This window comes from Ictalurus punctatus, chromosome 4 (genome assembly GCF_001660625.3).
Source record: "Ictalurus punctatus breed USDA103 chromosome 4, Coco_2.0, whole genome shotgun sequence".
NCBI classification, from domain to species: domain Eukaryota; kingdom Metazoa; phylum Chordata; class Actinopteri; order Siluriformes; family Ictaluridae; genus Ictalurus; species Ictalurus punctatus.
The window spans coordinates 23,906,857-23,975,769 of NC_071284.1; the positions used below are offsets into that span (position 1 = coordinate 23,906,857).

Sequence of the window (68,913 nt, forward strand, 5' to 3'; positions counted from 1 at the left end):
CCAACAGATTTAATGTTATATTATGGGCAAACCATTTGGAATATCAACAGTCTTTTGATAACTTTTGTCCAGGTTGTTCTGAGTATAATGTATGCCAAATTTGTTATTGATGGGACGTAATTTGTAGAAGGAGTATGATCTCATTTATCGTAGGTTTGTGTGCAATCTATTAATACACATTTTCTTTACAGATACAATGTGATTTATGAAAGTAATTATTGTGAATGAGGATGTACGTATACTGTATATAGAGCTTCTCCTGACCATGCCTGTGGAATCCCTAGTGGTAGGAAATTGTGAAGTTATTATGAAGAGCGCCCATCACACTTATAGTCAGTCATGTCAGCATAATTGACAGTAACTACTGACTATTGTGCTCACGATAAGGTACAGACAGATGATACAGATACAATCAAAAGTAATATCATATAAAAACATCTAAAGATGGATGACGCGGAAAATGGCTGAGCTTGCCTTACCTGAAGATTTGGTTTGCACAGCTTTGAACCAACAACAAAACAATGGAAAAGACAACAATAATGAGTAATTTTTGTCTAGAACAAGGGCCAGCGTGTGTGCAGGTTTTCATTCCAACTAAGCAGAATTCACACCTGAGTCTGTTGAAAGTCAAGATCACATGATTAAACAGGTGGAATCAGGAGTGGCTCCTGCTTGATTGGAATGAAAGCCTTCACTCACACTGGCCCTTTGTGAATAAGATTGGACACCACCACTCCAGATTGTCTTTGTATGCTGTAGCATTACAATTTGCTTTCACTGGAACTAAGGGGCCCAAACATGTTCCAGCATGACAGTGCCCATGTGCACAAACGGAAGTCCATGAAGACATGGTTTACCAAGGTTGGAAGAATTTGAGTGGGCTGACCTCAACCCCACTCAACACCTTTGGGATGAACTGGAATGATGGCTGCACAAAAGGCCTCCTCACCTGATGTCAGTGCCTGACCTCTTGTACTCTTGTGGTAGTGTGGGCACAAATCCCCACAATCCAGTGAAAAGCCTTTCCAGATGAGTGGAAGTCATTATAACAGCAAAGGGGGAACAACTCAATATTGTTGACCATTGTTTTGGAATGGGATGTTCAATACTTGGGCGTCCTTATACTTTTGATAACTGTGTTGATAATTGACTTTTTTTAAAAACCATCATCAGACTTGCCCCCAAGCACCTCAAAACAAAGTTATGTCCATGACATATGCCATATACTTCATATACTTCATCTGTCTTGTATCAGAGGTATGTTGATATAACTCGGCACACTTGACATCTCTCAGCTGCTTTTTCAATACATACATAAATATACAATAATACATTTTAGCAATTTATTTATAACTTTTTAAACAACAATTCTGTTGATACGGTTAGAATTTCCAATCATCGACCAGGAAAAACCACAGAAAGTGCCCCTCAATTCAGAATTCTTCTTCAGGAAATTTAAGTTCCTGCAAGTTCAGCAAGTGACATCAAATCAAAATGGCTGCACAGCATTAACACCAATCAAAGTAACACTACTTACCTTTAAAGTTAAAGAGTTGAAGAGTTATGCTGTATATACAAGTCTTTGCTTTAAATGGATCAACATACTAATATATTCGCTAGTTAAATCTATAACACTGACTGTACAGATTGCTTTTTGGAGGAGGAAAATATACATCACTCATCACAAGTAGCTAGCTAGCTTATTGCTAACAAAAAATGAACATAGAGGTGTCCATACGGTAAATGATTTACATTCATCCTTCCATCCATTTTCTGTACCACTTATCCTACACAGGGAGCCTGGAGCCTATACCAAAGTACTCGGGGCACAAGGCATGGGACACCCTGGTTGGGGTGCCAACCCATCTCAGGGCACAAACATTCACACATTATGAACAATTTGGAAATGCCAATCAGCTTACATCACATGTCTTTGTACGAGGAGGAAACCAGAGCACATAGGAAAACCCCAAAGCACAGGGGTACATGCACACAGAGCAGAGGCGGGAATCGAATCCCCAAACCTGGAGGTGCGAGGCAAACATGCTAACCACTAAGCCACCGTGCCCCGCTGATTTACTTTCATACCTTTCAATATGTTAATCATTTATACATTAATTAATTCTTTAATATTTAATATAATTAATTAATATAATTAATTTAATATTAGTTAATCCTTCATTATCTTCTGTAGTAACACATTTATGTTGGTAATCAGAAGTCTAGCACATCTGTTTCTTGATATTTCAGCTTGTGTGTGAGAAAGCAGGAAGGAGTCCTTGAAGGCCTGTTTTAAGACACAGAGGGAGGCCTATTCTGTCGCGACTGATTTAAGACACCAGTGAGAAGTGAAGTTGCAGTCATGTCTTCTTATGCATGATGAATAGAACAGGCTTGGGACCTGAAGAGCTAAAGTAATTTATGCATTAGATATTCACCATATACCCTGCGAAGGATTGGCACTCTGTCCAGGGTGTACCCCGCCTTGTGCCCGATGCTCCCTGGGATAGGCTCCAGCTTTCCCTGTGACCCTGAAGGAAGGATAAGCGGTATAGAAGATGGATGGATGGATGGATATTCACCATATATGCATTCCTTTCCTGTTAACTGTATAATTATTTATCATGATTCATATTAATTAGATCTTTTAATTTGTCCAAAAAGCATGAAGTCCTTTGTCTACTGGTAACCAATAATGAAACACTAGCCCTGTGCAGTGAACTATTTAATTGCATGTGTCGCTTTGGCCTTTGGAGTTCTTCTCCCTGGCCATGATGAGAATAAACGTATTACTCTGGAGTATGGTACCCTGTGTCTCTGTGAGTTTAACTTTAGATTTGTCTTAGAAGGTAATATGTCCACCACACCCATATAGCTGAGGTAAAATATGTAGTCATTCTAAGCTCCGACTTCTCATTTCCAATGAGTTCTTCTCAGTTCTATTTCTTCTCCTGCAGTAATCCTTCATTAGCTGTTACCTCGATATACCTATGCATAGAGTGCAACCATTAGTATAGAGCGTAGAGAGCTTGCTAGTAGCATTCAAACCGAAATAGGAGAAATGCATGATCTGGATTGGTTAATTATGTATCTCACCATAGCAGCTAGAAAGCGAATGGAATGTGATAATGAAAAAAAGTAGGCTAAGTGTTCATTTAATGTTTTGGGTGGTTGATGACCATTTATGGACATTAATATAGCCCCAAATCAGTGTTATTTGCCAGGCACATAGTCATCTGTGTTGAATGTAGGCAGCAGTGGTAGCTCAGAGCCTCAGTGGACTACTGATCAGAAGGTCATGAGTTCAAATCCCAGCACCACCAAGATGCCACTGCTGGGTCCTTGAGCAAGGCCCTTAACCCTTGAATGAGATAAATGTAAGTCGCTCTGGATAGGGGTGTCTCGAGTCTGATTGGTCAGGAGGTGTGCATTCTCAAATCTGACTGGTCAGGATGTATAACCGCACAGATTGGATAGTAGTTCCAGTGGTAAGGTAAATGTGGTTTATATTAATGCACTCTTTCTAATACATTATTTTTTCTATAGTAACAACTCATTCACAGGAATGTGTATGGCAAACGCTCCACATAATCTTAGACTAGTAATAAACAGATTTAAACAGCGGGTTGTTTAACAAAATAAAGTGTATAATAATCACTGATGTGCTGATGTTTTTTATTAGGAGACATTTATTAAACATTAATGGAAGAAGTCTTAGTTATAAGCACATTGCAACAGTCATGGTGCTTTAGAAAGTTTCCCAGCACAGGAAAGTCTTTTGGATAGAGGAGTTTACGTGTTCCCGGTTTCGTTTTCTTTTTTGTTTTTCTTGGTAAAATCATAGGCTGCAGAGAGAGAGAGAGAGAGAGAGAGAGAGAGAGAGAGAGGCTGGAGAAGGGAGTGAATGTTTACAGCGGCTATAACATAACTGATAACAGGAGTTAACTTGTCTCTTGGACATTCCACAACATTAAATGTATACTAAATCTAACTATACACTCTTAAAATGTGTTCCTTAATATATTAAACATTATAATACTTGGCAAATCGCTGTGATATAAGTGGAATAACACACTTCAGGTGTTGTGCAAAAATCTCTTCACCCAAAGTCTGAAAACTTCCAGAGACTTCAATTCAATTCAATTTTATTTCTATAGCGCTTTTAACAATGGACATTGTCTCAAAGCAGCTTTACAGAAACATATAAACACAGGATACAGATTTTAAGTGTCTGAATTTATCCCTATTGAGCAAGCCGGTGGCGATGATAGCAAGGAAAAACTAACTAAGATGACATGAGGGAGAAACCTTGAGAGGACCCAGACTCAGAAGGGAACCCATGTTCATCTGGGTAACAACGGATAGTGTGAAAGTAAGGGAAAGTTCATTATGGTTTTTATATGAAGTCTGTTTCCCAGCAACCACAGTGAGAATGTCCATGTGGAATTGAGGTCCAAAACCATTTCCATGATACTTCAAGCAGCACCATCCTCAGCAATCTCCAGGTTGCACTGCTTGGGGTCATCCTCAGTGGCAGAATGTAGCCTCCAGTTGCTGAGAACTCCATCCAGAGGTAGGGCATCAGGATGGATCAGGCAGGTCTTGAGAGCAGAAAGGGTCAGGATCACTGGCATCTCCATAATATCATGAGGCCATGACCAGAGACGTGAGACAGTCTGCAGAAAGCCCAAATTATGCAAACACACACATGCCCTTTTATACCTTTCTTAGGCAGGGTTTTACCTTTTCTCATTAAAAAACAAACCAATCTCCTTCCCCACAATTAATTATTCATGTCTATATGATGTCTTAGATTTGTGGAGCATGTGCAGTTAGTTGCTCTTCTTAAAAAGGTTTTAATGATGACAATTTTTATTTATTTATTTATTTATTTATTTTTTTAAGGTTTCACTCAGACAGACTCTTTGTTTTTTTTTCCCTCTCTGACCAAAATTCCCCTCTATGCCTCAATGAGTTTCTGCCTTCCTTCCTGAGGCCTTATCCTAACTTGATAATTGGTATCGGACCTCAAGGTTGTTTACTAAAAAAACGGATTCTGTGCAGAAAAACACAGGATTCATTAAACTCAGTACACACTTAGAATATAGCTTGACCAGAATGTATTTGACAGTTTTAGATGATGCTTCTAAATATTGATTATACATACTGATTGTACTTTATTAACATCTCCAAATGTTAGTTAAACATATTGATTACACTTTATGTTATATACAGGCTGTATACAGTAAGATTACACTTTATATTGTATACAGGCTGTGCGGTCACACAAAAATAATTTTGATAGTTGTAACAACACTCCGATTTGCGTTGCACCCCAGAGTGCATTATTTTCATATTACTGTCTGTCCTATATTATTCCTTACTTATAAGGCGAATTTCAGTTCTAAAATCTGGCAACTCGTCTGTATATGCACACCTGTGATTGCATCACAATAATTGAATTCTGCATTAATGCGCCAGATTTTGAATCAACAAATCTGTTACAATGCAGCCGTTGTTGTTCATAGAATACCTTGATCTTTGCCTTACTGTTCACTGGATGAATTGTTTATTGTGAATATTATTATTCATAAATGTAATTATTTATTGAACACTGGAACACTGAATTTGTTTTATAATACTGGGGTTTTTTATGAAAGCATCAAGCCACTCGTTTGTATCACAGTTAAGTAGATTTTTACTTTTCTTCGAGTTGTGTGACTGTATACACAATCAGTACATTTACATGGACAACAATAATCGATATTAACCCAATTAAGACAATACACTGATTAAGAAACTACCATGTAAACAGTGATTATTTATTACCTTAATCCAGCAAAAGTCATACTCGAAGTAAACACAAATGGTATTAAGACATGTTGAGTATTCCTAATTTAGTCGCATTATTGAAGTGCATTACAGACATATACACACCTTAATCACACTATTAATGTCATGTGGGAGTTTTTGCCGCATTTTGCGTCAGGACATGTATACAAAAATTTTCTTTCCATTCGGCGTCATCAAATTCCATTAAAACAACACCTTCCCACCAGTCCTTAATTCATACTCGCATCCAGTACCTCCGAGTTTGTCGCAGTGGCATGAATGAAATGTTGCCGAATGAAAGTACACAGGAGGCCTGTTGCTGGAGAATTTGTATCCGTCTGCGTCTATTTGCACGTATAGCACGACAAATAATTAACTGCACTTGAAGCTTTCATAAAAAGAAAAATGAAACACACAAAACTGTATATGGTACCATAACGAGGACGAACTGTATGTTGATATGTGAAATTCTGGAGGGAACGTCAGACGGCGTGCCGCGGGGACATAATGACGTGTGATGTTATTCGATCTATGTTCTATAACATGTAAAACAGGAACATGAAAGGAATATTCTAAAAGCAATTCATGTATATGGAAGCCCTAAGCGTCCATGCGTTATTAATTTTTTTCTGTTGTTTTCTCATGATCTGGACTTATTTTCTTAATTCTTAATTTACACCTTAATCAGAATACTGACGTATTCAGAATAAGGTCAATAAGTACATTACTGCTGTCCATGTAAACATAGTCTATATGAATCATCGTTTGTGCTTAAGAACACAGTCTCTCGTGCTTTATTGCTTTAACCTCCCTCTAGGGTAAAACGAATTCCAAACGCGAGAGATGAAGTCATCAACAACAACAACAACAACAACACAATATAAATTTGCTCATTTCAAGTAGCTACAAACAGCCACTTTTAAACCGTATACCAAAAAAAAAATCCCGCCTCCTGCGCTGCGATTGACTGAGAACGTTCCGCCTAGTCAACCAATAGGACAATCGGATTTTGTTACATGACGTTTAATCGCTAAATTGGATGACAGTTTCTGACCAGCTATAACAAAGGGAAATAAAACAATGCAGATAATGCATTATTATGGTTATGCAAGTTTAAAGATAAGCGTGGGGCATTTTAATGTAGCACCAGGAAAACACTCACTCACACACACCGTCCCAACACACACACTTTCCTCTGACGGAGCAGTACATACACCAATAGCAGTAGGCCCAGGACGGGCAATAAGCAGGGAGGGACTTCCTTCAGGTCCGCTGCAGCTCGGTGACACGTAACTAAAGCTAAAGGTGTCGTGCAAAGCTAATAGGTCTGGTTATATATAAATATATATATATATATATAAATATATAAATATATAAAATGTAATTCATATTTGTAGAAAAGTTTTGGAGAGGAAAAAAACGAGCTTAGGACTACTTCTGTTTGTTTGCTAGAGGGAAAAAACCGTCTTTTGTTCACTTTTTGCAACTTTTCTTTCTTCTTCTTCTCAGGGTGAAAGTAAACAGAGCTGTATGGGAAACTTTTCCTCCATCCTGGAAATGGATGTTCCACACCAGAGAATCTGCTTCCATCTGAGCTGGAAAATCCTGGTTTAAATGACTGCTCTTGGAATGTAAAGCCCATAAAGAGGGGAAAGTTTTTTGGAGAAAGTTGTTGTGTATGCTCAGCGTGGAGGAGAACATGGGCAGTGGGGTTTGCTCCAGAAAGCAAAGGAAAATCTTCCAGTTGTTGCTTCTCACCACTGTGGTTTTTGTCCTCGTTTATGGAGGAATGATTTGGTATGAAATGCACCAGCAGCTCAAGAGGACGGAAGCTCTGGCTCTGAAATACCAGCAGCACCAGGAGTCTCTCTCAGCCCAACTCCAAGGTATTCAACAGTGTTTCACAAGGTCAAGACATCTCGAGACCCCTGAAACTTTTCTTTACTTTCTTACTTTGTTTTAATCCAGGCTGTTTTTGTTTTAATTCTGTTCTTGTTTGTACTTAAAAAAAAACAACAACAAAAAAACAAACCCCAACATGATTAGACAAAGTTTTATCTTCACGAAGCTGTATATGCAGAATGACTTCCATAACGACTAACACATTATTCTTTATAAGTAGTTATCAATAGGTAGTCAGTGTGTTTTTCCCTCAAAATAATAATTTAAAGACTATTTAGAAACTTTTTATAATTTTTTTTTTTTTTTTTTTTTTTTACATGAAATGACGGCCATTTTACAGCTCTTACATTAAAACTAACCCTTTACTCTTGGCACATAGAGTAATTATGGTAGAGGTTATAGTGACGGTTCAGTATGCTTTTGTACAAAACTTTATACCGCAATACACAGAGCACAAGACCATGTGTAACCTTCACATAAATTATGTAACCTGTCATTCATCCATTCGTCTTCAGTAGCTGTTTTATCGTAGTCCGGATCGCCCTGGATGTGCTGTCAGTCCATCTCAGGGCATCATAAACACATTGCACACACATGTACACACATAGGGGCAGTTTAGCCAATTCACAAACCTGGAGGAATGTCGCACGCACACAGGGAGAACATACAGAACAACAAAAAGACAGTAACTTGAGCTTTGAATTGAACCAAGGACCATGGAGATGTTAGGTGGCATTTCCTAGCCGCTCTGTCGCCCCTCATGTAATCATGCGCTAGTTTGTACAGTGATATACAGAAAACTCTGATATTGGGGTATGATTATCATAATGTGATTTTTTTTGTTTTTCATACTGTTCCAGCACTAATTGTCATTAGAGGAGGGTTGGGGGGTTGAGTCCCACCATTGTCCTGTATGCATGTTGTTTGCATGTTCTCCTTGTTCCTCAGGGGTTTCCTCTGGGTACTCTGGTTTCCTCCCTCAGTCCAGAAACATGCGTTGTATGCTGATTGGCATTTCCAAAATTGTCAGTAGTGTGTGAATATGTGTGATTGTGCCCTGCGATGGGTTGGCACAATGTTCAGGGTGTCCCCATGTCCTGAGTTCCCTTGGATAGGGTCCAGGCTCTTCACAACCCTGTGCAGGATAAGCAATATGGATTTTTTTTCATTCTCATGCTTGATGTGAACATTAACTGAAGCTCTTGACCTGTATCTACATGATGTTTCACATTGCGCTGCTGCCTCATGATTGGCTGATTAGATAACTGCATGAATGTAGTGGTGTTCATAATAAAGTGGATGGTGGATGTGTATTACTATATTATATATTAGGGATGCACCAAAATGAAAATTCTTGGCTGAAGCCGAATATAATGAAAAACTTGGCCAAAGGCCGAACACCGAACACGTATTTTTTGCGTTTTTTCCATTTCTTTTGCCATTTTTTCACCATTGCATAAATTAAATAGTCAAAATGTGCTTTTTACTATTTTGTCTTGCTTTTCAAAGAAAAAATCAATTACAAAAACAACAATTTCAAAATATTTATTTAACACTGAACATTTTTTTCATTCCAGCAGGCATAGGCTACCAACAAGGCACAATATAACTTTAAATAAATAAATGAGTAAAATAAATATATTTTTATGTGGTCTTTGAGCCCCCCTTGAATAGCCGATGTTAGGCCTATAACTGACTGCTGAAAGAATGTAACACTCTGTAGCCTACCAACAAAAAAGTGCATTGACGAGTGCAAAAAATGGTTATATTCAGTTCTATACGGCTGATTATATTGGGGATATATACCGCTCGCGTCCCTGTACACCTCGCGGAGTATTATAGTAGATATAGTATAGTTAGATACGTTGTTAATGTTAGGTTCCTTGATAGATTTAGTTAGTTTAAACTATAGATCAGTTCACTTAATCCCCGCTGGTTTTTCCGCTTCCAGTCCATAGTCCTAGTTCATGTTTCTTGTTTTGTGTTTTGACCCTGTTTTCTGTGACCGCGACTCTGATTCCTGCTTTGCCCCGTTTATGCCTGTTTGCCAATTGTGCGACCCTTTGCCTGTCTTGACTACATTTTTTGGATTACGATTTGGATTTGTCTGCCTGCCCTTAAATATATAAGTCTTTACCTGCTTCCATACTCTACTCCCTTATGTCTCGCGACGTGACAGGATACTCCGGAACAGAAACAAAACAAACGCATGTGTCCACAGTAAACAATGTTACGGTTTTCAACATCCGAAGAGCATGCGCTCGCTAAGCACTCATGCATGCGCGCGTGCCCTCTCATCTCTCAGAGCACGCTGCTGGAAGTGTAGGTCGTGACATTCGCGTGTCTCACTCTGGTTGCTAGGCTATTTGGTCGCGTCATCAAACACGTCATTGTTCGGTCAAATTTATTCGGCCTTTTCACTTATTCGGCCGAATAATTTCGGCTACCGAACATTCGGTGCATCCCTATTATATATAGTAAGTATATATTACTATACAACTATATTTAAGCTCATTGGTGATGCCACAAAAAAATCACCTGGAAAATGGTTTAAAAATGGCTCAGTGAAAAGTGAAGAAATTTTTCTTAACTATCATCTTTTATGCTTTGTATTCTGTTCGATTAAACTATTTAGCATAATATTTGTAAATGGAAAATTGTGAGCAGGGGAAAAAAAATCTGTATAACACAAGCCTACTCTGGAGTCTGAAGTGAATTGTTTGTACCAGCAAGCCAGGTTTATTTATAGCACCTAATATACTCTCTAATCCTTAACATATACGCCTGATGTGTGTACATACTGCTCTACTATAGCCTTAATAGTACCATAAGTGTAATTAACCCAAGCTAGTAGTTGCATCTGGACTTGTAATAAGGAAAGCCATAATTACATGTATATAACAATTAATGCTGTTTTAATTCGGGACCTATGATTCAGTCTGAGAACATACACGGACACAGTCATGAAAGGAGTGGGTTTTCTATTTAAACACAGAAATGAACAGAATTGAGGAGACATTGAAATGTACTTATTGTACTTATTTTTTTACAATATTTTTCAGAGAAATTCTCTCATTGCTATAGCACTTGTAGCCACAAACTAGCCAGCTAATCTTAACGATGACTGATCTTTAAAGTTCATAAAGTAGAGTTGCAATCAAAATTATTCAACCCCCCCCCATTGAAAATCAGGTTTATTGTCAAAGTTTACAGACTTTCAGCTGTTTGCAACGAACAAATAAAACAAAAGCATTTTAAATAGTTCAGCACAACGAATGCTTCAAGTGGTTTCCACAAATACAACTCAAAATGCAACTTAATGATTTCTCCACTTTCAAAATTATTCAACCCCCTGAATAGAATCCCTCACAACAACACAAATATGCAAAAGAGGTGTTGTCTCAAGCACACCTGACGCAACTAGTCAAGGGCCTCATTAATTGCACCAGGTGTGCTTCAGCTGGAACACATATATCCCTGATACACATGAAATACCTTTCAGTTGCTTTTGTTTGATTTGTTCATTGCAAACAGCTGAAAGTCTGTCAATTTTGACAATAAACCCAATTTGCAATGGGCAACATACTGTGTAGTCAGTGTTCTAAACCTGGCCAGCTAATATGTATGTACAGTATATGTTGATTGATCTAAAACAAATACTACTATAATCTCATTTAAAAGTAGAGAAGAAAAGTGTTTGATTGTACGTCATATGCTGAGCTCTGGGTTGAGGAACTTGGGTGTTGAAGACATCTTCCTGACATCCCAAGTTCCACATTAAGGAGGCAGTTTCTTTGTTAGCTTTCCTTGAGTTATGAGATTAACTTGAGCGCAACAGAACTCTTATTCTTATTCCTAGCATTTGTTAGCTGAATTAGCACCATAGCCTTCAGTTCATTAGCAAAGCTCACTCAGTTATGCCTTCACTGAATGGATTTCTTACAGTTAAAATATTTCTACTGTAAAAATAAAAAAAAAAACCACAAAAAAGCAAAGCTACCAGATTAAAGAAGATGAGTGAAAACAGGAAATGAGAATAAAATGGAGTGCTAGCACATTCATAAGCAGCATACTTGAGTGACTATTTTGCAAGCTAGCACACTGTGTTAGATAGCCTCTCACTCACAGGCGCACATTATTGTTAATAAAATCTTATTCTTTGATAACTGATAGATAATCTCAGTGTGTTGTGTGTAGTGCATTAAGATACTCTGCTTAGATTTTTTTTTTTTAATCTGAGCTAACATAGCCAGGGGAAAGGCGTATGAGAATCAGGTATGTGAGAATGCTAAATTAGATGTAGCTTTGTTCTGTACTCATTCATTATTGTGCTGTTATCTTGTCTGTAAAGGTATCATTGTAGAGCCTTTTTCTTTTCACACACCATTTTGTGACTCCTCTGGTTTTTGTGGTAAGTCTACCTAGACTGGATTTGGAAGCATGTCATTGGTGCTGCAGAAATGGATTGTGTCTCGTTTTTGTTTCTGCTGGCCCACTCAATCACATTCTTTCTGCCTGTCTTCCTAAGATTGTATCACAATCCACCAGTATTACATTAAGCATAATGTGGCTGAATATCTGTCTGCCTGTGTGTTTGTCTATGTATTTGTCTGTCTGTCCGAACAGAGTTCAGTGTGCCGGAGCTTAAATATCAACTAGGGGTCATTGTTTCTTTCACTGTGGTTCATTTAGTTCCTAAGTTTGAAGTGAGGTTGGAAGATTCATTTGGATAGCTGCATCTGTCGATCCAGTTTTTATCATATGTTTTATGAAAACAGGTTAAGGTTCCAGAGCACACAACTTAACCAGAGTATCGCCTGTTGTACTTCCAGGTCAACTCTTCATGTTGAAATGTCCTGCAGTGCACTTAAAAAAAAAAAAAAAGGATTTTGGATCATTTTCCTTTGGCCTTTTTAGAAATAACTGTATGACAAAATGAATGAGTTTAATATTTTTTGTACCTGCTACGAAAAACCTTCACGTTTTCATTTTGAAGTGGGAAAACAAGAATGCACTGTACCTGGACCTGTCAATGCAGCTTTCTAACTAACGATAAAGTAGTACACTAGGCTACGGTAAAAGTACAATGTAATCAGATATCGCCAATGATTGACACACAACCCGATACTGAGGTCTGGCAGGCGATAATCACCCACGTTGTGTGGGGGAACGGAATTAATAGAGATAGTAGTTAACATTTAAGTAGAGCTTCCTGGAGCACGTTTTGTGTTGGTATGGGGAAAAAAAGGGTTAACGTCACAACACACTGCAACCATAAGAACATGACACGCCCACTGTAATCACAAAAAAAACAACAACTCTGCATTCAGAATCCTCTTCGCAGTGAATTAGTATGTCAGGTTAATATTAACCTGCAATAAAGCCCGTTTCCTGTTACTGTTATTAAAAAAGGATGTTTAAAAGGATGGATTGTGACCGGCCGAGCCTTCAGACCGCAGCAGAGCAAATTTCTTCACCTCGAACGTGGCATGGTCTGGTGTCTGATATGCTGTAATATTACTTCTACTTCTAGAGTACTGTTTTTATTGATTTTATTCTGCCACAAGAATTTTTTGATCATTCAAACAAAGTGCAGTTTAAACCAAAAGCCTACACTGAAATGAAGAAGAGGGTAACACTAACTTTACTGGATCATAATAGTTATTAGTTAATAGTTAATTATTCCTCGTTGTGATCTAAACGTGGTGCACAAGAGGTGCACATTTCGGCCATTATGGCTTTGTATGCGTAAAAAAAAGTAATGGAGGAGCCTGTCAGTGGGTCAGTGGCTCACATGCTGTGTGTTTGTGTGTGTGTGTGTGTGTGTGTGTGTGTGTGTTCTTAAAAACAGCACAGCTCATATTACCCATTCAGCTGACGTTTTTGTCCAAGCCCGGACTGGAATGTCTATTGTATAACTACTGTATAATTCTGTGTATGTGTGGATTCTGCTTAGTCATAGAATGTTTACAATGTGTTTCTCCATCTTTCTCTGCTTTTAGTTGTGTATGAGCATCGGTCCAGGCTGGAGAAATCGCTACAGAAAGAACGGCAAGAGCACAAAAAGTCCAAGGAAGGTACATGTATGCATATTAAATGTCATGTAATATTAAATATCATGTCTGTTGTTAAAAAAAATTACAACAGCTCAAACTACTGGCACATGATATAGCATTGAAAGTAATTTATCAGTTTGAGCAACAGTTGTGTCTTCCGAGTACGGTCATGGGAAAAAGAAAGTACACCCTCCTTGAATTCTATGTTTTTATTTATCAGGGTCTAAATAACAACTTTAAATAACCTCAGGTGACAAAAAAAACCCAACAAAAATACTCAACAGATTTCAGTATGTAGCTATTCTGCCCAAAAAGTAAACCAGGATTCAGAAATCAGGTGGGAAATAGCAAGTACACGCTTTCTATTTCCACAATCATTAAAAGAGTAATTAGCAGTAAGCTGTTAGTAATGAAATGCACAAGGTTAGTTCATCGTCAAGAAATGTTACTGCCTCTATAAAAGCAGAACATTTGGCAGTTCGGTGTTCCGAAGCACTCAGGTGTGTATGTACATCATGCTGAGAAGAAAGGACATCAGCCATGACCCCAGAGAAGCAATTGTTGCTGCTTATCAGTCTGAGAAGGGTTATAAGGCCATCTCCAAACAAATTGAAATTCGCCATCCAACAGTGACAGTTGACAATCTTTGCAACAGTGGGCGTTCCAGAAATTAAGCCCAAAGTAAGACCATTTAATGCTCAGAGACATAAAGAAAAACCCAGGCGCTATGTCTTGTGACCTACAGACCTCTGTAAGCACATTAAATGTTTGTTACTGACAGCACAGTCAGAAAAAGACAGAACGAGTATAGCGAATTCGTCTATTCTCCTAAAAGAATATGGCAGCATGACTTAGGTCTGCACAATTGCATGTGAACAAACCACTAAAGTTCTGGAACAGTATTCTTTGGACTAATGAGACCAAGATGGAGATGTTTACTCATCATGCACAGCGCCGTGTTTGGCAAAAAAAAAACACAGCACCTCAGACCGTGTTGATAATTCTGTAAAGCTGCTTTGAGACAATGTCTATTGTAAAAAGCGCTATACAAATAAAATTGAATTTAATTGAATACCAACTGTCAAGCATGGTGGTTAGACTTGTTTTGCAGCCACAGGACCTGGAAACTTGCAGTCATTGAGATAATGATTAACTCCTCTTTATACCAGGATATTCTTGAGACAAATGTGAGGCCTTCTAGTACAGCAGCTTAAGCTGAACCGAAATTAGATCATGCAACAGGACAATAATCCCAAATACACCAGCAAATTGACATCTGAATGATTAAAGAAGAACAGGTATCCTTACATATCCTTAGCTAATTAGAACCAGGGTGTTACAGAAAAGATAAGGGGTATTTGTTCTTTGCTTATATCCAAAAGCTAGGTAGTGTTTGCAGGTAAAACAAAGTAATGAATACACAAGGAGTAGCTATCTTCTTTCAAACATGTATTCAAAAAGGATAAAGACCAATATGACAAGGACCCCACAAAGTCCACAATTAAGAGGCTAGATCTATGAAGTACTTGTAAACAGTATTGTGCTCTAGTAGCAATTTAATCATGAACACATTGGTTGTATAGATATGAATGATGATGTCATGGCAAAAAAGTCACACCACCAAAGCAGTAGAGGTCGACCGATAGTGGAGTTGACCCATTCCGATAACTAAGTTGTGCAGTACCTGCTGGTAACCGATTAATCAACCGATAGTTTTTTAAAATTGATACTGAATGAAAACATAACACTCAAAGTAAAATACTGCTGAACTTTATTACACAAATAAACAGTACTGACTGTAAAAAATAAATATATAAATATTAATAAATATTAAAGTAAATAAAAGATATACATCCAAACTGAACCAAAAAGTAACACTCCAAATAACAAATAAAAATAGATCCAAATTTGATCCAAAAGGAATCAAAAACACTTCAAATAACACAACAAAATTTGTCAGTGATGGTTTTTATTTCGCCTCTAGAGGCCGTGCTCATACTGTATAATGACACCCTCCTCAGCTACTCACGCAACAGACGCAACCAGGAAAAACTATCGGTCTGGATTTATGCCAATAAAAGATCCAGCAATCAGTTATCAGTGCCGATTAATCGGTGAAACCGATCAAATGGCTGATCTCTACAAAGCATGGTAAACAAGACTGGTTCACTTATTTTCAAAACATAAAATCGACTAGAGCATACATTTGAGCCACTGGATGAGGAGGACATGGTATAGAACTCTTACTACATCCCTATTGCCAAACTTTGCACCCTGAATTTGGACATTTCATTTTCCTGGGCTTTGAGAAAAACAGTTCTAATGCCCTTTTGTAGTTGAATTCCTCTGGGCTCACCTCAGGCAGGCAGCCAGGTGCTCTCTTTACAGCCTGTTACCAAGGTCAGATTTGACCATAAAATGAAGGTAACTACAATTAAATGAATGAAAATAAAAGATGCAGCACACTGTTTGTACTCTTCTTTTAGTTAAGAAGAATGGGGTTAAATATTTGGCACACGTCTCGGCAACTTCACTCATACACATATACTCGCTTAGCATTTCTCATATAATCATCCTAACCCTAGGAGTTATGAACAACCGATATGATTGACAGACCTTTAGTGAATCATCTGTCTGTAATTCATAGTCACCTATCCCAGTATCGAGACGAAGTGGCGCGTCATACGACACATCATGCTCATCAAATCGAATAATTTTGTGTTTAATGTATAGAAACGATTATTCTGTCTAAAGAAATGTGCACTCAACATGTGGGAAATGGGAAGTAAACAAGGAGAGTGGTCTGACTGACTTGGAGTGAGGGATGCTTTGCCAAAGCAACGGCACAAAGCAGAAGTCTTTTATGTTATTATGAGGAGTGTAAAAATATTTTCGGTTCCCTTTTTTATTTTTGGGACAAATTAGGTAATTAGTGGGAAACGCTGACCTAGCTACTTTTGGATAAAACGCTTGGATAGTGGTGATAATTTGAAGTGGCTGCACTAACAATATAGTGTGTTAAATATGTAAGGAATAAAACCTAACGGACTACGCTGTTAAACTAAAATGACCCACAATAATGTGGTGGATTATCTTTGCAGAACAGCACAGTCTGGCATGTGTTAGTCCCCTTATACCACAGCAGCTTTTTAACTGTGTATAATTACGTTTAATGTGAGGGAATGTCCATGAGACAATTAGTTCCTGTCATCACTTATGTTATAAACAGTTGTTTTTTCAACAGCCTCTCGATTCTGCTTGGTTCCACATTATGTTCAAGATCACCTTAATAATCAGTTATATAATATATTGCATTATGCCACAGTGTGGTTGAATTCTCGAATCTGATTGGTCAGAAGGCGTGCATTATTTTTGTATAACAGCACAGCTCGGAAAGTAGTTCCGGCTGTGCCTTATTTGATAGGTTTATATTAATGCTCTCATTTTAGTAAGGTTAATAAATACAGTAATAAATGGAATAAAAAATGTGCTGTTTAACACAGAAAAAATGTTTAATCGTTGGCCTGGTGATGTTGTTTGTTAGGAGGCATTAATTTAAAATAAATTTATGTAAGGAGTCCCGATGTGTCAGTACTTTGTAATAGTCACACTGATTTGTGAACGTTTCTGCACAGGAAAGTCTTCAGGACGTTGGAGCTGTGCTGGGGAGTAGCTAACTAAAAGTAGCGACTTTACTAACGTAACTACATTTTTCAGTAGCGTGACAGTAACTCTGCTACTTTAAAAATAGTGTAGCTTTTCCAGTAGCAATGTAGCGTGACCAATCGCTCCTTTTTTTGGGGGGGGGGGGGGTGGGGGCAGTTATAGCGGTGTGCTTCATCTCATGTCTGCAGTGCACGCTTGCTTTACAATTAAGAGCCTCATTGTAGCTCGCATGGTTAGGAAGATACCATCTGATGGACGCGTAAAGCGACCAACCACAGTTTATATGTTGTATGGGGTAGGTAAACGATGACTACATAATAAATTAACACTGGAGTTTATTCTTACAGAGAATATTGCTTGTGCTTTGTTGTTAATGGGTGGCTCAAAACAATGTTTACTTTTACTTACAAATAAAATAAAAGAATTCAATAAGTTTATCAGTGCATGCTGAGGGATTTTTTTATGTTCTGAATACAACAGTGTGATTGTACTTCTCGTTTAAGGTCGTAGCAAGAGAAACAGTTCCTATCTTAGCTTTTTTATGATTTATTATTATTTCCATGATTAATTAATTAATCAGTGATAACAAAATATTAATAAAAACAGTAAAAATTAATAAAAATAATAAAAATTTGTTGTTGCATGTATTATTAAATTCAGTTCTATTTGTATAGCGCTTTTAACAATGGACATTGTTTCAAAGTAGCTTTACAGAAATATGTAAATTTTAAATGTATGAATTTATCCCTTATGAGCAAGCCAGAGGCGACAGTAGCAAGGAACAATTCCCTGAGATTATACGAGGAAGAAACCTTGAAAGGAACCAGACTCAAAAAGGGAACACATCCTCATCTGGGTAACAACGGATAGCACAATTATAAATAAATAAATCCCTTCTATAACTGTGCTAATACTACATGGTCAGATAGTGAAGTCTGTTTGGTTGAACTTCTCCACTGTTCACTGATGGAGACTTGAATGCCAAACTGTTTGTGGTAATTATAGTCAACTGGTCATATGAACTGAGGTCCAAAGCCATCTTTATGGTTTTTAAGTGGTACCATCCTCAGCAATCTCAATGATCTTTAGGCTGCACCATGTGGAGCCATCCTCAGAGGCAGCATGTGACTTCCAACTGATGATAACTTCAACCAGAAGTAGGGCATCAAAATGGGTAGGAAAGGTCCAGAGAGTATAAGGGGTCAGGATCACTGGCATCTCAGAAGTAACATGTGTAACTCGACAGAGAGAGAGAGCGAGAGAGAGTGTATCAATTATTCAAGTTCGACACACTCATCCTTATTATCTATGATTGAGCGGGAGATCTTGATTGATGAGAAAACCAATTACCCGTGGCCTTTTTTGTGGAGGTTCATGTGCCTTAAGGAATCAAATAGTTAATCTTACACCTTTTAATATTTAATCTTTGCAAACCAAAGACTAAAAATATTTTGTCCAATTCTTCTATAATAATATGATATCCAAGAGTTCAAGCACAAGGACGCATATAGCGGTGAATGTGATTGTAATTTTAAATTGATAAGTAGAGTAATGTGCATGGTATTGAATATGTCACGCTGTAGTATAATGCAAAATGGCAGCACATGGCGATGTTGTACATAATCTGACACCAAGTCATATTAAATTGGTCCTTGTTTAGTGTATTATTATTTTTATCTTTAAATTATGGTTTTATTAAGCTTTACTACTTTTATGTATAGCATATAGCAAAGTATTTCTCAGTCTTGTCTTTTATTTACTGATTTGAAAAAGGTTTTTTTTTGGTTAAAAATTGGAACTCAATGAGGCTCTCGCAGCCTGGGTGACGTAACCATTTTACTTTTATTTTCTGTCCTCCCCCCCAGATTATCTGGTTTATAAACTGGAGGCGCAGCAGTCACTGAATAAGGAGAAGGTGAGGCATCGTGTAATCTTTACATTTACATTTACGGCATTTGGCAGAGACCTTTATCCAGAGCAACTTACATTTATTTCATTTTTTTTATACAACTGAGCAGTTACGGGTTAAGGGCCTTGCTCAAGGGCCCAGCAGTGGCAGCTTGGTGTTGCTGGGATTTGAACGCACGACCTTCCGATCAGTAGTCCAATGTCTTAACCACGAAAGTTGAGCAAAGCTTTTTTCAAAACTATTTGCAAATGAGTTAATCTCCAGCATTGAGTATAGGAAGGCAGGCAATGGTAGACATCATGTAATGAGAGACTTCTAATCTGCTTTAAAATAATCACATGATGTAGCTATTCATACCTAAATATTATTACAAAATTTACATCATATGAAGCTCACTGAGTTACACGGTAAGGCAGGTTTACAGATTATTGTTACTCACTAATAACAAAACAGTTTATTGTTACTCAAAGATATGTTCAGTATGGTTTAAGTAACCTTTTTAAGGAGTAAAACATGACTGGCCATGCTGTTAAAAGAAAATAATCAGTGATTATGTTTACATGCAAATCAATGTTCCTATATTATATCAGAATTTGGCAATATTCTAATTAGTACGGAATCGTGTAAACGCCACAATCAATCGCCCGATTCAGATTAAGACAATATTCTGATTCCCCAAATTCTGATTCCTGCCCCTGGAATATGCCTGTTTTAATCGGAAATTTGTTGCATGTGAACACCTCATTCAGAAAATCCACCGAAAGGAGATATATGCGCATGCTCAACCCGCAATTGTGGGTAGCAACGTAGACTGGCATACTTGCAACAACCGTGTATAGGGGAATAGTCCGATGCCTGTTCACATATAAACATCTTATTCGGAATATGGCTGCAACCCGAATATAGACCTTAAACGGAGTGTGATGTGCATGCAAACGTAGCCAATGACTGGGTGGTCTGAAGCAGTCTAACAACTGTTACCAGCCCAGAGATGATAATTTTCCAGTGACAGCACATTCTGTGTTTTTACAATTTTTATTCCTCTTATAGCATAGCAATTTGCCAACACTAAACTTTTTGTCGTACTTTTATTTATCCATTTACATGAATCCATTTATAGTTACATTTAATGTTTCGGAATGCCCATGAAACAAGTTATAGCCACTACAAACAGTTATTTCCTAACCAGAATCTCTTATTACTGTGTCTTGAAGTTAATGAGGTAAAAAAAAAACAAAAAAAACCCCACAAAAACAAAAAGAAATTCAGCTTGAGAAACCCTTAAAGCTACAGATTTACCTCTGAGTTTTACAAAGCAGTGACATTGGAGAGTCCTTCCATAAAAGCTGAATCAAAATCTCACAGAACTCGCCACCTTGTTAACAATTACACACATTTTTAAATCTGTTTATTTGGAGTTAGCATTATATAAGTTCTTGTGTAAGTTGTTACTATAGAAAAGACCATTTATTACACTGGTCATTATGCATGATGCTTGAGTTACTATAAAGCTTTGATGGCAGTTTATGTACACATGTATATGTATCAGTCTGTGTGTATGAGTGAGTGTATGTGAGACTGTGACTATGTTTAGGAGCTCTCACAATACAGTTTACATATCACACATTTGGCATTCGCTAGTTTTAACCTTCCATCTTTAGTGTTTTCTTTCACACTGTCCACTGTGCTTTGTGTGTGATTGCTGTAGAGACTTGACACCATCAACATATTAGCTTGAGCTGCCTTTTGTCAGGATTGAACACACACTACAGGAATGTGAGAGCTTCTCATGCCCATGTAAGAGGTAAATAGATGTGTGAGTGAATGTAAAGTAAGTAAAGTTTGTAGAATGGTGTAACCAGCAGCTTCAGGTGTGTTCAGTGTCTCACATGTACGTTAGTCATACGTTTGGACAGCTTGAAGATATATTTTTACTTGTCTGAGCATGTTATTGGTGTTTTTCCACAGCAAGATGCCAGCAGCAGGATTAACTCTCTACACACACAGCACCAGATGCTGAAGGTCAGTGTTCTGTCTGTCTGTCTGTCTGTCTGTCTATCTATCTATCTATCTATCATATCTGTCTGTCTGTCTATTTATCTATCGATCTATATCTGTCTCTATCTATCTATCTATCTATCTATCTATCTATCTATCTATCTATCTATCTATCTGTCTCTATCATATCTATCTAACTGTCTAGCTATCATATCTGTCTCTGTCTGTTTATCTATCGATCTATATCTGTCTCTATCTATCTGTCTATCTATCTTCCTATCTATCTATCTATCTATCTATCATATCTGTCTGTCTATTTATCTATCGATCTATATCTGTCTCTATCTATCTATCTATCATATCTGTCTGTCTGTCTATTTATCTGTCGATCTATATCTGTCTCTATCTATCTATCTATCATATCTGTCTGTCTGTCTATTTATCTGTCGATCTATATCTGTCTCTATCTATCTATCTATCATATCTGTCTGTCTGTCTATTTATCTGTCGATCTATATCTGTCTCTATCTATCTATCTATCTATCTATCAAACTATCTAGCTATCATATCTGTCTGACTGTCTCAGTGGTGGTGTTTTTGGCCTATGCTACCACACTAAAGTTGATTATGTTCCAATAACAGCACACCCCCAAATGCTTTATTTCTCTTATATCACAGAAATTTGCCCACACTATTTTATATTTATTCAAGAACAACGTGACATACTTTTTATATGTTTATGGTTACATTTAATGTTGTGAAATGTCCATGGAACAAGTTAGTTCCAGTTATCACTTACATTATACCAGCTATAACAAGACAAAAAATGCAGCTTGTTGTGTAACAGAGAAACCAAAGTGCAGAACATCCTCTCCAGAAAACTTAGTTACAGTTTAACCTCTGCCTGTTACAAAACACTGCCACTGGTCAGACTCCTTCCAAAAATGCGAAATATTTCTGTCCTAACATTTTTGAGCCACCATATCGACTCCTTTTAAAAATCTGTTCATGTGGTCCACCACATTGTCCACCGTACAAGTTCCTGTGTGAGTTGTTACTACTGAAACATGTTAAAATGAGCACATCAGTATATGTACTCCTGAGATTTTCCTTGCAGCCATTTCTATTGTCAGAGCTGCCATTCTGGAAACTTAATCAATACTTTCTGACCAATCAGAACCCAGAATTCAACAGTATCCACAGGTGCTTGTCTTTGTGTCCATCTCATGTTGTGTGTTTGTGTGTGTGCATGTGCGTGTTCTTGTGCTTGCAGAATCAGCATGAGGAGCTGAAGAAACAGTTCTATGAGCTGCAGGAGCAGCATCATGCTCAAGGTGAAGACCACAGTAAGGTTGTGGATGATCACCAGCAGAGATACGAGCGATTACAGCAGACTAAAGAGATTGAGATCTCTAAACTCAAAGGTATCACTTTATCATACCACGATCATTCTCTATCTCTCTCCTATCACTTACCCAATGTTTTACCTTCCTCTCTCACAGTGTACAGAGCAGCATTTCTACTCTCAGTACCACGTGATTTAGTATTCATTAAGCCATAGGTTCTCAAATTCCTTAGACAAATCACCCCAAATGGAGATTATTAATTTTCTGTGACTCCCAAAATCAGGACCAGCCTACATTTTGAATTCTGGGTTTATAATTTAGGACTCCATATTCAGTAAATTTTTCTACATTTTTGTGTTTGTTTTCTAGACTTCTGTTGTTCCACAGAGTCAGAGTCACTCAGAGTTGTTGAGGAACTAGTGGAGGTAGATGGACAGAGATATTTGTCCAATGTTATTGCTGAAGTCCAATTCTAGTACAGCATTTTGGGGACGGCAAAAAAAGACTGAAATAGCATGTGCACGTTTAATTGAAAGGTAGTATGTCTGACTGTGCCATCTAAGTATGACCCAAGTATTATGCATTATTTGTTATGGAGCTGCCACCTACTGGGATGTGTGACATGTTCCACTTCTGTTCTCGTGCCCTTGTTAACTTCCTCTCCACTTTGCCTTGAAAGGCTATCCGTTACTTAATCAGCTCGAGTGAAGTTCATTAGATGACCTTTAGATGAGGGAGATCGCATTAAACTTCATGAGCAGCGTTTACCCAAAATGCATTGCTGCACTCTGATCAATTGTATGTAGTAGGTGTCTACCTCTATATGTATCTATAAGGGGAAGTTGATGAAAGTATGTTAAGCACAGTATTGGGTGGTTTGATATGTGCAGTGTTGAAATATGTCTCCTGTAGAAAGTGTTTATAACCTGCGGGAAGAGAACAGGCAGCTGAGGAAGGCTCATCAGGAGATCCATGTGCAGCTTCAGGATACAAGGGTAAGCCCTTGAGGCAGTGTGGGTAATGTAGATTTTTAAATGACTGCTTAATTTGCAAAATTAACCCAACTTTATTATTATTAAATACCACAGCTAGTTTTCCCACTACCAGTCAAAAGTTTGGACATGCTCATGGAAAGGGTTTCTTCAAATGTATTATTTTCTACTATTGTAGAAGAATAATACTATGAAATAACACATGGAATCACACAGTGACCAAGAAAGTGTTAAACAAATAAAAATTTTATGTTTTGTTACATTCTTTACAATATATTGTTCTAAATGGGACGCTGCTTATTGGGGAAAATTAATTTAGAAGAATTTTAAGAAGAAACCATATGTTTTAAATACTTATTAAAACATACAGTGTGATTCAATACAAATGTAGGCACTGGCCTTAGATTCACTATTAATATTTGTCTTAGAAACAAAATTTCAATAAGCATGTATTAAATGTCTTGAATACATGACCGTGAAAAATAAACATTCAATCTGGTGTCCAAACGTTTGAACGGTAGTATATGTTGACATTTTTCAGTTTACTTAAAAAAAAAAGAAAAAAAAAAAGAAGTTATTATTCTCAAACTGAATGTTCGCCATGTAACATGCATTTTAATGTCTAATTCCATTCCATTTACTGACAAATCATCATCATTGCATGTTCTCTATGTTGCTTTATGTTACATAGTTATTGTCTGAAGTGTGTCGTGTCTAACTGTAACTGAAATCTAGTGTTGTGCAGAATGGCTTGAGGCTAGTTGACTTGTGCTGATCCTCTCTTTAGCAACAGCACAAGAACTTAAAAGCAGCCCATGATCAGCTTGCATTGACCCTGGAGGACCACAAGAGTGCGCTAGCAGTGGCTCAGGTGTGTGTGTGTGTGTGTGTGTGTGTGTGTGTGTGTGTGTGTGTGTGTGTGTGTCCACTGGGAGACACTGTAGTACTCTTCAAAGTGATGCTGCTGTTAATCCTGTTAAGGAAATAGCCTGTCACTCTTAAAACACAGCTTTACTGCTTTTTAACTCTTTTTTTTTGTTTGTTTGTTTCTTCTCATTTTCCGTTTATTTCTCACTGGTATCTCTTCTTTCTTCAATTCAGGTTAGTATTATTGACCTGTGTGGAATATAGTATCGATTTTGAAAGATAACAACAAAAACACATCAATAACTGTCCTTTCAGGAATTCCATCAGTTTGTGTTTCTCTTTCTTCTGCTTCCGAGCATCACCAGAAGCGAACTTCTGAAAGCTTGAAAGGTTTATGGTTGGCTGTCAATCAAACAAGGGGATTAGGCAGTAAACTGGATGTAACACTAGGATAAAGCACCCCAGCACTACTGCTAGTTGCTGTGGAGATGGGTGGCATATATTTCTGTTTCAGAGAATGATTTTTCCAGGCTGCCTCTGGCTTTTTTTTTCACCTGGCCAGCTAACTCTCAAATAACCTTTTACTACAAATAGAGTTTGTCTTTTGTCTGTTTTTTTCTACATGTATTCATTGTCCTGTCATGCCAATAACCTGTCACCAGCATCACCACGTCTATATCAGTGGTTCATTATTATTATTATTATTATTAATATTATTATTATTATTATTATTATTATTTGATTGTGTGTTGAAAAGTCTATAAATAAATGTTACGTACTATACATGTTGTGGCTTATTCAATTATTATTTAATCATTTATTCTTATTACTTCTTCATCATAAGCACTTCAAATTACTAAACTAATCACATAACTTTGAGTTTGTTGTCATTACTATACTACTGTAATATTATATATTACATCTTTGCCAATTTCATTATAGGTTCTATAATTGTAACTGGACCTATGCACCAATATATTTATTGTACTGTAGTTTATGCGTATTTGACTCCAAAGAGCACATGTCTGCATATGAGACTAACACAGCTGTAGGGGTGTTAGTGTTTAATGTGGCTCTTTGTGGTTTGTAGGTCCAGGTGGATGAGTATAAGCAGCTGAAGGAGACTCTGAATAAAATGCCGACTCTGAAGCAGCCGGAAGAACATCAACCTGCTGCGACTCAGAGCAGAAGAGCAGAGGTACAAACAAACACCAGTAAAAAAAACCAACATGTTCCAACAAACACTGGTTAAAAACACAACCCTCTCTACAAACACTGATTAAAAACCCAACACTCCAACAAACACCAATAAAAACCCAACAGTCTCCAACAAACACCAATAAAAACCCAACACTCTCCAACAAACACCAATAAAAACCCAACACTCTCCAACAAACACCAATAAAAACCCAACACTCTCCAACACACACCAATAAAAACCCAACCCTCTCCAACAAACACCAATAAAAACCCAACACTCTCCAACACACACCAATAAAAACCCAACACTCTCCAACAAACACCAATAAAAACCCAACACTCTCCAACACACACCAATAAAAACCCAAATCTCTCCAACAAACACTAATAAACCCCCAACATTTTCCAACAAACACCAATAAAAGCCAACATTTTAGAACAAACACAAATAAAAGCCAACACTTTCCAACAAACACCAATAAAACCACCATTTTCCAAACAAACACCAATAAAACCCAACACTTTCCAACAAACACCAATAAAAACCCAACACTCTCCCAAAAAGACCAATAAAATCCCAACACTCTCCAGCAAACACCAGTGAAAACCCAACACTCCAAAAGACACTAGATAAAAACCCAACACTCTACAACAAAGACAAAAAACAACTCACGCCAACAAACACCAATAAAAAGCCAACATTATTTAACAAACCCAACACTTTCTAACAAACACCAGTAAAAACCCAACACTTTGCAAGAAATACACCAGTAAAAACCCAACACTCTTCAACAAACACCAATGAAAACAAACACTAGTTAAAAACCCAACAGTCTCCAACAACAACAAAAAAGAAAATTCAACATTTTGCAACAAACACCAACAAAATACTACTTTCTATATTCTATGCTCTTAAACAAAAAGTTGATCTTACTTTCAATGCTGATTTATATATTATATTATATTATATTATATTTGCATTCCTGGCCATAATCAATCAATTTACATTCATACTTGTAGTAGAGTTTGGAGTTTGTATGTCTGTCCAAAAATGGTGTCCTCTGACCATTAATGCTCTGCATATTTCAAAATGTTCCATTTTCCTTATCATCATGGGTCAGCAGGGGCAGAAGCAAGATGTGAGAAGGGTGGAAGGAGTACAGAAAGAAGAGAGGAGGCTTGAAGGCATGGATCAGCCTCACAAAACAGAACAGCATGATCTGCTTCACCATGAAGAAGAAGAAGAAGAGAAAGAACCAGAACAAAACCTGCCTGATGAAAATGCATTAGAGAGGGAGAGTCACATTGCACAGCCGGTCAGCTGATTTTAGTTTCTGTCTCGTTATCTGTCCATTTGTTATTTCCACTTCCACCTGCCATCAAGACGAGTTCTGGCAGGGAATTGGGTTTCAGGGCTCTATTTGCTTTAGGGTTCTTTATATGTTTCATCACTTTTTGCACTGACGTTGTTGTATATAAAATCTAAACTGATGGTCTGGCCAATGGGACATCAGGGTGGAAATAAATGTTGTGATGATGATGATGATCATGATGCTGATGTCTCTGTGTGTTTCCAGGTGAGTGCTACTCAGGGAAACCACATCAAATCTGCCTATGAGCAGCAGCAGGAAGAACAGCGGCGTTTAGCTGCTCAGTTGGAGGAGGAACAGCAGCAGCTTCTTCAGAGAAAGGAAGAACTGCAGCGAGAGAGGGAGGAGAGAGAACGAATGGGGAGAGAGAGGGAGGAGAGAGAACGAATGGAGAGAGAGAGGGAGGAACGAGAGCGGATGGAAAGAGAGAAGGAGGAGAGAAGGCAGCGAGAAGAGCAGCAGCACAGAGAACTCCAGGAACAGCAGCTCCAGGATGAACAGCTCAGGTTCAGCACAGTACACATGCAACCTAGGGATACCAATACTTACTCAAAAATAATGCTCACACATTTGATAGTAATGTGATACCACATGTTGCTATGTGAAGTAAACCTAAGGTTTATTGCTGTGCTAGTGAATAGACGACACGAAATGACAGCGATCTGGACATTCTTGATTAATAATGACAATCAAAGCAAATCAGACTGCAAACTGTTGTTTGTGAAAATATCAAGTGGAGCGACTTCAGCATCTTCTTACAATGCAAGTAACCTGTATTGTTAGTAACAGTATCTTAATGAATGAGACATGCCAGTGTATACACATTGCTTGCGAGCCAAAGTGCAATCCATTGCACGTTGCGGTCATTTTTAATGATCACACTCGCTCACACTGCTCTACACGCTCAGCTCAGCTGCCCCTCAAACTCTGTATTACAGATAGAGAGATGCCTTGTGAATTAGCATCCCAAGGAGGGTGTATTCTGCCTAGCGTTAGAGCATAGGAGTGTAGGCTCCAGATCCACCATGACCAGGTTAAATTGGTTGGCGAAGATGAATAAATAAATTGCTAATTAATGACTGTATTATTTGTATGTTTCATTTAGGAAAAAATCGCTGTATGTAAATATGGAGCCTGGCGTTGTCCATCATGAAGAAGGTAAATATTAATGCTAATATTATTGCACACTGCGAATATACATTTCTCTTACTGAAACTAAGCTGTTCTTTAATATATATTTTTTTAAAATTCACATAACATCAAACATAGTTCGATTAAACATGCAAGTGAAAAACAAAACCTCCCAGATAACAATGTATGCCTCAAACATTAATCTAAACTCGCTAAGAGTTTAATGCAGGGATAATCCCCTACTGTTTTACTCCACATCTACAAACCTACCTAGATGTAGTTTGATCACAGCAGGTTGGGTTTGCTAGTAGGGTTGTTATGGCGTCACAGTGTGTGATCAGCCAACCTCAAATACAGATGAAACTGCTTTTATGTCCATTACACTCTACCCATTCATTTCATCCTTACTCCAGTCATTCCTATTCTTTCTGTGTCCGGCTGTGACTCACCAAAAATATAGGTTCTATTTTTTTAACCACATTGTTCTGGACTCCCCCAAAATCATACCACAGCAAACTTCTGTTCTCTGTGCAGTGGACACGATTGCACTGAAAATGCTTTAGCTGTGTAATCCGCTACTGTTATATTGCTACCTCTGCTGCCACAACTTTATCTGTTTTTGGCTAAGCAGCAAGGCACACCGAAACAGTAGTTCGATTATCCTTCCATCCATGCATCTATTTTCCATAACACTTATCCTACACAGGGAGCTTGGACTCTATCCCAGGGAACTCTGGACACAGGGTGCCAACCCATTGCAAGGCAAATTCACACACATTCACACACTATGGACAATTTGGAAATGCCAATCAGCCTACAGCGCATGTCTTTAGACTGGAGTACCTGGAGGAAACCCAAGAAGAACAGGGAGAACATGCAAACTCCGTGCACACACAGGGCAGAGGCAGGAATTGAACCCCTAACCCTGGAGGTGCGAGGCAAACATGCTTGATTATTCATTTGTTTATTGATGCATGGATGGATTGATTGATGGTTCAGTGCCCCGCCTTTCCTCGCAGTCACTATATCTTTCTTCTTAAATGACAATGTGATAAATACTCACACAGTAAAAGTTTTAATAGAAATATCGTTCTCAAAAATAAGAAAAGAAGGAGTTGATCATTGAATATTTTTTGTTATATACTACATGACATTCACAGCTTTCAGCATTTTGTAGCACCCTCTCCTAAAATGTAGACTTATTATTAATTAATTAATATACATTAAAATCTTCTCAGAATTCTTGGGAGGTTTCTGCATCTTCTGTGGTCTGCAGACAGAAATGCACAGATCATGGGGTTCTGGAATTCTATTAAGACTGACTGTAAATGTATGTCTACAGTATGTTGAACGGCTGTGAGTGTGATGATAATTGTCTTTGCTTTCTTTTTAAAGAGAATAATGTCCACCCCGAGGAAGTACAGGGACAAGAGGAAGACAAGCATGCGCATCATGAAGAGGTAAGGGTGTCTCTCTATTAAACACACACATAAAAATACACAAATGTATGGTTTTTCCCAGGTTGTTTCCCTTGCTCGAGCGGCTGAGAAGTGTCCGCTGTCATTATACAGTACTAGAGCGGCATCTAGAGGCAAAATAACACTTATCACTGACAGACTTTGTTGTGTTATTTGAAGTGTTTTTCATTTATTTTCTAGTTTTATTTGTTATCTAGAGTGTTACTTTTTGGTTCAGTTTGGATGTATATCTTTTTTTTTACTTTAATATTTATTCATATTTAATATATATTAATTTGTAATTAGTAGATTTATTTCATTTAAAAAAAAGTACAGTGCATTTTCATGGTACAGTCAGTACTGTTTATTTTTGTAATAACGTTCAGCAGTATTTTACTCTGAGTGTTATGTTTTCATTCAGCATCAGTTTTAAAAACTATCAGTTGATTAATTGGTTATCGGCAGGTCCTGCCCAACATAGTTATCGCTATTGATAAAATCCACTATCGGTCGACCTCTAGTTGAATGCACACGCAGTATAGTGTGTATTTTCTCACATGCACGATGGTGTGATTTTCTATCCGCGCATAGCAAACCATGGAGGCGGACATTGATCCAGCAAACGATCCCAACAATCAAGGAGAGGACGAGTTTGAGGAAGCTGAGCAGCAGGCCCATGAGGACGAGGAGGAAGAAGAGCCAGTGCCTGCAAGACACCCTGATGCACACTTAATCAAAGAGAATCAGCAGCAAGCTCCAGCTGATGAACAGCTGGTGGTGAGTCAAACACAGTGGGGTAATGGATTTATTTTTTGAGGCAGCATCTTCTTTCTAACAGTCACATCTACCCAGAAACTGGATTGTGTTTTGTTGCATTTTACCAACCTTATTACTATAATGCTAGTTTATGGCTTAGTCTGTTTACTATGTTGGTAGTTTGACCAGTGTATTATAATGCTACTTTGTGTGTTCAACTGTATTTTATATTGCAAGTTCATAGATGTCTCGTTTACTGTAATGCTACTTTTAGGTTATTTCATATTTTAGCCTGTTTACTATAATACCAATGTAGGGGTAGCTTGATTATTATAATGCTAATGGTAGTTTGTGCTTAGATTTAAAAAAAAAAAAACTATGTAAAATCATTCGCAAATATCAGCGAGCTCAGATTTGAGGGCGCTTGTCTTACTTCAGTCTGAATGTTCATCAGCCCTTGTGTGCAAGATGTTTTATTATCTAGAAATGCAGGTGATTTTAATATTTGCAAGGTGAATGAAATAAAATAAACTGTGTTGTGTGTTTGTGCAGATGGCAGGAAATGCGGACGAACAGGAAGAAAATTTGGAGGAGCAATATCAGGAAGAGGGAGAAGATGAGGTCTCTCTCTCTCTCTCTCTCTCTCTCTCTCTCTCTCTCACTAACTCACTCACTCACACACACACACACACACCTTATTAGTGACCTATTAAAGCATTTGTGTGTTTCCTCTCAGGCTCAGGAAGATTTGGCTGTGCAGCAGAAACCGGAAGAGAGAGGAGTAGAAGAAGCAGATCCTTACAACGAAGAGAACGGAGAACAGGTTTGTTCTCTCATCCTTTTATTCATACACTATTTGCTTCAGCTGTTGTGAGACCAGCTCTCTTTCTTTTGTAAGTTTAAACCTAGATTAAACCGAAATAAATGAATGCTTTAATTGATTTATCTGACAGATTTAAACCTTATTTTGACCTTAAATTATTATTCCTCCTGCCTTATCCTGAAAATATTTATCGTGTTATATCTTCTGGTTGATTCTGTGCAGTATTTGCTTAAATAAATATGATATGTTCCCTGTATGAGGTTACATGAATTGTTCTGAACATTTAATTTCAGATGACTTGGAAATAATAGATAATAATTTGGTTTTTAATTGTTGTTTTTCATAGTGATATTCTTTGTTTGTGTGTGTGTGTGTGTGTGTGTGAGAGAGAGGGAGAGAGAGAGAAAGCCTTGAAAGCTGTTAGTGTAACTGGCTGAATGGGAGCACTAAAAGCTTTAAAGGTGTACTCACTTTTGTTGCCAGCGGTTTAGACATTAATGGCAGGGTGTTGAGTTATTTTGAGGGGACAGCAAATTTACACTGTTACACAAGCTGTACACTCACTACTTTACATTGTAGCAAAGTGTCATTTCTTCAGTGTTGTCACATGAAAAGATGTAATCAAATATTTACAAAAATTTGAGGGGTGTACTCACTTTTGTGAGATACTGTGTGTATGTGTGTGTGTATATATATATATATATATATATATATATATATATATATATATATATATATATATATATGTATATATATGTATATATTTATATATATATATGTGTGTGTGTATGTATATTATTCATAGTCACAGTAACATGCACACACTGTAGCAGCCTGCTAAGTAAGCTTTGTCTTCATTTGTCAGAAGAAATGGGTTTCTGATAAGACTTGTGTGTACATCGCAAGCTTTCCTGCCTTTTCCCTTGCCACCTGGTGCGTCTGACACAACCATACCAGAGAGGATAGATTCATTTTGGCCAGGTTCTTATCACATTGTTTTGTACAATTAAAGTTAGAAGTTGTTTGCACGTTGGGACGACATAAACCCTGTTTCTAATGGACGGACTATATTTGAAAATTAATCCAACTGAGTCAAGTAGATAGTACACAGAAGTCAGAATCCTACCTTACCAGTGGAGAATAAATTGAAGATAGAAGAACTTAAAGCAGGCTAGACGACCGGGTCAGAGCTTCTCTAAAACTGCAGATCTTGTGGGGTGTTCCCGGTATGCAGTGGTTAGTATCTACCAAAGGTGGTTCAAAGAAGGACAACCGGTGAACCGGTGACAGGGTCATGGGCTCCCAAGTCTCATTGATGTGTGTGGGGAGTGAAGGGTAGCCTGTCTGGTCTGATTCCATAGAAAGCTACTGTAGCACAAATTGCTGAAAAAGTTCATGCTGGCTATGATAGAAAGGGGTCAGAACACACAGTGCATCACAGCTTGCTGTGTATGGGGCTGCATAGCTGTAGATCAGTCAGAGTGCCCTTGCTGACCACTGTTCACTACCAAACACACCTACAATGTGCACGTGAGCATCAGAACTGGACCATGGAGCAATGGAAGAAGGTGGCCTGGTCTGATGAACCAAGTTTTCTTTTCATGTGAGTGGCCGGGTGCATGTGCCTCGCTTACGTATTGAAGAGATGGCACCAGGATGCACTATGGGAAGAAGGCAGGCGGAGGAAATGTGATGCTCTGGACAGAACAATGGCTGTAGTGTAGTGTTTTATTTGTTTAAAACCTGGAGTATTAATACAGAATTCAATTCATGTGATGCACATTATCACAGGTATGTAAATATCAGGCACATCTCAGCTATGGGGTAGGCTGGCTAAACGAAGCCCTTTCTCACAAAAAAAAATAAAATAAATCAAAGCCTGCTTAAATCACCCCAAACCATGTGTCAAATGGCCTGCTGAGACCATGATAGAACTTTTTGGCCATAATTCCAAAAGATATGTTTGGTGCAAAAACGAGAGCTTATCCCCTTGGAGAACACCATTCCCAGAGTCAAGCACGGTGGTGGCAACAATAAGCTAAGATATATTCAGACTTAGACATTACCCTGCTTAACACGTCAAAATGTGCTTATATATTTGTGTGTGTTTGTGTGTAGGATGACGCTAGAGAGCAGGAGGATATGGGGCCTGAGAAACAGCCTGCCAAAGAACCTAATGAGGAGGAGAACTATGAAGAGGAAGAGGAGGATCCAGAGGAAGAGGCCCATCACAGGGCAGAGATGTGAGCCTTTTCTTTGTGTCCTTTCATTACTGTAGGAGGATTAAGCTGCATGAAGGAGCGATTCTACTGGGACTTTCACCTTCATTTGTTGTAACACCCCCTTGAGTTGGACATACTAGACTGATATATTTCGTTCACTGTGCCTTTATTTTGCTAATTTGTAAATGGAGCACTGATGTGTAATGAGAAATCTGAACAACGCTGTAGACAGAATGTTGATGATCGGAGTGCCATTTAAAATTTTTTAAATATTTAATGTTTACCATACAGGTGCCTTTCAAAAAATTTGAATATCGTAGAACAGTTGAATATAGGAAAGTTCCACTTTTTGAATGATATTCAAATTTTTTTTTAGATGCACCTGTGTGTGTGTGTGTGTGTGTGTGTGTGTGTGTGTGTGTGTGTGTGTGTGTATATATATATATATATATATATATATATATATATATATATATATATATAATGTAACTTGTCTTCTGTCTATATTAAATCGTGTTATATGGCTGGATGTTTTTGAAAACAGACAGTGCTCTATACAGTAAGAATACTGTTTGTGACACTACACTGATGTTTATTATTTGTTGGCAGATGGATGTTGCTAATGATCATATTTTTTATTTTACCCTTATAGGTGTTGTATAATATTTGGGCGGTGAATACTTATTAAGAAAATATTTTTCGCTACTACAAACAAATGTAGAGCAACTTGGATCCAAGATATTTGAAATTTGGCTTGTGTGCCTTATTTGAATGTCATATTTCTGTTGGTTTTTCTGTGTTCCTATGTCATATTGCTCTGTATGTTGGATTTGGCTATCATACTGAACATTTACTAAAGTCACTGTACAATTAGCACAGTCAAGTCTCTACTTGGGAACGAGCCCTCGTAAGTCTTGGATAGAAATGAAAAGGCTAAACTTCACGCCGTGTTAATTATGCAGTTTAAACACCCTCATTTACTAACATCCCAAATAACGCATGTTCATTTTTGCGTGTTCTGTTCATAATGTATGTTTGAACGAAAACCTTTTCACAATCTCTATTTAAATGCAGTTGCCACAGGAGGTGTGAATGTGTGGTGAAAATGTGATACCAAACATATTGTACTGCAGTAATATTTAGTCATTAATAATTTTTTTAAACCATCTTTTTGGGATACTGAGGCATAATATTTCTCGTTATTAACTTAGTTTAAAAAAAACCTGGTGTGGCAGGAAATGGCAGAAATGGATTTTTGCTAAATAAAATCAGTCCGTACAGGGTTTTGCAGAGTTTTTCTGCGATTGTTGCAGCAAAAATGCTTGATTTTCCTGCAGCCTTTCCCCCTAAAATTTGCGAGGTAACTTGCAGAGTTTTTTGTGCTTTTTGTTTGTTTGTTTATTTTGCACGATCTTTCACAGTGATGTTTGTTGGTAAATGAGAACTTTAAGCTGTATTCATGTTCGACGCATGTGAATAGAAGAGGGCTATGGCTGAATACGCGTTGTGATGATGTCACATGACACATCTTGGCCCTAATCTGCGGTAATTTTCAAAAATTGCAAGCTCCTCCGAATATTACGCCGTTTCCTTGATTTTGAGTTCATTTCTGCGATCACAAAATCGAATTAATCTGGGCCTTTAATCGCCGCTCCCTAAGCGATTTACAGGTTTACTAAATCTATATGCATTGACGTTGACTATATTTTGCATATGAATCGCATATGAATATTCATATTCGTATGAAAGACGCAATCTTAAGTAGACCCTGTTAGTAAATCAGCTTGCACCTGTTTTTGCAGCTGTTGTCAAGTTTGTTTAAGTAAATCAGAGCCTGAGTTTTTCTATTAAACTATGTATTTTATTTCTAGTCTCACTACTTAAGCTGATAATGAAATGTATTTACTGAGAGAGAAAATAATTCCACTACAACTCTTCACTGCTAAAGTGGAGGCCTGTGATGGACTGGTGTCATATCAACGTTGTATTGCTCCAGAGTGTCCAGAGTGTCCAAGTCACTGGTTACTGAAGATGAATGAATAAACTAGAGACTGTAAGCTTTCATTACTTGTTAGCCTTGTACTATAGCTACAGTGCAAACTTTAGACAGCAAACGTATCTTGGGTAAAGGAATGTTTACATTTGAATATTTGGCCAAAATAGAGCTTATATAACCTTATCTTTTGTTCCACTAAAAATCACACTAATGACAGGCATGTGCCAAGATTAATATCTAGAATTCACAATATCACAGTGTAATATATCACTAGAGCAGTATTCCTTAATCAGGGCGTCAGTTAAAATTGGTCTTTATGCTGCTTTCTGACTGTTACAGAATTTATCTCTGGAGAACAAATCCTGGCCAATGGAACACAATATTGTACATGTTAGATGATATTATGGTCACATGCTTCATGTCACATCAGCTGACATGTCTGTGATGTACATGCCATTTCTGCCATGCAAATTTCAATATGTAGACAATAACGGTTATGTAATAAGTAATACAAGACTTAAGATATGTGCGAGAAAACTGTGCACAGATATTTGAAACTTATTTTGAACAAGCTGCCAAATCTTATCTTCTCTTATTTAGTATTATTATTATTATTATTATTATTACTATTATTATTATTATTTTTTGCTGTTGTTTATTCAACTGTTTTGTGAAGACGTTCTGTATTTGGGCTTTTGTGTGTCACTACAAATTATTGTATTTATTTTGTCCACCCCCTAGCCCCCCTCCATGCCCCCATTAAATTTGCCATATTTGTTATAGTGAAATATTGGGTACATAAATATCTTTTTGGGTAAAGGTTACTGTATTTAATACACTGTATTAAAGTAAGACACTTTATGTATATAGTAGAAATTGTACTCATTCCTTTCCAAAGGCTTTCTTTTTTGAAACTTGGCGAGAGAATTCACTCACTCTCTCTCTCTCTCTCTCTCTCTCTCTCTCTCTCTCTCTCTCTCTCCCACACACACACACACACACACTCATAGTCACCTTGCTGTTAATGGTCACCTTGTTACACTCATCACACCAGTGGTCACCAACCCTGTGCCTTGAGATCTACCTTCATGCCGCAGGTGTCATCTCCAACCAAAGTCTAGCACACCTGCTTTAGTTAATCATGAACTTCTTAAGGCAATGATTAGATGGTCAGTTGGGCATAATTATGGTTGGAGTCTTCAGGAAGATGGATCTCCAGGAACAGGGTTGGTGACCATTGCACTACACGGTTGTAGCTTTTTATGTTGTGCTCCTGCCCCTACAATTCAAGTTTATTCCCAATTTATTCAGACCAACTTTAAGCACCATATCCATATATAATAAAAATGCTGCATGTCTCATATCAGCAGTGATCAGATTCTTTTTTGTCAGTGGTAACAATTTCTTTTCTCAGCTCAACCTCGACAGGTGATTCCTTTTTAATTAATTGCATTTACACTCACTGAGCATTTTATTAGGAACACATGTGTAACTACTTATTCATGCAATTATCTAATTAGCCAATCGTGTGGTAGCAGTGCAGTGAATAAAACCATGCAGATACAGATACAGATTCCAGTTGAAGTCTGAAAAAACATAGCCCGGTCTGATGAATTTCTGTTGAGGGACACGTGGTAGGGTCAGAATTTGGACTCAACCTACCTTGTGTCAACAGTCCAGGCTGGTGGAGGTAGTGTAATGGTGTGGGGAATGTTTTCTTAACACACTTTGGACTCTTTAATACCAATCAATCATTGCTTAAATTCCACAGCCTATTTGAGTATTGTTGCTGACCATGTGCATCCCTTCATGGCCACAATTTACCCATCTTCTAATGGCTCTTTCCAGCATGATAAGGCACCATGTCACAAAGTAGTCTCAAACTGCTTTCATGAATATGACAATGAGTTCAGTGTTCTTCAGTGACCTTCCCAGTCACCGGATCTGAATCCAATAGAACACCTTCAGGATGTGGTAGATCCGGAGATTTGCAGCATGAAAGCGCACCTGAAAAATCTGCAGGAATTGCGTATGTCAACATGGACCAGAATCTCAAAGGAATGTTTCCAACGTCTTGTGGAATCCATGGCATGAAGAATTGAGGCTGTTTTGAGAGCAAAGGGAAGCCCTACCCAGTAATTAGAACAGTTGTCCTAATAAAGTGTAGTACAGTGAGTGTATGTGCACATTATCAAACTTTGCTTACTAAGTTTTAAATTTGTGTTCTTAGAAAACTAGAGAATCTTATACAGATGTCATTATTATGTAATTAAACTACTGGAACATGCTATGCTATAACATTCATTCATTTACATTTGTATAGTGCTTTTAATAATGGACATTTTCACAAAGCAGCTTTACAGAAATCCTGATGTAAATTTTATGTTTATGAATGTATCCCTAATGAGCAAGCCAGAGGCGACGGTGGCAAAGGGGTAAACCTCCCTCAGATAATATGAGCAAGAAACCTTGAGAGGAAGCAGACTCAAAAGGGAACCCATCCTCATCTGGGTGACACTGGATAGTGCGCTTATAAATAATTTCCCTTCTACTGTATAACTGTATACTATATAGTCAAGTGTTAACAGGAACATGAGTATGAGCATCAGAGTCATTTCTGAATTCATTAAAGTCTATTGTATCAAACTGAACTGATTTAGCTGTTCAGTGATGGAGACTTGAGTGCAAACTGTTCTGAACAATTGTAGTCGTAAGGCTATCCAAGGAAGAACCTCCATAGCCATCCTTATGGTTTCTATGTGGTGCCATCCACAGTAATCTCATGGTGATCTTTAGGCTATGCCTGTGGGGCTATCCTTGGCAGCAGCGAGTGACAGGCCCCTAGTGGCCCTGGGTCGCTGTGCACCACATACTCTGTGTATTTGTATAAAATTCAAATTTGTATGTATATCAAAGAGTAATATAGTGGCACTTGGTTCGATCCTGAGTTACTGTCTCTGTGGAGTTCCACATGTTCTCCACATGTCCATGTGGGTTTTCTGAAGGTTCTCTGGATTCCTCCCACTTCACAAAAACACAAGTTGGCTTGACAACTCTAAACTGCCCCTAGGGGTGAATCAATGACAGTGTGTATGTGCATGGTCCAGGGTGTATTCCTGCTTCACACCCAGTGTTCCTGGGATAAGATATGGATTCACAGCAATTACTAAGATGATTGAATGATTGAAAGGATTATAATGAGATCTCTGAAGGTGAGAACAACCAATCTTTCTATCGCAATAGGGAAACCATATAGCTTTTAACACAGAAGACACAGATGTCTAGTTAATGGAATATAAAAGGATATACAAACAGCTAAAACACATAAGGAAAATGTTTGGACCACCAAAGCACCACCACTGACCTGATGTTATTTGTGTGGACCATCCTCAGAATAATTACACAGTCAACAGTAGAGATGACAAAATGAAATGAGTAATCACTACTCAAATGTGTTATTATTCTCGTCAATATGACGTATAAAGTTAGTAGTTAACGTTGTTTGAAAAACTCACTCTGAGTTACTTCATTAGTGTGTGAAATTTTAAGTAAGCACATACTCAACTCAAGTAATAATTACTCAATAATACTGGTATATTTATTATTAATCATATTTATTAATATTGTAATAAAACCAAACCTAAACTGTGGACATTCTTTCAAATTTCTCCTCAGCACCTCATGCCAATATGTATCCTTGTTCGTGTACTCTTTCATTTAACTGCAATTCAGTCTGCAAATAGGCCAGAGGTATTCAATTAAAATTTGTGAAGGTCCAGTTTCATAACAAATAAGAACAGTTACCTTTAAAGCTTGAACATTAATGATTACAGTTGTGTTCATAAATTTCATACCCCTTCTAATAATTAAAACAATAAAAAGAGGGATCATAAAAATCCCATGTTATTGTTTATTTAGTGCTGCCCTGAATAAGACATAATAATAACTCAATTTGCACAAATGAACCAGTTAAAAAGTTTACACACGCTTGATTCTTAATACCGTGTGTCGTTACCTGGATGATCAACGATTTTTTTATGTTGTGTGAGAGTTGTTCATGAGTTCCTTGTTTGTCCTGAGCAGTTAAACTACCCACCGTTCTTCAGAAAAATCCTCCAGGTCCTGCACATTCTCTGCTTTTCCAGCATATTCCGCATATTTGACCCCTTTCCAACAGCGGCTATATGATGCTATATATGATCCGTCTTTTCACAATGAGGACAACTGAGAGACTCGTACACAACTATTACATAAGGTGCAAACATAGCAGTTATAGCAGCGTTGTCACTTGCTGGGATGAGAAACAGTAGACAATCCTGTGCTCAGAAACTGAGACGTATGACGGGTTAGAGGTTGATTTAGACGCAACTGCCATGAAAAAATAAGAATTAGTTATAGTCTCTAATTGTACACTTAGAAAGGGGTGGCAAAGGAAAAACCAGTGGCTCTGGTATGCTGTGGGAGGTTTGTTTTCGCTGGCATGGTTTAGGTCCATTTGTCCCCTTTAAGGGAAATGTCACTACAAATCAGGTGATTTATTCTGATTAATCACCTTTATCCATATAAATCAGCGCCTTTATCCCATTGCTGAATTTCACTAAAGGTCACAACTCTGACTAGGAAAAACCACAGAAAACACCCAGTCAGCTTTGCTCGAGAACTCAGCACGGTGTCCTCAACCCTGAGTTCAGCAAGTGACATCAAATCAACATGGCTGCTTACATCATCAGCAGTAACGCAAGTAGCACTTCTTACATTTTAAGTACAAGTATTGGCTTTAGATCAATCAGCATACAGACATATTTGCTTGTTAAATCCTGTTATAACACTGACTATACAGATTGCTCTGAGGAGGAAAATATACCTCACTCATCAGAGTTAGCTGGCTAGCTTGTTTGCTAATGAAAGACGTCCATGTTTTTCCACCCACAGTGTAGCACGAATGGACAGAGGTTGAAAATGACGTCATTGCAAGCTCCAACTTCCTGTTTCCTAAGTAAGTCAAATGCGGCATAAGCGAAAACATGTCTAGCCTGATGGGAGTGGTCTCTTCCAGGATGACCACTAGCCTTCACAGTCACTAGAGCTCAATACAACTTCAGAACTGTGTGATGTGTTAGACAGTACTTCTCATTACCATCATCCAAACACCAACTGAGGGAATATTTTTTGAAATAACAGTATTCATCCCTCCAGTAAGGTACAGAGTCTTGTACAATCTATGTCAAGGCACACTGATTATGCTCTAGTGCCTTATGATGGCGCAACACGTTGTTTTCCCCCTTTGATTTGTTAGTAGTCTGTACATATGGGGCACGTTGCTTAGTGGTTAGCACATTTGCATTGCACCTCCAGGGTTGGGGGTTCAATTCCTGCTTCCGCCCTGTGTGTGCAGAGTTTGCATGTTCTCCCCGTGCTTTGGGGGTTTCCTCTGGGTAGTACGGTTTCCTCCCCCAGTCCAAAGACATGCGCTGTATGCTGAAATGCTGAATGGCATTTCTAAATTGTCCAGGGTGTCCCCTGCCTTGTACCCAGAGTTCCTTGGGTCCAGGCTCCCTGTGACCTTGTGTAGGATAAGCGGTACAGAAAATGGATGGATGGATGGTTTGTGGACCACCATACATGGTGGGCCAACAAGTAAGTCTACCCAGTGTTTAAAAACCATCAGCAGCACTGCTATGCAAGGTACAGCTTTTGTTTTTTTGCTTAATCTGTTGTCAAAAAAGTTGCTTTATGACCAAATAAAATTCATTAATCACCTTGGCCTTAGATTGTGCAGAGAAAGTAGAATGTATGTGTGTGTGTGTGTGTGTGTGTGTGTGTGTGTGTGTGTGTGTGAATGCGTATATCCTTTCTCTCAGTGTCCTCGGTGTCCTAAATTGTCCTGGTTCCTCGGCTCATGTTTCACTGGGACCGATATCGATGCCGAATTTTAGACTGAAACTCTGATGCGCATATGAATTAATGAAGCGCCGCTGAAAGGATGAAGCTGCTGTCATGAATGGCACGCTGCTCCATTGTGTCGAGTCTTTCAAATACATTCAAACAACAAGGATAAGCTTCTGAGCTTCTTTCTGTGAGATCTAACAAGATTGGAGATACTTGTAAAATCTTGATCCACTTCTCCATGCAGAATATTTTATGCTCGTTTAGATTCTTATGTTTGTGCATATTTTAAGTAGGGCTCAAACCTAAGATGGAGACTGAGATGGTCATTGCAAAACATTGATTTATTTTTTTTGGACCACTTCTGTATTGGTTCGAATGTACGTTCAGGGTCATAATTGATCTCTGCTCAAAGATGGTTGTGGAGAACCGAAAGATCAGTTTCAGAATGTACTTTTAGACACCACCTTCATAAGAACAAGATGTTTGGAAGCACAAAATGCAGGACTGGAACGTCACCAAGCACCAGTGGAACCATGTTGTGTTCAGACAACCACTTCTTGACTGTGCACACAATCGCTGTTGTTTTGCTGCTGTGGTATACAGGTTGTGGAGATCGATGTCATCAATTCCACTCAGGATGCACTAGTAATATTTTCAGGTTCTGTCATTCAGAGATATTGCTAGTGCAATATCTCATAAACGAGTGGTTAAATGTTTGTAGGATTTATATGGAAGTATCATTGTAACCAGCAGATAAACTGATTCGAGTTTGGAGTTGATCCAAACAGGTTCAAGATCCCAACAAGGTCAAATGTCTGTTTTTCTTCAATAGCTTCCATCCTGCTTGAAGTATATTTAAAGGGTAAGAAGAAGGATTAGACTTGTGGTGGAGGCATCCCCATCGATGCCGTAGGCATAGAGTTCTACTTGTTACTCCAAAAATCAGATCTGATTGTTCATCAATACAAGCATTTATTCAGTTGACTTCATTATTAGGGATGCACATATCCAGTACTGAGTATTGGTATCAAACCAATATTGGTCTCAAATGATGGATCTGTAGATGTAACGTGTGTGATTTGGACAGTTTTCTTCTTTTAATGCAAATTCAGGTCGCATAGGATCATTACTAAGTAAAACGCAATGCCGGCAAACCAACCATCTTCACAACTTTTGTGATTAATAAAGTGTAAGATGATCAGCCTTGGCAGGCACTCAGAGCTCTGATATGGGTATTATGACTGAAATATAAAACAGCATCAAAGAATGGATTATCCAAAATGACAGATTCATGGTTTAGCTGTTTGAAAAATCTGTTTAAAATCAAAATCTATCTGAACATCGTATTCACACTTGATTTGCTTCATTTTTTTCTAATGTTCAGTTATGACATCAAATAAAGCATTTACACTCCTAACACACTGTGCTGACTGTTGTTGCATCTTAATGACTACCACATGATATTGACTCAATTACTGTAGTAAGCTCACGGTTATTATGTTGTCTATAGCCAATACTAACACAGATTGGACTTCTATTACTGAAGGATTGAATCTCTGATAAATATACTACACCGGTATATATACAAACTGGAATATGACAGGATGCAGACGATAACAAAAATAGACTGCTTTAATTTGCAATATAAACGGACATATTATAAATAAACAGTGCATTTCAGAAACGGGACATTCTCATTTCTGGTTCAGTACGTTAGAAGAGATCATGGCTTTTGCTGCTTCCAGTCCATTAGGCTAGATGTCCTGTCTAAGATCTGTCCTACATCACAGAATGATGCAAAGCCTAGAGGATTCCTGGAAACAGGGAGGCACTGAATCTTCTGGCAGCTTTGGGATTCCATCCAGGACTTTGAGATTTGGCAAATAGGAGAACACACTGTGGAAGGACAAAAAATCAAAATCAAAGTCACATTCACTGAGTCAGATTATATTATTAACTCAGTTTAAAAGGAACCATTTGAGAAAAAAATTAAATGTACACAAAGCCGGCCTTTGACCCAAAGCTAGCCAACACATGTTTGGGGTATCTGAAGTTTGCTTTTGAGTTTTGCACTGGAGCTACAAGACCAGTAAAGGAAGCTTTTAGCCTACAGTTTAATTTGAATAATACTGTAGAGTTTAATCTGTATATTTCTAATTTGATTTAATTCGGACTTATGCTATTTATGTGAAAATAAAGCTCTTAATGTAATGCCAATGCAAAATGGTATAACAGAGTTAAATAAGGCCTCTTGAGGTAAGTATGCGAAAGTATTTAAGCATGTTATGAGCTTCCCTTCTACCACAATGCTGTTAAATTCTCAAATCTATTTGGTCAAAAGGCATTCCTGTATAATTTTCTATAACAGCAGCTCAGACAGAAGTTCTGGCTGCAAGGCAAACCCTAGGTTTATACATTACATGGCCAAAAGTTTGTAGACACCTGACCATCACACCCATACGTGCTTGTTTAACATCCCATTCCAGGTTTAGTTACGCTTTGCTATTATAATAACCTCCACTCTTCTCCACTCTTTAGCTATACGAGCATTAGTTAGATCAAGTAGTGATGTGGGTGAGGAGGTCTGGGGTGCAGTCTGTGTTCCAGTTCATCCCAAAGGTGTTCAGTGGGGTTGAGTTCAGGACTCTGTGCAGGCCTTGTGTGGAGTTCTTCCACACCAACCTTGACAAACCATGTCTTCATGGGTCTCACTTAGCGCACAGCGGCATAGTCATGCTGGAACAGATTTATAAGGTGGTGCAGTAATGCACAACATGACGAAATTTAAAAAGCAAACATAAGTTAACAACACAACAGAATCAAGCCACAACACAATGGAAATGCATCCAGCCACTTGGGGCAGTGTCTGCATGGAAAAGAACAGATATTTCTAGTGTCATACACCACTAGAGAAATCGTTATGGGCGAAATTTCCGGTATCTAGTGAAGTGACCGTAATAGCAGATGTCGGATGGAGTGTGATTCACAGTGCTTTTGTTAAATTACTACTGTATACTTTGTTTTTTTCCACGTTAGTTTTTATTTCATGTTGTAGTATACTGTAACTGTCTGGATTGTGAAAATGTCATTGCAGAGTTCTGAGAGAACTTGTGCTGTTCGCTGCTGTGCTAACAATCAGGCTAAGCTAAACCAATGGCTGAAACAGGAGCATTATGAACAGTAGCACATTTATAGCAGGAACGTATCCGTCAGTGATGAACTCAGTGAAGTTTTCATAGTCTACAAAAAAAAGAGGACGAAAATAGCTGAAGAATCTAAACTTAAAGAACTCCTCCAAAAATTCTGCATGTGGGATCATTTCACTTAGTTGCCATTATTATTAACAACTAACACTTGTATGAGTCCCAGAACAAAATAGACATGTATGGTGAAAGCTCCACATCACAACATCCCATTTTCCTATTACAGCATGCCACAGCGTGATCTAGTCCTTACTTACACCAGTGCAAACTAAAGACTCAAACTTCTGACATTAAATGTGTGAGGAAACAGGATCATTGTGTACAACTACAAAAGTAGACGAATTAACGAGAGTTCCCAATCTCTTTCTCTTACCGTGAGCGGTAGTCCTCCAAGAACTCACAAGGGTTATGTCTGAGTGTGAGTGTGTGCAGCGGTGTGTGTTCCAGCAGCTTCAGCTCTGCCAGACTCCTGATGTTGTTCTCGGACACACACAGGTGTTCAATTGCAGGGATCTTTGGCAGCTGAGCGAGAGACTTCAAGTGATTTCGGTGCAGGTTCAGGCTTTTACATCTACAGAAGACAAAATAATCACTGATATTTAGTGTGGGCAAAAGTAGGCAGTATATGTTTTCATTCAAATCCATTTTTCTTTTTTGTGTTCTTTCTTTATTTACTTCTTGCTATATATTTTTATTTGTTCTCCCTTTCTTCTTACTTCCTACATTTCTCTTTCATAGTTTCTGATTTCCTTCATTTTTCCTTACTTAATTTATTCTTACTTTGCTCTTTACTCTCTTCTTCTTCTACTACTACTAATTCTATTTTTCTAGTTTATAAATGTCACCTTTCCATGTATTTTTCTTTTTTCATTCAGTTATCCCCATATTATTAATTCTCTATAATTTTTTGCACTGAACCCATTTAGTTATGTGTTATTGCTTTATGCTGTTGTACTCTTTGCACTATATGTAGATATACAATATCCCCCTGCTGAATGGCTGACTGAGTTAACCACACGCACAAACATATGCTGCATTTGACTAGAAGTCATAACTTGTGATTTCCAAACATTGACTCGGGAAAAAAAAACAAAGAAAACAGACCCTCAACTCAGTGTTCCTACTCGGGAACTCAGGATGGTATCTTCAACTCCAAGTTCCTCCAGCAAATGACATCAAATTAACATGACTGCCAGAATCAGTAGTAAACAAAGTAGCACTTCCTACCTTTAAAGGAGTTTTGCTGTATATACAAGTATTTGCTTTAAATATTAGCTTGTTAAATCTATAACACTGACTATACAAATAGTTGTTATGAGGAGGAAAATATACATCACTCATCACAGTTAGCTTGAATACATGGAGGTATTCAAGCACCGACCTCCCACGTCTGAAGTGAGTTGAGTGTACACGCACACACACCTTGGCAGGCGGATGGAACTGAGGTCACACAGTGCATTGTCCACTAGCTGCAGGCGCTCCACTCGGATTAGCCTTCTCAGGATTCGCCTGAAATTTTCTAGCTGAAACACATCTCCCAGATCTTGGTAGGACAAATTCAGTTCCTACAGACAAATCAAACTGAACTGAATTTTATTCACCCCTCATAGGAGAACTGGATAAAAGTCATGTTTAGTTTTAAAAAAAAAAAAGCAGCAGAAACAATCTCATAATAATACACGACTTCAGTGAAAAGAGAAAGTAAACATACATAAAACAGAGTACATATACTGTAAATTATGTGTTTTACTATGTCAAATATTGAACACAGCGGTTCACATATTGGAGAACTTCTTAAGCTTTATTTGAATGTTTGGGCAAGTCATCAATATACAAAACAGAAGAATCAATACAGCAAGACACATTCAGTCCAAATACGCATTGCTACTCATTACTCAACAGCAAATGTGCATAAGATGAACATTTGTCTTCCTCTCTTTTTCTCTCTTTCTTTCTAACTCATGAGCTGTGCAACAAAAATGTATACAGTAATAGTGGTGTGTGTGTTATATGAGTCATATGATTTCAAACCAGGTAGATATTACCCCAATTTTGTTTTCTCAGTCAAAGAACTGAGCGAGTTCATTAGAATGATTGTTTTTTTATAAAAAATGATAACAGATAAGGCTGTGTACTCTCAGTTATCAATGGACTCTACTCACATAATAATGAAACAGAAATTTGATCGCACTAGGACATCCAGTGGTATTGAATGATATGTGAAATGTGTAATACTTCAGGCCATTTTAGGCTAGGGTTGGTGTTTGGGCTGTTCAGCTGCAATGACATCGCGCATTGAATGCCACCCTCTTGGAAAAAGTGATGATGTAAGCATGCTGCAGATGGATGTGCTACATGGAGATATGGAGGGAATAAAACTCTTGTTTGTCTGTGCATGTCACCTAACATTTTCATCATACTTTGCTAAAAATAGCCTAGCAGCTATTCAGCTACCATTAATTTTTCATACCATCCTAACACTAATACAGACCTGCCAACCCTGAAGAGGAATAATGCATAGTCCATGTAAGGGGAAGGGGAGAAAACAGTACAAACAATAGAGTACATTTTTGATATTTAACTGATTTATTAGCCACTGATCACTTTTGGCATTTTATTGAGTAATAACATCCATCCATCCATTTCTGTACTGCTTCAGGCATTATAGGAGAATACTCAGAGCTATACTCTTGGCAAAGGGAGTTAGCACAAAGTATTAACTAAAAGGGTGCCAATAATTGTTGCACACCTATATTTATTTAACAAAGATTATATATATATATATATATATGTTTGTGTGTGTGTGTGTGTGTGTGTGTGAGAGAGAGAGAGAGAATGTTGAACATCTCACCGTACAGTTCTCCCAATTCTCCTGTAGCCTGTCCTCCCATGTTTGCTCATCTTCTCTCCTCTTCCTGCTATTCTTGTTAAAGATCTGCCTGTTGCTAGGAGCACTGTCATCTTCTACAGGTCCTGTTTGATAAGGTCATAGACCGGTCTCACAATATCAATCAAATTAAAATTTAATTTGTCGCACACACACACACACACACACACACACACACACACACACACACACACACACACACACACACACAGTACAATGTATAGTGAAATGCTATTCATATAACGTATCAGACTGTATTATACTGTATGTTAAATTTAATATGTGTATTGCTTTTAACTTCATGAACAGCACAGAACAATATTTATATTTCTAAGAGAGAAGAGAAAATGAAAATGTGTGGCAAGTTGAGAAAATCCTTTCCATAGTGACATTTTGTCATTTTCTTCTATGTAGAGTTCTAAGCTTTCCAGACCTGAAATATCTCTCTCTTTTGTACGTATCATAACCAGAACTTTATAGCATTGTAAAGTCTGCTTAACCACAAAAGAAAGGAGAAAATAGCATTTAAAGATTCCAGTTCCACTGAAGGCACCAACACATTGATTGTCTAAAAGCAACTGCTATTTGTGTGTTATTCCTTCATTATTTCACTTGCAGATAAAAGGTCTACAGTTGATTTCAAGTGAGACATTTGTATTTGGAATCTGCTGCTGTTAACTCTCAGTAAGAAGTCTAAAGAGCTCTCACTGCCAGTCATGCAAGCCATCATTACGCCAAGAAATTCTAAACAAACCCATCAGAGAGGTAGCTGACCAAAAACTTAGCTGTGGCCGAAGGAAAAAAAAGAATGCACTGGTGAGTGCAGGAACACTAAAAGGCCCAGAATACCATGAAAATCAACTGTGGTGGATGACAGAAGGATTCTTTCCCTAATGAAAACGGTTGGCCAGCCAGATCAAGAACAGGGTTTACCACAAGATGTAGACCATAGGTAAGCCTCAAAAACAGGAATGCCAAATTAGATTTTGCCAAAAATATCTAAATAGCCCGTACAGTTCTGGAATAACATCTTATGAACAGATGAGACAAACTTTATCTTGTACAAGAACGATGGGAAGAGAAGAGAATGGAAAAGGGAAGGAACTGCTCATGTTCTGAAGCATACCACCTCATCTTATGGTGTGGGCATGTGTGGCTGCCAATGTAACTGGTTCCCTTGTATTTATTGATGATATGACCACTAACAAAAGCAACAGGATGAATTCTGAAGTGTATATGGCTATATTATCTGCTCAGATATAGCCATATGCTTCAACACCCATCGGACGGCGCTTCACACTGCAGATGGATAATGACCTGAAGCATACTTCAAAAGCAACCAAAGACTTTTTAAGACAAAGAAGTGGAATGTTCTGCAGTGACCTGAGCTGACCTGACAGTGACCTGACCAATCATTTGACCTGAATCCAGTTGAGTATGCGTTTCACTTGCTGAAGGCAAAGCGCCCCAAGAACAAGCAGGAACTGAACACAGCTGCAGTAAAAGTCTGGCAGAACATCCCCAGGGAAGAAATCCAGGGTTTGGTGATGTCTAAGTATTCTACACTTCAGCCAGTCATTGACTACAAATGATTTGTCAGTGTCCAAATATTAATATTTAGAAGGGTTAGAGACCTTACCCTCTCTGACTCTCGGACAGGACAGCTGGTCTCCACGAACATCGGTTTCCTTGATCTGATACCATGAGGTGAACCGGAATCGACTGGATGGCAGCTGAATTAAATCAAATGAAATAAAAACAGAAAATGACAGTAAGCACAGAAAGGAGTGAAATCTTAATATCACAATGTGCTTGAACACTGTTTGTAGTGTGCCCGTGCTGACTAATCTCCTTGAAGACTTATTTTATACTGTCCAGGGTGTATATGACTTGATGCAGCTGCTATGTACACTCTCAGTGCATTTATATTTAATGTTCTTGTAAGCTGTGTCTGGTATCTTTACTAACTATATAAATACAGTGTTAATGGATAAGGGAGTGTTATGAAAAGGGATAGTAAAGAAGGGCCATTCAGCCTGTCAGTTTCCTGCCTTTGATTATTAATGATAAAATGGTCATACACTGGGTGAAACCATTCTAGGGAGGGATCACCTTCACATTCACAGTGAGTGTGTTCATGGATCATTTGTGTCCGGTAACCTGATCCACATGGATTACCCTTTACACTAACCCTTACTGTAGCATGACACTGTACACAAACTAAACAAACGGGCACAAGATCTCTTCGAGAATCATTAAATAGTCAACTACAACTAAATATGTGCTTTTACACATTATATTTTCACCAGAAATAAAATGGTAAAAAAAAGGGCAATTGTTTTACACTTTGATACTCTCTCCATTCTTTAACTTTTTCACTATTCACTCTTGTCGTATTCACAACTTTGGAGGTCAAAGATTTCTGAGAGCTCTGAAATGTGATGCAATCGTGATCTTCCTTAATATTCCAAATCCCATGAAAATTCAGTTTACAGTCTATATGTTTATGCCACAGTGCTGGTGAATTCTCAAATCAGAAGGTGTGGATTTAATTTGTACAACAGCAGCTCTGACAGTAGTTCCAGCTGTAACATAAATTACAGGTTCATATTGATATGCTCATTCTAATATGTTGCAGTGGGGGAAATAAGTATTGGACGCGTCAACATTTTTTTCAGTAAATATATTTCCCATGAGGCTATTCACATGAAACTTTCACCAGACATCAGTATTAACTCAAGAAATCCGGAAATATAAAGAATTCATATCATTAAAGTCCATAAATAAAGTGTAATAAAGTGGAATGACAGGAAAAAAGTACTGAACATGCTAAGAAAAAGCAGTTCTCCAAGGTAAGGAAAGGCAAGGAGAGAGCTGAAATCCATAAGTAATTATACCCCCTATCTGTTCCAATTAATATCAGATGGGTTAGTAAATTAATGGTCTATAAAAAGGCTTTTCTTTACCAAGCTGTCACACAAGAAACATCTCATAATGGGTAAAAGCAAGTAGCTCTCCCAAGACCTTCAGAACCTTACTGTTGCAAAACATATTGATGGAATTGGATACAGACGTATTTCAAAACTTCTGAATCCTCCAGTATGCACCACTGGGGCCATTATCCACAAGTGGAAGCAACATCACTCAGTCATCAACTGGCCACCCACAGGAACTCCTCACAAGATTTCTGACCAGGGAGTCAGAAGAATAGTCAGAAGAGTAGCCCAAGAGCCTAGGACCACTCAAAGAGAGCTCCAGAAACACTTGGAGGCAGCAGGTGCCATCATCACAGAGAAAACAATAGGCAATGCACTCCACTGCTCACACTCACCCCATAAGACTCCATTACTAAATAAAAGGCATGTGGAAGCTTGTTTAAAGTTTGCTACAACTCATTTGGGCAAGCCTATGAAATACTGTGTAGTCTGGTCAGACAAGAGCAAAATTGAACTTTTTGGCTGTTACACTACACACCATGTTTGGAGAAGAAATGCCACTGCACATCACCCTAAAAACACTATACCAACAGTGAAGTTTGGAGATGGAAGGATCATGGTGTGGGGATGTTTTTCATCACATGGTACTGGCAGACTTCATATAATTGAAGAAACGATGAATGGAGCCCTTTACCGGGAAATACTTGAGAAGAATCTGCTGCCATCCACCAGGATGATGAAGATGAGACGTGGATGGACCTTGCAGCAGGACAATGATCCAAAACATACAGCAAAGGAAACTCTCAATTGGTTTCAGTGAAAAAAAATCAAGGTGTTAGAATGTCCCAGTCAATCTCCTTGCTTGAATCCAATTGAACAAGATTTAAAGACAATGTTTTTAGAAGAATGGGCCAAAATCACACCTGAATACTGCGGCCGATTAATTTATTCATACAGGAAGTGTCTTGAAGCTGTCATTACAAACAAAGGCTTCTCCGTTGAGTATTAAATAAATTTCAGTTAGCGTGTTCAATAATTTGTTCCTGTGTCATTCCGCTTTATTAAACATAACTTTATTTATGGACTTAAATGTTGTGAATTCTATATATTTCCAGATTTCTTGAGTTAATACTGATGTCTGGTGAAAATTTCATGTGAATAGCCTCATTGGAAATATATTTATTGAAAAAATGTCGATGCATTCAATACTTATTTCCTCCACTGTACCGTTTCTATAGTAACAGCCCATTCCCAGGGACTCGTATGCCAGATGCCCTATGTAATCTAAGCCTAATAATATTTAATAGTAGGATTGTTGCCTAATGATAACAGATAATAGAAGTAAAGGTGTCATTATTTAACAAAGAAAAATGTATAATAAATGATGTGGTGAAGTTATCTGTAAGAAGACATTTATTTAACATTTATGGAAGGTGTCTTGTGTGTCAGGCTTTGTAACAACATGGGAGAGAAATCTAGATATCCCGTATGGTCCTGTTATGTTTCCACTGTCACTGTGATTTTACATTGTTCATATAAAAGCCATTAACTAGTTGTCTGTTAGCTAGCTTGTTCTAAGTATTCATATTTACAATATATCTAAAAGTAGAGCTCTCACAACTGGGCAAACGTAACAACTTTTTTCTCACCCTTTTCTTGTGTTAAAAGCAAAAGTTCTACAAGTTCTAACACACCACTGGGTTCTGGATTGTTCAGACTATACAAGCTTTTTAACAAATGATTTGAGCTGCATCACTTGGACTAAAATGTTGTGTGTGAATGGTATGAGTCATCTAAACACAGAAATACTCATCTAGAGAATCTAAGAATAAACCATTTAGTGACTGATTAGAGGGCTCAGTTACATGTTGGATAAGTATCATAGTAGCTGATAATAACACAATGACATTTAACAAGCAATATTTTATGCAGTCCCAACGTGTAGTAGCTTACTGGAGTGGCGACGATGCCGGAGTCTGTTGTGTGCTCCACTGAGAGAGGAGTGTGTGTATAACTGAGTTCAGAGTAATGGGAAGAGTGCGATTTGGGGAAACTGCCACTGCTGGTGTTCACTCCTGATGAACTGAATTGGTGGAGAAAAGAAATATAGCCGAATATGAGTAGAACAGCTGAGCAAACATAACACCATTTTTTTTTCTCTCAAATGCTAATTTTTCACTTTAATGCAACTTGAAAAATATGTGATGAATTTCTTGCAATTATACTTTCAACTGTATTAATGAAGGGCTATTTTAAAACTATTTTAACAAGGGATGTTAAGCAGTGTTGCCAGATTAGTGACTTTGTTGCTAGATTTGGTGATTTTATTTAAAAAAAAAAGAAAAGAAAAGATTTTTGACAAATGTAGACTTACTGAGCAGGCGTTAGTGACTGTGCTGCACTCGATGTCGCTCACCAGCTCATTTTACAGCTGTTGGTTATACAAGTTGTGAGGTTCAGTGTGTAAAGTTGCACTTCTCACTGACCAATCACTGATCACCACTGTACCCAAAGACCAATCACTGATCACCATTGTACCCAACAACCAATCACTGATCCCCATTGTTCCCAACAGCCGATCACTGATCCCCATTTTTCCCCAACAACCAATCATTGATCCCCACTGTTCGCAACGACCAATCACTGATCCCCACTGTTGCCAATGACCCATCATTGATCGCCATTGTTCCCAACAACCAATCACTTATCACCATTGTTCCCAATGACCGATCACTTATCACCATTGTTCCCAATGACTGATCACTTATCACCATTGTTCCCAATGACCAATCACTTATCACCATTGTTCCCAATGACCGATCGCTTATCACCATTGTTCCCAATGGCTGATAACTGGTCACCACTGTTTGCAGCATCCGATCACTGATCACCATTATTCCCAACAACTGATCACCATTGTTCCCTACGACCCATCACTGATCACTATTTTTCTCAATGACCAATCATTGATCCCCATTGTTCCCAATAACCAATCACTGATAACCATTGTACCGAACAACCAATCACTGATCACCATTATTCCCAACAACTGATCACCATTGTTCCCAACGACCAATCACTGATCACTATTTTTCTCAATGACCAATCACTGCTCACCATTGTTCCCAGTGGCCAATCACAGATTACTATTGCACCCAATGACCAATTACTGATCCCCAGTATTTCCAATGAACAATCACTGATCACCGTTTTTTGATTGTGTCTCCAGTGAGCACTTGTGGAAGGGCGTTGCACACATTTATCTAGATACAGTATCCCACGAAAGTGAGTACACCCCTCACATTTTTGTAAATATTTGATTATATCTTTTCATGTGACAACACTGACGAAATGACACTTTGCTACAATGTAAAGTAGTGAGTGTACAGCTTGTATAACAGTGTAAATTTGCTGTCCCCTCAAAATAACTCAGCACACAGCCATTGATGTCTAAACCGCTGGCAACAAAAGTGAGTACACCCCTAAGTGAAAATGTCCAAATTGGGCCCAATTAGCCATTTTCCCTCCCGGGTGTCATGTGAAGGTCTCAGGTGTGAATGGGGAGCAGGTGTGTTAAATTTGGTGTCATCGCTCTCACACTCCTTCATACTGGTCACTGGAAGTTCAACATGGCACCTCATGGCGAAGAATTCTCTGAGGATCTGAAAAAAAGAATTGTTGCTCTACATAAAGATGGCCTAGGCTATAAGAACACTGCCAAGACCCTGACACTGAGCTGCAGCACGGTGGCCAAGACCATACAGTGGTTTAACAGGACAGGTTCCACTCAGAACAGGCCTCGCCATGGTCAACCAAAGAAGTTGAGTGCACGTGCTCAGCGTCATATCCAGAGGTTGTCTTTGGGAAATAGACGTATGAGTGCTGCCAGCATTGCTGCAGAGGTTGAAGGGGTGGGGGGTCAGCTTGTCAGTGCTCAGACCATATGCCGCACAGTGCATCAAACTGGTCTGCATGGCTGTCATCCCAGAAGGAAGCCTCTTCTAAAGATGACGCACAAGAAAGCCTGCAAACAGTTTGCTGAAGACAAGCAGACTAAGGACATGGATTACTGGAACCATGTCCTGTGGTCTGATGAGACCAAGATAAACTTATTTGGTTCAGATGGTGTCAAGCGTGTGTGGCGGCAACCAGGTGAGGAGTACAAAGACATGTTGGAGTGTCATGGTCTGGGGCTGCATGAGTGCTGCCGACACTGGGGAACTACAGTTCATTGAGGGAACCACGAATGCCAACATGTACTGTGACATACTGAAGCAGAGCATGATCCCCTCCCTTTGGAGACTGGGCTGCAGGGCAGTATTCCTGCATGATAACGACCCCAAACACACCTCCAAGACGACCACTGCCTTGCTAAAGAAGCTGAGGGTGAAGGTGATGGACTGGCCAAGCATGTCTCCAAACCTAAAACCTATTGAGCATCTGTGGGGCATCCTAAACGGAAGATGGAGGAGCACAAGGTCTCTAACATCCACCAGCTCTGTGATGTCGTCATGGAGGAGTGGAAGAGGACTCCAGTGGCAACCTGTGAAGCTCTGGTGAACTCCATGCCCAAGAGGGTTAAGCCAGTGCTGGAAAATAATGGTGGCCACAAAAAATATTGACACTTTGGGCCCAATTTGGACATTTTCACTTAGGGGTGTACTCACTTTTGTTGTCAGCGGTTTAGACATTAATGGCTGTGTGTGGAGTTATTTTGAGGGGACAGCAAATTTACACTGTTACACAAGCTGTACACTCACTACTTTACATTGTAGCAAAGTGTCATTTCTTCAGTGTTGATACATTAAAAGATATAATCAAATATTTACAAAAATGTGAGGGGTGTACTCACTTTTGTGAGATACTGTACATGAGACTCCTATCTTATGTGTGGGCTATTTCAAAAGTTTAGATCATGTGGTCTGCTAATGATGTCATGGTCCGGGCCAAAACTCCTGTGTGTTTCCCCGTGTTTCCCTGTTTTTCTCCCTCCCTCTTGTTTTCAGTGGGCGGCTGTGGTTCAGGTGGTAGAGCAGGTTGTCCACTAATTGTAGGTTTGGCAGTATGATTCCCGACCCACATGACTCCACATGCCGAAGTGTCCTTGGGCAAGACACTGAACCCCAAGTTGCTCCTGATGGCAAGTTAGCACCTTGCATGGCAGCTCTACTACCATTGGTGTGCGAGTGTGTGTGTGAATGGGTGAATGAGACACAGTGTAAAGCGCTTTGGATAAAAGCGCTTTGGATAAAAGCGCTATATAAGTGTGCCATTTACCATGTACCATTCCGGTGTTTTCTCTCCCTCTCATTTCTGTTTGTGTGTGTGTCTGGGCATAACGCTCCACTTCGCGCCTCTCCCTGTTGGAATCACTGAACACACGTGTTCCTCCTCAGCCCACCGATCAGCAGAGCATATAAACCTCGGTTCTCCAGCCACTCACCGCCAGTTTGTTCCGGCTTCCAGTGCGGGAACTTTACATTCAGTGTTTGTTCATCCGCTTATTCCGTCATATTCTCAGTGTGTGTTCCAGGATCACGTCTTCCCCAGCCTGCTTGCCTGCTTACTTCCTGCTATACCCAGCCCTACTCCAATTATTATTACTTTTCTAATAAAACTTTGCTATATTCTAATATTTACTATTCTGATAAAACTCTATTCTAACATTTAATATTTTATATTCGAATAAAACTCTATTTTAATATTTACCATAATGATAAATGCAATTCTATTCTAATATTTCATATTTTCTTTTGTGATAAAACTCTGTCCTATTCTAATATGTAATATCTCCTTCTCTGATAACACTTAATTATATTCTTTTCTGTTCTAAGTGTCTTTAAAAAATCATCCATCTTCATGTAACATGTTTGGATATGCAAATGATAATGATGATTCATTAAATATACACCGTAGTCAACAATGTCCTCTGGTGACTTCTAGCAACTTTTTGAGCATACATTAACTTCCCCTGAAAAGAGTTGGCACCACTGTCTGTAAAGTAGTTAATATTCTGTATGTTAGTGATATACACTTCCAAAATAAAATAAACTATAATTTAAGTAATGAATCAAATGAATGAATCAAAGAATGCATGCATGAATGAAATTAAATGGTCTTGCTACAGCTTGTAACCCTATTTGCAGTGTTAATTTTTACTTCAGGGTGATAATTCGTGAATAACTGTAAATGCAGGGATGAAGTTGGCGTCTTGAAGACCTGATGTTTCCAATCCTTGTCTGTAAAGCAAATATTTCCTCTTGGAGATAATAAATGAATAAATTCTTAACAGCTACATAACCTATAGTAATTATAACTTGGTAACCATTCATTTCAATGTATGCAGTGTGCAACTCAGTGTGCAGGATCTTCAGCAGGGTTTTGGCATGTGGCTTTGAGCATCAGGTTTAATCTCTGTGTAACAGGACGCCACTAGATTGAAATTCTGAGCTCCTTCTTTAAGGTTAGGTTACCCTGACCTCTGACCTCTGACCCCTTCACCTGATGAAAACCGTATAACCCATACTAGCAATAAGACAGGTGCCATTATTTCGTAATAGATGTGTCGCTTAATTAAATACAACATCGATTTATTCCTACAAAATGCCACCATTTTCACTTATAGATAAATCTCATGAACTTTACCAAATACTTTAGCCACAATAGCTGGCTAAGTGAAATGGACACTAACGCTCTAAAAAAAAAAAAGGCAGAAAATTATCCCAAAACACACAAGAATTAAATGACTTACCTTTCGGACATGTCCGCCAGTCGTAGTGAATCCCTTTGGCATTTAAAACGCGGAGAAAAGCTTTGTTTAACGCGAGGAGTGTTTGCTTTCCCATTGGAACTGAATAGCTGCTCAAACCGCGAAATGGCGACTGGAGCGTGTACCCGTTGCTAGGCGACTCTTCTTTCTGCGCATTCACGAGATTCGGGTCATAGCTGGATAGTGACCCCGGCTGCGCGTGCTAGATTACCCGCTATAGTAGAATATGGTAGTATGTTGTATTATGGGTGCTTCTCCTCCACAGTTCAGTATTCTAACTAACTAGCTAATAAATAAACAAATAGATAAATAAATAAATAATTCGACTCCCTAAACAATTTCTCTAATTATTTAGAATCACAAATTTGGAAAACAAGGAAACAGCTTTTTGTATTGTTTTTGTTTTTCCTGGCACACACTAAACTATGGAATAATTTTTCCACATAAAATTATTATTCAATATTGACTCGTTTTTACTGGGTTCTATGTTAACCGCAAAAAGTCTAAAAATGTTCATAAATCCTTCTAAGTGAAAAACAAAACAAATCTGCCAACTGTTAAACAGCATAAACAGAGTCGACTAAAATAGACTCTTCTATGGTGAAGATGTACAGGCTGCTCTGGTACCTTTTTCTATTTTTGTAAAAGCTATTATTTCAAAAATATATAAACTTTTTTTTAGTGCTCTGATTTCTTCTGTTTTTGTGTATATCTCATACTAAATTGCATCAGAAATTAAAACCAAATCTAAGATAAAACAAAGGCAATCTGAGTAAACACAAAACACAGTTTTTAAATGATAATGTTATTTATTGAAGCAAAAAAAGTTATCCAATACCAACTGGGCCTGTGTGAAAATGTATTTGTCCCCGTAGTTACTAAATCTATGAAACTGCATTCATAATGGAGTTCAGCTCGACTAGACACAACCAGGCCTGATTACTACAAACCCTGTTTAATCAAATCAACACTTAAATGGAACTTTTTCCTAAAGGTGAATGTCCGGTCTTCAGTCCATAAATTGAAACTCAAGCGCATCTGGTTTATGCAGCAAGACAATGATCCAAACATAGGAGTAAGTCCTAGTCCTTGAAGTAAGTGAAAGACTGATCTCCAGTTATCAGAAGCGTTTGGTTGCAGTAATTTCTGCTAAAGGTGGCACAATCAGACTTTATGTTTAAGGGAGCATTTGGTTTTTCACATTGGTGATAGGTGTTGGATAAGTTTCCCTGCTTCAATAAAAAAATAAAATAAAAACTGTATTGTGCGTTTACTCAGTTGCCTTTGTTTTATGTTGTATTTTGATTGAAGATCTAAAACTATTTAGTATGAGATATACACAAAAACAGAAGAAATCAGGAAAAAGCACATTTGAAAAAGCAAATACTTTTCCACAGCATGTACACACACATACATATCATATACGGTACACCTATGATGCACATCCAGATCATTCATTAATTTTAGCACCCATATGAATTTGAAATGATGAAAGACAAGCAAAAGAGAAAAACTAGACCATCACCATCAAAACATCTGAAACTTGATTTAGATCAAATGATCAAATGAAAATTTAAATATACTTTGTGTATATCAATTTCTAAAAAGCAATCTGTCTCTCTATTGCGTTCACAATAACACCCAGGTAACCTGTAGGGTATAAGAAATTTAATTAAGAGACTGATTAATTTTTAGAAACAAATTGTATGCATACTCAATTTTGAGCTTCAAAAGTTCATACACCCAAAGCAAGATTTTAGATTGCTCTTTTTCAAACCTAGAAATCCAATTTCAGTTCAAAATTCAATTTCAGATGGTATTGTTGATTGCTTGCTTGCTTGCTTGATTGATTGATCCAATCATTCATTCATCTTTAGTAACCACTTTATCCTGATCAGGGTCACTGTGAATCCAGAGTCTATCTGGGAACACTGAGTACATTACAGGAATAACACACTGGATGGGATGTCATTCGCATACACACACACATTCACACTGAACCAGGGCTGTGTTCAATAAACCTTGTGCACATGGATCCTTATAACCTGTCCCTGAGTCCTCCGTTGCACCAGGATTAATTTCTACGGTAACATGAATTTAACAGTAAAGAAACGTTGTAAGAGATTAAACATATTGTTATATTCTAGCTATGATCTTGCAATAGAAAGATTTTTAGTGACGCTGGGTCCTGCATTTTCCTGATGTTTTGCAAAATGATATTAGAACAGCATGACATGCTTTTAAACTATCGTGTTCTGGTCAGTTCAAGACACTGAGGTCAAAACGACTAATCTTACTAAGACTGTATGGATGGCTCAGTTCCCTAATAAATATCAAAGAGCAATAAATAAAGAACAACAGCAATCTTGTTAGTATTAGATGATGTTCCGGTTCTTTTGGAGGTGAAAATAATAAGGTGTGTTATTTAAAAAATGACTGGTGTTTTGAAGCAGAAAGGTGATGTTGGTGGTGTCCCATCTCCTGCTTCTCTTATTTCTCCTCCCAACTATACACACAGCTGCTGTTAGAAGGAACCCAGAGCATGTGAAAGGCTTTGGGGTATATGTATCTATCAGTATTATTTACATTGATAATCACTTAGAAAAAGTGACAATAGATTAAGAGTCGTAAAAGAGAAAAAGAGTTGTATTGCTATAGAATATACATTCAGCTCCATTGCTCAATAACTTGATTGACAAAAGTGAGTACACCCCTAAGTGAAAATGTCCAAATTTGACCCAATTAGCCATTTTCCCTCCCTGGTGTCACGTGACTTGTTAGTGTTACAAGGTCTCAGGTGTGAATGGGGAGAAGGTGTGTTAAATTTGGTGTCATCGCTCTCACACTCCCTCATACGGGTCACTGGAAGTTCAACATGGCACCTCATGGCAAAGAATTCCCGGAGGATCTGAAAAAAAGAATTGTTGCTCTACATAAAGATGGCCTAGGCTATAAGAACACTGCCAAGACCCTGACACTGTTCTGCAGCACGGTGGCCAAGACCATACAATGGTTTAACAGGACAGGTTCCACTCAGAACAGGCCTCGCCATGATCGACCAAAGAAGTTGAGTGCACGTGCTCAGCGTCATATCCAGAGGTTGTCTTTGGGAAATAGACGTATAAGTGCTGCCAGCATTGCTGCAGAGGTTGAAGGGGTGGGGGGTCAGCCTGTCATTGCTCAGACCATATGCCGCACACTGTATCACATTGGTCTGCATGGCTGTCGGCACTGGGGAGCTACAGTTCATTGAGGGAACCATGAATGCCAACATGTACTGTGACATACTGAAGCAGAGCATGATCCCAGCATGTATTCCAGCATGCTAACAACCCCAAACACACCTCCAAGATGACCACTACCTTGCTTTAGAAGCTGAGAGTGAAGATGATGGACTGGCCAAGCATGTCTCCAGACCTAAAAGCTATTGAGCATCTGTGGGGCATCCTCAAACAGAAGGTGGAGGAGCACAAGGTCTCTAACATCCACCAGCTCCGTGATGTCGTCATGGACGAGTGGAAGAGGACTCCAGTGGCAACCTGTGAAGCTCTGGTGAACTCCATGCCCAAGAGGGTTAAGGCAGTGCTGGAAAATAATGCTGGCCACACAAAATATTGACATTTTGGGCCCAATTTGGACATTTTCACTTAGGGTTGTACTCACTTTTGTTGCCAGAGGTTTAGACATTAATGGCTGTGTGTTGAGCTATTTTGAGGGGACAGCAAATTTACACTGTTACACAAGCTGTACACTCACTACTTTACATTGTAGCAAAGTGTCATTTCTTCAGTGTTGTCACATGAAAAGATATAATCAAATATTTACAAAAATGTGAGGGGTGTACTCACTTTTGTGAGATACTGTATATAGATATTAGAGATGCACCGATGTATAGCCTGTATATCGATGAATACTGAGTAACGGCCGATAAAGGCTATTTTCCCACTATCGACCATCGGCCGATATTTCAAAAACATCCGATGATCAGGGCCGATTATGTCCTATCACTCAAAAGAGGGCGGGAAAACACATAGAATTACACATAAAACACATACAAAAACACATAAAATTTTACACCGGAAGTGAGCAGCAGTGAAGCGACGTCGACTCAAATTTTTCTTCCCGCACCACTCGCACGCTGCTCGTGCTCAATTAAACGGCCAGTACACCATTGAAAGATTTAAATGAAGATGAGTGACAAAAAAGTAGTATATATTGCACAGAAAAATATATTTGTAGAGTAGTATGTTTCATATGCAGTTAATGTTAATATGAGTTAATATCATCCAAAAAAAAAGGTTTATATTAGGCCTATATATTACCAGTTTGATGTTCAATGATGAAGTAGAAATGCTTTTGTTTGTGCTGAGTGTGAGACTATCAGGAGGTTTGTTAGAATTCAGTCAATGTTAATATGAATTAATAACATTCCATAAGTTAAGAAATCTTACTTTAATCTTCAGTATTTAGTTCATGTGTTAAAGTTAATTAGAGTAATGTGTTTTCTGTTTATGAGACCAGTTACTGTGAAACAACTTGTTGAAATGGAGAGAATAAAGTTTTTATTTGCATTTCCTTCAGAAATGCAGAATTAATTATTATTAATTTAAAAGAAGGTATAAAAGTCAGAACTATCGGTATCGGTTGTCAGTATCGGCTGATATCACTCGGAATAATTGGTTATTGGTATCGGCTGAGAAATTTAGTATCGGTGCATCTTTAATAGATATAGTCCTGTCCTGTCTCTGCCCCTGTCATTTTATTGGTTCTTTCCTAAGGTCTCAGCTGTTCTGTGTTATGCCCTTTGATTCATTTGCATATTTAAACCTCCTGTGTCTTTGTTCTGGGTGAAGTATTGTTTTGGTGTTTTGCCGCCAGTGCATTGCCAAGCCTTTGTTCTGTGTTCTCGTTTCCTGTTCTTTGACCTTGTTCCCAGTTTCTCGGTTTTCATGTTCTGCCTTTGCCCTGTCTACCCTGTTTGCTGATTGCTTTACCCACGTCTGTTTTTGACCACGATTTTGTCTTCACATTTTGGATTTGTCTGCCTGTCTCTTTAAATGAAAGTTTTAACTGCGTTTGCATCCATCTCAACCCTGTTTAAATGTTAAAATACTTTGCCTACAACATGGATGCAGCAAGAGAGCGAAAGGAACGTCACGCCTGACTCTTTATTCCGGCGTTGACTCTGTGCGAGTTCCCTAGTGGCTTGACCTGGATGTTCCGGCTGCCTTCGAGGGTTTTGAAAGCCCTCTGAAGGGATTTTTCCTCCAGTGGCAATTTTATTTTGAGAGCCTGGTGAACTCCAAGCCGAAGGAAAGATAGTGGCTAATGTTCATGTTATTCCGGCTCGCCGGCCCGGCTCACCAATAGACAGAGCTCCTGATTGCCTCAGGAAAACTAGGCCCAGGGAGTGTAGCGGAGTTCATCTGCCTCATGAGGGTGATCTATGGGAAGGCTGACTTTCATGTCAATTTATAAAAAAATTTGGGGAGGGCCAGTCTGACAGACGAACCTGAGAGGCCGTTCACCAACTACTATGAAAAGGCCGACAGGGTGGCCTCCACAGCCCAGCCAATTGTCGATGTGGCGACCTCATCTCCAGAGCTCCAGACTCAGATCAACGAGGTGGTCAACCCTGCAGAGCTCCAGCCAGAGGTCAACATGGCAACCTCAGCTCTAGATACATGAGGTGGTCTCTCCTGCAGAGCTCCAGCTGGAGGTCAATGTGGCCACCTCATCTCCAGAGCTCCAGCTGGAGGTCAACGCAACGGATTCCCAAGCCATGCTCATGCCTGAAGCTGACATGATGGCCTCCCAAGCCATGTTCCAGTCAGAGGCCGTCTCGTCAGCCTCTGGCTGGAACATGGCTTGGTGGGCTTTCTTGTCGGCCTCTGGCCGGAACACATCTTGGTGTTATGTCTCGTCATAATTCAGGAAATCGCTATGAAAATAGTGACACATTTGTAAATGCAACTAACCATAATTAGAGCAATAATTAAGACAGCTTATGGTGTAAGCAATCTTCCTGGAAGAGGTTGAAAGTGTATTTTGCTCTCATACACATTGAGATGGACAATGATTAGATTTTATCAAAGGACCAATGTTGGAGAGTTGCAGAAGATGGTAGAATTTTGAGGTCAGCAAGCCTCCAAATCTACAATTAGATCCCACCTTCATGCCATCAAACTATTTGGAGGGTGTGTAAGAATAAACTTTTTTTTTTTTTTTTTTAAAGAAAACAATGTTGTGGGCTGTTTTTCTTCCAAAGGCAAAGAACACATGGTTAGGATACATAGCATCCTGGAGATTGTAAATGAAAACTGGTCTGCTTCTGTCAAGAAACAGGCCTGTGGTTGGATCTTCCAGCAGGACAATAATCCAAAACATGTTCAATTCCATGCAAAATTGGTTGAGTGCCCACAGAATGAAGCTTTTGACATGAGAGATTCTGTACTGAGAAGTAGTCTCAGATATGTTCTCTCTGTATTGCCAATCCCATCAAGCATTACATGAGAAGACTCAGTGCTGTTAGGTTGTTACAGGGAGATTACAAAAATTTATGAAATCCAGGGATGCCAATAATTGTGACACATATAGCTGTGTCACAAACAATATATCACCACTGATAAAACGTGGAATAAATGGACTCCTTTTAAAGGTCAGGCATCTCTCAACTTTTCAGTATTAGATTAAGTTAATTAACCATAGCATTTTGTAAAACCAAGGGTGCCAGTAATTTTGGTACTGACTGTAAATAGATGGCTTGCAGCAACATGACACAGCATAGCTAATGAACAGAAGACAAGGGTTAATTAAAGAGTGTTTCTTTTCCTGACAAACTACTATGGCAAAGATTGACCCTTTTACCAAGTCAGAGTTTCCATAACAACTTAATATTTCAGCTGGAGTGTTATGGCTTTGAATGTCTTACTCTTAGAACATTGGAAGCTGTTAGCCCCTGCAAAATCGAGATCAGCAGCGCTTCAGCTTCCCAAATCAGTTGATGCTGTCTGCATTCTGTCTTACTTGGCAAATTAAAGACAAACAAAGTGAAGTTAGGTTGGTATCAAAAGTTTTATTAAAGTTTAATAACAGCTTATTTCCAGTTGTACAGCATCAGCCATATTTCCTTAGTCCTTGTGTACTTCATCCTTCAATTTCACATACTGTACATCGTTTTAAAAAAAAAAAAACCTCACACACTGTATCCTTCTTCCTTCAAAGTTGCACACTTTATCTTTTATTCTTGAATATGTCATGCTTCACCCTATAAGCTTGTGCATATCATCCTTCTTTCTTTGACGTTGCATAATTTCAGTCTATTCGAATATTTAAACAATAACTTAAAAGCTGCCTTGTCATCCTGCAGCACAAAAGAGCCAAATACAGCTCCTCAGTTTTCAGTGAGCTATAGTGATACTCTGATAACAGATGGTTCTGTCTCTTATGATGTGCGATTAGAAATATGATGTCCTCTGGTCTTTAAGTATGAACGAATAAATAAAGCAGAAAATGAATTGTCCATTATTGTCTGCTGAATGTAATCAAATTTGTATTTAGCAATGTATTATTAATTTAGTGACTTATTCATACCTTTAAAATGAATGATAAGGAAAATATAGCGTTATCTGCATATTCGTACTGTATCTCTAAGCATGACAGTGTCATAAGAGATCAGACATCCTTCAACCTCACAAGATAAAATCTCATGTCCTTCTGCCTTTAATTTTGCTCACTGCACTAAACATCTACATTTATGATAAGAGGAAAATTGTTTCATTTTTAAACGATTCTTTAAAAGCCGCCTTGACATCCTACAGCATATCAGAGCCAAATAGAGCATTTTGGTTCTCAGTGAGCTTTAATGATGTTCCCTGATAACAGATGGTGTTGTTTCTTATGATGTGTCACTGGAAATATTAAATCCTCTTTCGTTCAAATGTAAGACTATAAGGATGGAGTCTGCCATTAAGCAATGTTTTATAAATGTAATGTATGATTTAGGTAGCTTTAAAGTGACTAATGAGTAAATATGTGTGTAATCTGCAGGTTCCTATATGCTAAACACAAACTTTCTTTTCTCACAGATGGCTTATGAAATGGCACTGTGGTTCTCTTTGAAATCGAAAACTCCATAACATTGTGACTTAATGATGTGTCACTAACTTGCTACAGCTGAGTGGCAGTGTGTAGCCAAATTTCTCGCATTAGTCATCGCTGATTAAATTATCAATTGCAGTCAGGCATTTTATACAGGATGTGCTTCATTAAATTAAAGCACCCTTATTATGCTATATAAATGTGCCTAATTTTGTTTTAGAGGTCTCATACAATAGGTTTACATGCAACCAAGGTCAAAACAAACTTTACTGTTCTCATAATTTACATTGCAGCACCACCTCTTTTTCTCGGTGTTACATACGACTCGCTCAAGGATCCATTCTCTGCTCTGAATGGTCAGATGTCCCAGTCTGTCGTGATTGGTCTGCCACTTACAGGGCGTGTCGGAAAGGAAATGCCCATTACTGTATCTGAATTTTAGCTCAGTAATAATGTTGTCAGTTTTGACTTATCAATTTGAGCCCGAGTCCAATAGTGATACATAGGAAGATCAACCTGAACCACCATCGCAAGCGTGACAAGAACAGGACGTTTCTCAGTGGTAAGTTTGTATGTAGTTTGACAATAATGTGAGTTAGCCGGTTAGCAGAGGCTAACAGCTAACAGGCGTGCACTGGCTGTACACGTATACAACATAAAACCATGCAGCCATGTCTTTAATGAATAATTGTTTCAAAAATCGCACGTTGACTTCAGCTAGATTTGAGAAGCTGTCGTCAGTGAAATGACGGAAACACGAACGAGTTGAACTGCTGTGATATCATTTGGAAAATGAATTCTAAGCACTGCCGCTTTACATCCTCATCCTTTGGGAGTCCATGCAAAGTGGTTTTGCTTTTGCAGCGCAGAAAACAACATTTTCTAGACATGATCCTAACATGATCTTCGTGAAGAGTTAGGACCTAACTCTTTCATGACACAACTACTGTACTGTAGTGTTTGAGAGCAGGTCAAAGTACACGTTGTTCACAAGCAACCAATGAAGACCAGAGGTGGGGCTTTTTGTTACAAACATACATAGGTTTGTGCAGGAAATAAGTCTGGAATTACTGACGACTTGTTTCAGGTGTTCAGAATCAGTTCTTTCTTTTGGGAGTAAATAACTACGTTTGTCATGGGCTTTGATTTTTGAAACTTTGCAGAAGTTTTTACATTCACAAATAGCTCTATAACATGCTACATGAAAGGTAATATTTGAAAAAGCATAATAGGGGCACTTTAAGTATCTGGGACATACAATACTATGCAATAGTCTTAGGCACACACAAAGAAATGCTGTAGAACAAAGATGCCTTTAAACATAATGAAATTAAATGTTTCTACATTAAAAAATACTATAAACAGTAATAAATGAAACAAAGTCGATATTTGGTGTGACAGTCCTTTGCTTTAAAAAAAAAAAAATTAGTAGTAGTCTCAGGTACAGTTTGTGCAGTTTTATAAGGAAATGAGCTGTAAGTTTTATTGGGCATCTTGCAGATCCAGTCACGGTTCTTCTGGAGACTTTGACTGTTGCACTTGCTTCTTATTTTTGCAGCAAAATCCAGCAGCCTTCATTGTTTTTTTTTTGTCTGAAAAGTGCCTCTTACCACTTAATATGCTGCTTTCTTTACTGAAACATAAACGTTTTTCTGTAACATTTAATTTCGTGCTGGAAAACTAATGTTTGGAAATCTAAAATGTTTTTGAACTAACTTAATAATATAGAAGTCATAAAATAAAAATTTACAACAAAAGTTTGTAATAGAAAAATAGGGTGCCTGAGACCTTTACACAGTACTGTATATTAACATTGAATTTTTATTGTGTTAGCAGTATTGGAGCTCTGACTACTGGTGGATACCCAATACAAACCTGATATTTAAGAGATAATGGCCAACAAAGTGTGCAAATATTTTTAAAAAATGCATGTGGTGAAGGTGAGGAACAACACAACACAAAGTGCAGACACTTGGCATGCTTTGCTGAGCACTGCTTAGCATTTGGTGTAATGGGATTGGAGACGGATGCAAATGCAGTTAAAGCATATATTTAAGAGACAGGCAGACAATTCCAAATCGAAAGGCAAAAGCATAGTCAAAAAACAACGGCTTAGACGAGAATTGAGAAACATGAGGACAAAACAGGATCAAAACCATGGAACTAAGAACAAGGATCAAAGGCTCGGTACGGGTCTGGTGATAAACACAGAAGCACACAATACTTCGCCCTGAACAAAGACACACGAGGGGTTTAAATGTGAAACGTAATCTAAGGGGATTAAAAAACAGCTGAGACATTTGGAAATAACCATTAACACAGCAGGGTTGGAGACAGGACAGAAACCAAAACAAAAAACATACGGGTCATAGTAAACAGTATCAATGTCAGCTCGGAAGTGTGTGCTGCCATGCTTCGGGGAGTTAATCTGTTACAGTTGGCTATTTAATAACATTTAAACTCACCCAGGTTTTGATATTTCTCTAACTCAACTGTATGATATGAAAATAACAACTCTCATTTTATTTAGGCAACTTTCTAGTCTAAGGAACAGACTGCTATTATATGATTATTTTGTTTTAGGAGGGCACTATCTTGTTTTGTTCTTGTCATTTTTAATTAAATGTCCTCCACTGACTGTTGCATATATTTTATAACATATTCAAATGTCATGTTCACAGTGAACACTCTCCTGGAAGTCATGGATTATCAGTACCCATATTCATACTGGATTAGTTTTACATCCGCATGTGGATGCAATTATTACTAGCATTATCTGATGTTAGTTCCATCCCCGTCTGTCATGTTAAGTGTTCCCATGTCTGGAAAGTCTACACTGTTTTTACCTAATATAAAAGTAGAAATAACCCCAGGAAATACACCAAGCTGACATGCTGAGAAGAGTTTTTTTTTTCTTTCTTAATTTTTTCTTCACTATGGATATACTCCATACTGCTGCTCTTTCTGTTTCAATCTTACTAAATCCAAACCATGAACAAGTCCTAGCTGAATTTTAAATGAAATACAATAAAATGTAAAAGGACGTGTTAGAGAAGCCACTCTTCTGGAGGTTTTAGGTATGTTTCTGAGTTCCTAGCACAGGTACATACTGTACATGTTATGGTCATGTGAACTAATAACCTACATGTCAAAATGATATGTGCACAGTATGCTGAGGAACTGTTCTGTGACAACCCTGTGCACATTGTGAAGACTCTAATCATTGTGATCACTTCCTGTGCAAATTGTTCATAATTACCTCAGACTTTCTCTGACAACATTATACCTACTTAAGACATACGGTATGTCTGGTACATGTTAATAATCCCAGTGGTTTTGTCTCATTTCCTCAGTCTGTGCATTTTCAGTATGCATTTAAAAAATTGTGGCTATGTGGTAACTAGCTAAATCATTAGACTTTGTAAGTAACTAGCTTATACTAGGTTTTCATGTTGACTAATACAGCATTGTGCCCTGAATGCTGATGATAGTTATAGAATCAGGAATGTTGTAGAGCTGTGATTTACTTTTGGACTAAAACTTGGAACAGACTGTACTTTGCTAATTATTAGCAATATTCAATTTGGACTCCTAATTCTAATGGCA

At 38.3% G+C, this 68,913-nt stretch overlaps 2 protein-coding genes across 8 annotated transcripts; one reads left to right on the plus strand and one right to left on the minus strand.

Moving 5' to 3' along the window:
• The first annotated feature begins 7,002 nt into the window (after positions 1–7,002).
• golim4a (golgi integral membrane protein 4a) lies at positions 7,003–36,388 on the plus strand. 6 transcript variants are annotated; one of them, XM_017466270.3, is made up of 17 exons: positions 7,003–7,157; positions 7,342–7,718; positions 13,737–13,811; positions 19,322–19,371; positions 21,334–21,387; positions 22,637–22,787; positions 23,622–23,704; positions 24,489–24,572; positions 25,659–25,766; positions 26,890–27,084; positions 27,346–27,644; positions 28,244–28,296; positions 29,665–29,729; positions 30,318–30,503; positions 31,035–31,103; positions 31,219–31,305; positions 33,424–36,388. In XM_017466270.3, the coding sequence occupies exons 2-17, from the start codon at positions 7,511–7,513 to the stop codon at positions 33,550–33,552; spliced, it is 1,896 nt and encodes a 631-aa protein (XP_017321759.3). In that variant the 5' UTR covers positions 7,003–7,157; positions 7,342–7,510; the 3' UTR covers positions 33,553–36,388. The 6 variants fall into 6 exon arrangements, with proteins under 6 accessions (XP_017321759.3, XP_017321760.3, XP_017321762.3 ...); XM_017466271.3 differs by having other exon boundaries at positions 26,893–27,084; XM_017466273.3 differs by lacking the exon at positions 26,890–27,084.
• Positions 36,389–43,021: 6,633 nt separating this feature from the next.
• On the minus strand, positions 43,022–57,619 carry LOC124628036 (protein tilB homolog). Of its 2 annotated transcripts, XM_047155064.2 has the most exons (7): positions 57,190–57,614; positions 52,392–52,521; positions 49,142–49,235; positions 47,467–47,588; positions 46,038–46,180; positions 44,989–45,186; positions 43,022–43,308 (listed from the first exon to the last, which is right to left on the minus strand). In XM_047155064.2, exons 1-7 carry the CDS (start codon positions 57,198–57,200, stop codon positions 43,197–43,199), a joined length of 810 nt encoding a protein of 269 aa, XP_047011020.1. In that variant the 5' UTR covers positions 57,201–57,614; the 3' UTR covers positions 43,022–43,196. The 2 variants fall into 2 exon arrangements, with proteins under 2 accessions (XP_047011020.1, XP_047011021.1); XM_047155065.2 differs by lacking the exon at positions 52,392–52,521 and having other exon boundaries at positions 57,190–57,619.
• Positions 57,620–68,913: the final 11,294 nt, after the last annotated feature.

What these genes read in the sequence shown, in the direction of transcription:
- golim4a (XM_017466270.3), top strand. Translation starts at nt 7,511, where the DNA reads ATGCTCAGCGTGGAGGAGAACATGGGCAGTGGGGTTTGCTCCAGAAAG. An exon ending in GTGCGCTAGCAGTGGCTCAG is followed by an intron (nt 24,573 to 25,658) that starts GTGTGTGTGTGT and finishes TGTGGTTTGTAG; the next exon opens with GTCCAGGTGGATGAGTATAA. An exon ending in ACGAAGAGAACGGAGAACAG is followed by an intron (nt 31,306 to 33,423) that starts GTTTGTTCTCTC and finishes GTTTGTGTGTAG; the next exon opens with GATGACGCTAGAGAGCAGGA.
- LOC124628036 (XM_047155064.2), bottom strand. An exon ending in CCGGCATCGTCGCCACTCCA is followed by an intron (nt 49,236 to 52,391) that starts GTAAGCTACTAC and finishes GATTTAATTCAG; the next exon opens with CTGCCATCCAGTCGATTCCG. An exon ending in CTGTCCGAGAGTCAGAGAGG is followed by an intron (nt 47,589 to 49,141) that starts GTAAGGTCTCTA and finishes CTTATCAAACAG; the next exon opens with GACCTGTAGAAGATGACAGT.